Raw genomic sequence first — 72,089 nt, 5'->3', positions numbered from 1 at the left:
TGCTACTCCAGCTGTTCCTTTGCTTCCATGGGAGGATATCAAGGCCACAGGGCTTTGCACTCCTGTAGCCATGGCACAGCAGGATCGGGTAGGGGCAAATGCAGAAGTGTGTTGAACACTGTGGTTCTCCATTTAAGACTCTCTCTTTGAAATCCATCATTGTTGCAGGTTTTTTTCTCTCTCCCAGATAAGCCTCATAAGTTCCCTACCTTTCAGTCCAGCTGTTCCCTTACATGAAATGGAAAGGCAAAGTAAGACATTTAGTGGCAAAAGAGTCAAATCACAAACTGTGCTTGACAGCAGTTCTCAAGCATGGGTCAGTCTAGCCTATCGATACCCATCTTCACCCACTGGTCATCACCGTACTGCTCAAGCAGTATTGCTTGGCTTGTTCTGTTGATAATGTGCCAGTAAATCCCACACAGTTCATGAGTTCATAGGTGAGTAATAGAGGAGTAAGTTGGCATCTGAGGGCTTCCCATTTCATGCCAGTCACAGTCTTGGCAGGGGCTGGTCCTTTTAAGCTTCTGCTATGTGAGTGGTAGTAGTACAAGCACAGGTACCTACTGTTACTTTTTTGCCCATCTTGAACGCTGGTGCTGTTAAAGGGGCACACATGAGCAGATTTGTGGAGAAGGGAGAAGAGGACTTCATTTGCACAGTGGTTTTATATGCTCACAAAGTGCTATGAAATCCTCAGAGATAAAGCATTGCACTCCTCAGCCTGAATCACCATAGTGCAGAAAGTTGTATTTCTTACGGTTTTCTGCCTAATGAATAAGACATAAGATGTGGCCATGTGTTTTTTACTATTAATATCATGATTAAAGGCAAAGAAGCAGGTTTTGGGTCAGGGCTTGTAATAGTTTGCGATTTATTTTTTTTCCAAAGGTACTGTGACAAGCCTGGGACCGCCTAAGGACATGGCAGAGTTACTGCTCTGTTGTACACCAGGATCTCCTAGGATTTCAAGTCAAACTTTGGGAGAGAATTAGGAATCCCAGCCGTATTGAAATGGTTGATGTAACTGTAGGCGGGAGTGTGGAAATCTAGCTTGTAATTGGGAAAGCCACCAGCGGAGGTCAGTGTCTCACAGAGACAGACTCTCCGCTTCCCCACTGCAAAGCCGGCGCCTAGAGCAGGCGGGAGCTGCCCTGGTTAAGAGGTGCATGCGGCTCCCGTCTGTCTGTTTCTCCTCATTTAATTGCACACCCGAGTGTCCTAAGCAGCTGGCTAACATACAGGCCTCTCCTGGCTGAGGTTCTGCCTCGGTTTACATCACGGTATTTCTTCCGACACTGTTTCCCAGCTTGAAGAACACCTGAAACTGGTACGTAATTGATCTTCACAAATGAAGAGCAATTCTGTATCACAGTCACCAGACTGCACGTGCCTGTGCAGGTACCGAGCTCGAGGCCTCCTGTCCTGCAGGATGGGCCCCACGTCCTTTGGGAACTTAGTAGGTGCAGTCCTCAGAGAACCCGGGAGGAAGCGCTTTTCAGGTGGCAAAATATGGACCTCTGTGTAGAGTGAGTAGTCTAAATGTTTTTGTTGTCTGAGGAGAGAAATAGACTCCTCCAAGGGATGGTTCATCTCACTGTGAGCACTGAGTGCCCGTGTTACTCTGTTAACCAGAACGGGTACGCAGGGCGAACTGTTACTGAGATGCAGACCTCCAAGTTTTTAGGTGAAAGAAATCTCACCCATAGTTTCAGGAACTTGAGCATGAGCTGTTCAGCCTTGATACAGCCTTGTCACAACCAAAGTGCTTCTGGATCTGACTGAGAACCTGGTGTGACTTTAGGATCAAATGCAGATTTCAGGTGTCTCCAGAGTCAGGCAGCACATGCGTGTGGATGTTTCAGGTTAACTATATGCCCCTCATCCTGTGTGAGTGCAATAAAGATAGACCCCTTTGCATGGTATTCTTTATGCAAAGACAGTGTCTTTTAAGACTCTAACATAAGCCAGACCAATTTCAAAAAAGACATAAGCAAGGCAGTGTTGTAACACCGAAACCAAGCCAGAAACCCAAATCTTTGGTTAGGAGGGAAAATCACATGTGGTTAAAACCTAACTATTTTTTTATCCAGTTTGCTAAATGCCTGCCAATAGTTGTTCTGTTTCTCGTGCATGTGTTTGTGTCTGGCATATCAGAAGTGCCAGGGACGGCTCCTGGGGGAGCTGGACTTTCAGTTTCACATGGACTTTTGAGTGAAAGGGAGAAAAGTTCACAGGAGAAACCTCTGCTTTTGTACACACTAGAAATGCAAGCTGACCCTTCAGAGATACACAGCAGCATACTAAGATCTGTAAAGGTATATATATATAACTGTCAGGGCCCTGGGCCCATTCCCTGCCAGCCCCAGTGGGGTCTGGCTGGGCAACTGAGGGTCAGCTTTGCCAGCGCAGCTGTGTTAGACACATGCAAACTCTCACAAGGATTTGCAGACCCCAGAGAAGGTAGTGGATGACAGCAGCTGTATGAAACATGGCCAATAAGAGAAAGGCTGAAAGGATCTGGTTGTTTAGTCTGGAGAGGAGACGTGTGAGGAGAGACACTGCCACAAAGGAGGAAATGAGTCTTTCTTTCTTCGTGGACTCAGTAATAGGCTTGAACAACAAGTGAAACTTGGGTACTAGAAAAAAGTTTCTTGTGGCAAGCAAGGACATGTGTTGGGATGCACTGCAGGGCTGTAAAAAGTCCAGTGCTCAAGCTTGAAAAACGAGGTTAGGCAAATGTCTGATGGGAATGGTTGTGGCATACTAGATCCTCCCCTGGCCAGCAGGATGGCAAACAGACCCGCCTGCTCAAAGTCCTTCCCAGCCTGTTTCTATCATCCATTGATAAGTCATAAATCCTATGAGGTTCATACCTCAGATTCTATTGACAGGAAAAAAACAGTGTTAATCAATCAAGTCTTGTCTTTTTTTGTCACTTTTTTTTTTTTTTTTTTTTTTTGCTTAGGTGGGGTGTCTTCTAAGTTTGAAACTTTTTAAAGTATTTAGGTAGTTTATCTCCTACCCAAATTAGTGGAAATTCATCATCTGTCTGGGGATTAGTGGGAATTCATCATTACACACAGCCAAGGTGTGTATTTCCACACTTGTTTCTAAAGGTTGTCTTTACCATAGTGTGCGCTAAGAACAAAACCACAGTCTTCCTTTGTATGCTCATGACATACACACACATAGACCCCAAAGGAGACAAAGAGATTGGGAAATAATATGATGAAATAAAGTCTGTGTCATTCCTTTTTCTTCTGTAAAGGATGCCCACTTCTCTGTTCAATTTTCCTTGACTACCTGTTGAGCAGACTTGTATGGTGGGAAAGTCGTAGAGCACAGACATAGTACATGCAACTGAAATGACATCCAGTACAGCTGCAGCATATGAGGATTGGGGTCATGGTTGCTCATTTTCTGACCACTTTTCTTGTTCTGTTCTGTAGAGAAGTTGGTTAGGCAGAGATTAGGTAGAATAATCCTTATCCATGTGCTTTAAAATCTTGGCCATCACAGACACAAGATCCTGGCACTGCTGTAATGAAAAGACTCTGCCAGCTCTCCCTCTCTATTCCTGCAATTGCTTACAGATCAGAAATAATGTAGCTCCCTCTAGGTGGTCAAAATTTGATGCCTCCTTTCCATTACAAAATTCTCACCCTTACTTTACTACTCTAGAAATATGAGACTCACAAAGAGTGTTCTCTGTATCCTGTTCGCAGACAGGGGACAACTATTAACAACGGGGAAAAAAAAACCAAACACATTCATGTTGGGAAAAAGTGAGACTGGATGTTTAGTTGAAATCTACCAGGCAAACTGACATTCATCCTGGCACAGATACAGTAAACTGCCATGTGCAGGGATGGGAAACAGATTAGGAGGACCCTAGGTGGGAATGAGAGGATGAATTGCTTCCCTTGCAGGAAAAAGTCCAGAGTCATCTTCGATTGCCTTGAAACTGGTGATATGAGAATTCCTTCATCCCTCCCTCTCTAATCAAAAGAATGTTTAATAAGTCATTTTGGTATTAATTGGATTAATTGTCCTGGCCTCCTTGCAAAGTGCTGTGAGCACCATCACTGCAAAATCGTAGATAAGAAATAGCTATTCCTCATTTTTTTATTAGGAAAAAAAATGGCAGTTCACTTAGTATCACACAAAGCAAAAAGCCAAACAGGCAGAACGGTTTCTCATTTGTGGCTGGGCTTTTGGTTAGAGGTTACTAAGCAACACTAGCCTGATCTTAGCCCTACATTCCTCCTTGGAAAGCAGTGTCTGTTAACACCCAGGTCAAAACTGGGCTTATGTATACATTCAGCTGACATCAAAGGCATGCACGGCTGCAAAGAACATCATGCTTTGGCTTCCTGACTTACAAGACTTTAAACAATTACATTGCCCATATTTTGTTTGTGCTCATATTTGTGGCCTCTGATCACATGTACAGGAACAAGTAGATGGTGGAAAAAGGTAGACAATTCCATGATTTTCAAGGAGAGGTTAACCCAAATACATACATGACTGAGCGTTGTTTGGTTGGTGCAGCTATCACCCTGCCCAATATTGGCATGCATTTTGTTTCTGATTCAGAAAAGCAACAACTGTATTTCCCTCCATTTGTTGTTCTTCATTACCTGCTTCCTCCCATCCCATGCCCCGCAGCCTCTGCTCTTCTGTTACAGGTGCCAGCCTTGCCTGTTCATTCCTTAGGTTTATCTGTACATGAGCTTGGTCTTCCCAGTGACAGGGCCTCCTAGGATATGTCCTTATAGAAATACTAATGCAAGAACTACTTAGGTGAATTACACTGAAATAAAGTGAGACTTATTAAGTGTTCTTTCTAAACACTTTTTTTACAAGCAGTATTCCCTGTCACCTGAATGATGCTGCTCTCAGCCACAGTTGCTAGCCTGCCTTGGGGCCTAGGCAAAAAACCTTAATAAGCATTGTAATATACCTCTTCAGGATTTGGAAGAGCACTAAACAACTTCAGCGCAGACAGTCTTCTAGAGGCGTTCAGAAGGAAACACTTTCCCACAGTTCATTGGGATCACAGGGTAATTCATCTTAATGGAGTGAAAGAGCCAAGGGATATATCCCCAGAAATCCCAGCAAGTGCTGACACAGTAACTCATGTAGTGCTTTGTGGAGTGGCTGCCCTCACCAATTACCTAAATTAACCCAGCAAAGACTGCTCACACAGAGAAAATCCTCCCTGACCTGATTTGTAAGGCCATTTAAATCATTCCTTAGGACCCACCTTTGCTAATATACATCTATAAAATGAATTGCTGAGACTAGGAGAAGGTATACTTTACCTATTTGTGATATCTTACAAACGTCGATGTGTTCATTATGACAGAAGTGGCTGGTAGTGACTTCTCTTTCATGTGTCAAGTGTGGGCTGTTAGTGACTTACATACTTTCAACTCAAAAAAATTTATAACCATTTTACAAAATTCTGTTGCCTTTGGTGTAACAGCCTTTTGCAATTTAACAAAGAGAACGCCCATAGGCTAGAAAAGTGCCCCCTCACTGCTGATAAACTTGGATTAAATGCATAAGATTTAATCAACTCAATTTCATAAAGTTCCATTCTGGTTTCGATTCTGTGGCTTGCGTGCCAGAGAAACACACTGTCAATCTCCCAAATAATAAATGAATACAGAATATTCCAAGGTTGGACTCATGCCACCACTGAAGCAAGAATAGCCAAATCTGCAATAGAAATGTCTGCAAACTGCTGGACGAGAAAAGCAGTGCCAGGGCAAACCCTTTTAAACAAACTCCCAGACTCACAGGACCCATTGCAGAGCAGCCTAGCTCTCTGGGTCGACAGGTGTGAGAGAGGAAGAGAGTATTCAGCTGTCTGGGCAAAGAAATAGCAGGACTTTTCAACAAATCTGTTCTCTTCTTACATGGGAAATAAAGTTTATTTTCTTCTAATATCGTTCTCAGAGCAGCTATATTTGTCAACATCTTTTTGTTAATTTGCTTGTAATTCAACCTGAAGTATATACCCAACATGGAAAAATTGGAATTGGAAAAATCAGAGCTTGGATAGTGTATATTTGGTAAAGTTAAAAACAACCAAAACCCAGAATTTAGAGGGTAATTGTGAATAGCCCCAACTAATGTTACCATGACTGCTTCTACCCATAATAGCATTCTTCTCTGGTAGTTTTTAGTACGCCTGGTTTTCATTTGCAAATTTTAGACACTGAAATAATTAGTGAGGAAAAACTTTTAGAATTAATGTAGCTACACTTGCAGGTGAAAGTACACAAGGTTTTCTTTAGTCTTCTCTCTGAAAATAGCTACACTGGTATAAAACTTTTTTATACTAATTGTGAATTCAGATTGGAAATATGTGCTGGTTTAATTATGCTATAATTAAGTGTGCTAAATAGATATCGTACTAAATATACTGTAACTAGGAAGATGGCACTATTTTAATTACATTAACAGACTTAAAGATTTACATTTTTCTAGCACAAAAAAAGGATCAGCTTCATATACACATTCCATGATGTCAGCTGAGTAACTCTGGTCTCATTGCTGCAAATGCAAGGTACTGTCTTGCATTGAAAGCTACGCCAAGTCGTATCACTTCAGCTTTACCATGGACTAAAAGCATTCATGTGGATTGTTATCATGGCTCACTTGGTCCACAGTAACTTGTTAAGCCATGATAATTCAGTTATGAATTTGAGCTTAAGGGGAAATGTTTCAGAGTACTACAATAATGGTGCTATAGCTGTGATAGTATAAGGATATGTTTTGCATTAACACAAAACCAACAAAATAACACCCTCATCTAGACTAGGCCTGCAAGACCATATTAAACAGTGAGTACTGTATAATGGTCAAATAAATGAGGACTCTAAAGAGAATCATTACTGCTTAAGGATGCAGATGATGATCAACCTGGAATTCTGGAATGCAGCAGTGTTCCTTGTGAGTATCCCACTTTAATCCAGAGAAAGATGATTTTCTGTTGAGGGAAGTGCCCTCATTCAGGAATGCACTTCAGCACATAGTTGAATTTCACTAAAAGCACTAGGATTCAAGTTTGAGATTAAAACTAAACATACATGGTTTCCTGCATGGGGACATTGATTTAGAGACTGAAAACCATGCAAGTTAACCTATTTTGAAAGCTATCAAGGTAGTGTTGAAGAAGAAAATAAAATTAAAACCTCAAAAACTAAGGAAGTTAGTCATTATATTTCAAGCTGAAAGTGATAGCACAAAGATCTATTCAATGACAATGAAATTATATAAATTAAACCCAAGATTTTTTTTTTAAAGTGATGATACAGGTTTTGTTACTGTTTGTGGTGTTTATTATGCTTTAACAGAACTGGATAAATCTGATAAGCTGTTTAATTTTGGATTGGAGGAGCTGATGGAAGTGGAGTTCTTCCAGTGCTCTGAAAAGCTTACTTTTCCTATTGAACCTCACATTTAAATTACCCTGACTACTCTAGATTGCATAAGTAAATAGACATGGGAAAAGCAGCATCAGCTCCAAGAGTCTGCTTAGTCTTCTTGTTAGAGCTATGACGTACTAGGATGCGTTCACATGTAGGGTGAACCCTTATAGTCAATTACACTCAATTTATTAGATTAGGTATGCTGAGGAATGGGATGATAACAGAGTCATATGGTAGTGGGGGTTTACCATCTGTTATCTGCCTTTAGCAATGGACCAGTTCTCACTGCGGACAACAAAAAGGAGTAGTGAAAAAATAAATGGGACATATGCTTTTAAATTCCCAGCTGGGAATTTAATTCAGAATTCTCAATTTACAATTGCGCCATGTTGTAAGCAAACTGAATATTTTCCAGTATTTTACAGCTGAAAAGATTTGCTAGCAGGCTTTTATTAATTGCATTTAATAATATTCTGTAAGAAGCCTATGCAGAATGTGTCAAAAGCTATCCAGCCCACAATTTAAAGGTATAGATCCAGGTAATGCAATTGACAGCAGCAGAACTGTGCGGAGTTCATTTTGGCTTTGCAACTATTCATGTGTATACACTGAGATTTTTGTATTAAAAAAATTTATCTGTGCATAAATACTAGCCCTCTGAAACAGAGCTGAGGAGAAGACATATGTGACATAAGATTCTCAAGCAGCAGAAGTTAGGCATCTAAATCTGAAACTAGGGTACTAAAACCCTCTATTCAGAAATCTCATTCAACTATTAGTTGACTAGGGAGACTGTTGCCACCCTGGGTTAGGTGTGGCTCCTCAAGAACCGAAATGCTTCTCTGCAACCACAGCACCTCATTCTTCAGAAAAGGTACGAGTTAGCCTGATGTCAAACCCAGCACAAAGCCTCATCTGCTTTCAGGAACCAGTGGAGAAATATCTCCACAAAGTTCCCCAGTGGCCATCTGCCGTTATGCTCTAATTCCACATTATGCAACTAGTAGCCTAAGATTTTCCGCAAAATTCAGTAAGAGCAACAACTTTCTTGTAAAACTTGTTTTGCACTTCTGTAAGACAAATCTTAGCCTGAGGGTTATCAGCTATTTTGGTATGGCTTCTCTTTTGCTGAGCTGTTGCAAAGGAACAGGAGCTACCTGAAACAGAAGGGGAGGGGAAAAAACCACCCTGAGGTAGGTATTAGGGTATACTTTTGGAAGGCTGGAGACAGGCTGAGATCCATGTCTTCATCAACAGTAGGACCAAAACCTGTGGTGCTTTCTCCTCAACCCTGCTTGCTGAGTGCCAGGCTGCAAAGTCGCACCCCTGTCTTGAACACCTCCTCCTGCCTAGAGGCACAGGTTGGGCAGGCGGGAGGGCTGACTCACCGGCAGTCAGAGCCAACCACTCATAGAGAATGTGGCTGGGAATAAACTTAAGAAGGGGAAGGTATAAAAACCACCAACACCATGGACTGTATCCTCTGTAAATTGCTTTCCAAGAGAAAAGAAAAAGTTACAAGTCTTTAATGAATGGGAGCAATAATGAAAGCTATTTTCCTTTTTTTCATCAATCATATGTATGTGTGCATATGATGAAAATATGAATTCTTTTTGTGGTTTGTTGTTTGTTCTTTTTTTTCTTAATTAAATTCGGCTTCTCAAATCTCAGGTTTTTCTGCCTCTGTACTGCAACCAGCAAAGTTTGATTTATTTACAGAACCAATCAGTTCTGAGTAATTTCGTCAGAGCCTGTGAGACCTGTGACATAAGAAAATAAGTACAGCATTGCTACCGCAGTGACTTACACTGCATCTGCTTTGGGAGACTGACTTCATAGGGTCAGGTGATATCCCTTATTCCTGCCTGTGTATCATTTTGCTGGGGATGGGTATGGGGCAGAGGGAAGATGTTTGCAAAACAAACCTTGACCTTTTCAGCAGCAAACAAATGCTGCCGAAGTAAGCAAACAAATGGATTTATGGGAATTTTACAAGAGGAATTTTGGATTGGGACTGCATTTTCCATCTGATTTTCTACTGTCAGTGTTCCAAAAGCTTATAAACTAGATTCTCGAGCTCAGTCTACCTACTGATACCTCATGTTTCCCAATTCCTGTTCCTGACCTCCATTTAAAAACCAGACATTTAAAAGTACACACTCTACAATTTTAACATCTGAAGTAACACCATCTTTACCCTTTAAAACTATTCTTGCCAAAAAGAAGAATAAGAAACACTATTTTAATCAACAGAAGAGATGGGTTCATCCAGAAAAAATGGATTTGAGTGAAAGTATTTTGTAAATCTTTTTGATAAACTGAATGATACTAAAAGATTTTGCATTTCCCACGCTCTTAACTTGATAATCTCAAGCCCATCTGTAAGCAAAGATAAATTAATTCCTCAAAACTAGTCACAAGAGAATGAAATTCCTAGTAATATGTCCATCTTCAGGTGTGTGTGCATAAAGTATAAAATTAATATTATTTCACATCCATTTGTGCTTATTTTCTTTTTTTTTTTTTGTGGTTTTGATCAAGTTATTCTAGTGTAATTTCAGAATAAAGATTTATTTGCTGTTATATCAGTGCCATGGGAAGTCCTCAAATTTCCAAACCCATCATTCCCTGCATTTGACATCACCAACATGTACACTGTGGCAGTTCTGTGAATTTGGTGTCTTTTTACCATAAAAAAGGACATAAGTTCAGGGACTTACTGAATGAAGTTTCCCATTTTTAGCTGTTTTTCTACAGAAGCAATCCTTTTGTGATCATACTTCCAGTTTCTGTGTATCTCTACCTGTGGCTGCTCCCTGTTCCTCAGTAGCTCAGGACATGGTGGCCAGTTTAACTTCAGAGATACATATAGAGGTCTCAAAAATAATTCATGTGCTTTAAGTGTCACTATAACATATAAAGACTCCAGTAATTACCTTCTGAAACTGCTCTATGAGCTCATACCTTACAATACACTTGAGTTTACTTGGGAAAGTTGAGAGGAAGCAGAGAGACAAAGAGCAGGACCCTCCTGCAGCAGGAAAAGCACCCCGGTCAGTCATGCATATGACAAATACGCAGGAAATCAAGTTTCCCTGGTTCTGGTTCTCCCCTGGTTGAGTGGCCTGTAGGTGTACATGCTGCTTTTTTTATTCGCAGTAACACTGTCTAGAAACCAGTGCCTATCAAACAGGATTAAATACTGGACTATCTGGTCCGCCTTTGTTTGGCTGCCGTTTGGTGGCTACGGCCAGTGGTCACATTTCTAGGGCATAACTCAGTTATGGCACTTCATTTATATGTGATGCTGTCCTGAACTTCTCCGAGTGACCTGAACTTCTCCAAGTGATACTTCGCTCTTGCACAAAGCTGAGTAGAAAAGCATTCATGAGCGGATCTAGTGTAAATACACTGGAGTAACCTAGCTGATAGTACATGGAGTTTACGTCCTTGAACTTGCTCTGATTGTGGACTGAGAACAACAGAAATATTATATTGTATGTGTTTATAGGCTGTTAAATCAATATGCTGCTGGAGGGGAATCTTCCGTGTCATTTATAAATAATGGTGAGAGATGTGGTCTCGGCAGCAGTGTTGCACATGCAAAGGGCCTCCATTGACTTCTGCAGTGTTATACATTTTGCTGCACGATTAATTTAACTCGCTCCCCTTCGTCAACCATCCACACTGAGAACTACTGCTTTAACCAGAGACAGCTGTTGCTGCCATCCCAAATCAGTCCTTCTAAAGAATCAGTGGACTAAAATACATCTAAATGTTAAGTGGGAAACAAAAAAAATTATGACAATCAGGAGGACGTGATACTTACATCACGCAGCTTCTGAACCATAGGCATCTACAGCAGACTGTCCAGGAACGTATGCTCTCTGCTGATACAAAATGTTTATTTGCACTCCTGGTGTTTCACAATACATCAGGTTTCAAATCTGTCACAGGCCTCCTTCCCTAGCTTTGTACTTTCGTGTTCAGCACTGAAAATGTCAAGTCCTGTGCTCCACACACATCTAACTTTCTGACGCTGAACTTTATTATTATAGCAAATTATGGCCTACAGCTGAACTCTCCTGAAAAGTCATCGTGGAGGTGATGCAAGAAATGAACCATGTCGAAAGCATGGGTGTGGGAACATATATGGCAATATTACTTCAGTAGTGAACAAAAGGAGGAAATATGGGAAATATGAATGATCACAAATAGCTAAAAAATCCTAGTCAGAATAATGAGAAAATTAATGAAAAAAACCATCAGACTTCTCAAATCCAAAAAAGTCTGAAACAATAACAATATATTCATGAATTACTCAGATGTGGTGGTGAATGGAGTAAAAGTATATTTCAACAGATGAACGATAGAGGTATTTAGCTGAAAGCTATCAGAGTAGTTAAGTCTTATGGAGTGGTTTTCCCAAGTAAGAGGTTTTCTAGGTGTGTCCATTTTTTTCCCCAATCCCATCAGTACCAGCTGCAATTGCCCAGATTTGCTTATCTCCTGATTCTACTTGAGAATACTCAACCATCACCTGAATTACTAAATTGTTTTGTCTAATAAAGATTTCTAAGTAATTGGAAACTGATTGACAAAACTGTTAAAAAACATAGAGTTCTGCAGAGTGTCTTATTAAATCTTTCTGTGTCGATGAGTATATTGAATAAACTAAACTGAAAGTTAGACAACTTCAAGTTGTACTGTCAACTCAGTGAGATGCATTCCTTTCCTTTGCACCTGAAGTTCAGTTGTATGTTATTCCCACTTTTCTGACATGGTACAGCAGCTACACTGGGCATGTCTAAATGTCAGTCAGTAAGTTCATACATTTTCCTAAGAGAATCCAGATTGTTAGCCTTCTGATGAGTGGGAGTTATCCAGATCCTGGAACTCCTATACATGAGCTTTTGAACAAAGATGGTTTTAATTGGTGTGTAGCGAACCGGCTGTTTCAGCAATCTCTGCCCAAACACTAGCACTCATTTCCTCATAGCAAGACCTTTTGTAATTGAACCTATTTTGACAGAATAGAGAGCAAGGTTCCTTGTTGATCTAGTGACCAAATAAACCACAACAAATGATGAGCTGTGAAACACCACCAGCAGCAATCTCTCCTCTGGCATTTTCTTCCAACATTAAAAGACTTTTTTGCAGCATGAAGAAAACAAGCCTGTAACATTATGTGTCATCTCATCACCTAGTCCCTTTGTAGTACTGCTTCAACGTGCAGAACCCGTAGACTGCAAGGTCTCCACGTGTTAAACAGCCATGCGTGTCTGGACAGGCAGAGTCAAAAGGCCGCTCTGCTCAGGCAATGACTGGAGACTTCAGGAGTCTCCGGCTGCAGCGGAAGGTGCCTACCTCCCAAACCTCTATGTGCAAAACATATAGGAGCCCAGCCCAGATGCCCACAGGTCAGAGACCCCACGTAGGAGGCCAGGCAGCGTAGGCAATAGCAGGGAGGCAGCTTTTGCTCCCTGAACGCCAGCATTCGGTGTGGTCTATAGCACCTACAGCCCAGAGAGGACGTACACAGCAGTCCAGAGGAGCAGCCAGCCTGCAGGACTGACAGCAGAAAGGCAGTGCTACCTCTCATGCTGCAACTTTTTAGCTGTGTTCCCGCTGTGCTTCTTAAACAGGTGCTGTGCTGGCCTCCCACCAGCGGCTGAGCATAAAGTTTTCTTCTCCTCCCCACCTCTGTTCCCATTCTTACCCATTAGGTATTAGACGCCCCACATTTTCCTCTAATCTGAAGACTGGCTTTCCAGTATTTACAAATATGCCCCACAAAGAGGTTAAATATTCCTTGCTTAATAAAATGTATTTATGCAGAACTACTTGGATCACTCGAGCACTCTGTATTAATAGACAACCCCAAGGATGTTGACGCTAACCAAGAAAGGTCCCCATTCCTCCTGATCTGCTTTATGTTTTCTAATTTCTTCGTCACAGTTAGTGTCTTTGGCTGGCAGGACTATCACCAGCAGCTCAGCAGAACTGCACTTGGCTGTTTTTCATCCCTGGTTCTGACTCATAAAGGTTGTCTGGGAAAGTTTGTAAACATGAGAAATCACCATTAAAAGTAAGGATCATACTATCAGCCTTACAAATCAAGGAAGTTCTTGCTGGGTTAGGATGAATAACAAAGGGCATAGAGGTATATTTAGAAAGTAAATGCGTACGTATGATGAGTTACATACATTTCACAAGCAGCAGAACTGAGAAGTTTGTGAAAGAACCAGTTCTCATAGGACTCCACCCAAAGACAGCAAGTAAGCAGAAACATATGATGAACCAGTTAAATGAAATGAAGGTATACACACCCAGCCTGGGTTACTTTCAGCATTTATATGGTAATACATAACCTAAATTGTTAAATGGGTTTATAGCACTGTGAAATACAAATCTATCTAACAAGAGCATTTCTTTTTTTTTTTTTTTTTTTGAGACAGGAGTATTTTCTAATGCAGCAGTTCACCAGACACTGGGAGACATGGGTGCATGTATGCAATATATTTAAGCTTTATAGAGAAACACCCCATACAGTAGGAATGAAGTGTGAATTTATTTTTTTATTTTAATTCCTTAAGGCACCTCCTCCTCTGCCTCTTTCCTCATTTGTTTTCTTCCTGTACGTTTTGATCGCAGATCTCTCTTTCCCTTTCCACGTTTTGCTTCTTTCTGCTCTTTCTCCCTGGTCTTCTGGGCAGTACCGCTAGAACGAAAGAAAAAAAAAGGAAGGGGGGCGGGGAGGGGGGCGGGGGGAAGAGCCAACCAGACCCTGGCCCCGTTCCTGTTATCTGGTGCTAATGATGCTGTAAAGAGCAAATGCCTCGAGTTCCTGTTGTTGCAAACAGCCCTGCTGCTGCCAGACAGCTGCGTGGAGGAGGCTGATAGGAGCAGCCCCTCTGATGGTTATTATAGCTGGCTCGGAAGAAGGGGTACCTGAGTGGTAAAGCCAATAAAACTGCTACCAACGACAGCGAGAGGCCAAAAAAGCGCTAGTAGAGACAAACCTTGAGTGACAGTCTGTAAACATGGTTATCATAGTTAATACGTGGTAAATAATGCATGGCAGGTACTCGCGTGTTTCCCTTGACAGCAGATGCAGGCTGCATTTGTTAACCCTCAAGTCACACCACTGCCCTCCTTTTTCTTAAGTATCTGAAGGAGGAACAGATAGCTGGATGTACGCTAATTGGATGCTGGGTTACCACTGATGGCGTTATTCTGGTCCGTTTTACTGTGACATGTGTTGGGGTAGTTAATGCGTTTTTAGCAGATTATTTTTAGTCCATGTAGATTTATAAAAGCACATACAGCAGAGACAATTATTTCCTTTAAAATAAGCTAGTTCGTTAATTAATTGCTGAGGCAGGAATATCTTTGTTTTCCCTGATCGGAAATAAAAATTCCCAGAAAGCTTCGTATCTCATTATCAGCACCAAAGGCAATAGCAGTATTGTTATTCTATGGATTGCACCTTTTCAATGGCTGAATTGCCAGCCCGAGGCTGTGTCTGGGTGTGCAGGGGCGGGGGGCGGGGGGAGGGGGAGGATTTGCTTGAAGTTCTTTGGTTTCAGGCTGTGCCATTTGTTTTCCTAGAAGATGATAACGCTTTGGCAGGCCGTTGCAGTTTTTGTCTGGTCAGCTTTATCTCTGTATATAGAGCCCCGTATAGCCACTGCACGTTGGGCTCTCAACGAGCTGGTTTTGTTTATGTGCAAAAAAGTCTGAGAAAAATCTGAGAAATTGCTTAATAACAATGGTCAAAATGCTGTTCCAGTGATATTTCTTGAATATTTTATTTTCATTCTGTTCTTCTCCACCAAGCTGTTAGTTAGTAGCCTTTTCGGTCTAATGTTTTTTGTTGTGGTTTTCCCTTTTTTTTGTCTGAACCTGTGCACAATGCAATGTGATAATGTGATTCACAGTTCGTTTTGCTAATCATTCCTCCTTTGACCAAGAAGTGCTTTACGGAGGCCACGTCCAGCCTGGTGGTATCAGATTTCGGTGTTGAAGTGCTACATTCCTGACTGCCCTGCATTCTGTTTGTTTGATTTTGCCTGGTAAAATAAATGGAATACTTAGAAAGACTAATCCCATTCAGAAAAAGAGAAACAAAAAAAGACCAGGGAAGCGAAATATATATATATATATATATATATATATATATATATATATATATATATAAAATCAGCTACTTCCCCCCCCGCCATGCTTAATTCCACGTTTCCATCCATTGTATTAATTTTCATTCTTTTTTTGTTGCTGCCCTACAATCATTTTTTTCTCCCTTTGATTTACTTCGGGTTTGATTCTACTTCTTGACTTCTGGTTTTAGCTGAAGAAAGCACTTCTCCAGATCTCTCAAATTCACAAAAAACATTTTTTTCGTATTAAAAAAAAGTTACTTTGGAAGACAGCTGTAACTTTCACCTTTCGCTTCTTGCTGTAGTTCATGACAGAACTAGCTCATGCTAGCAACGCTGCTTGAGTCATTTCAGAATCTTAAAAGCACTCTGGATTTTTATATATAATTATTTATTTTGGTTTCTTTTATAATGTATAGCTAAGGCCTGCATTTTTAGATGTATCTTTTATTTTAAATGTTCCTTTTTCCCTGCCTTTGGTCTTGTCTGTAATTGTCTTGTCTGGAAGGTAATTATTGAATGTAGGCACTTGAGGGGAGGAAGAGCATTTGCATCACTGTAGCTTTTAGTCTGAATGCAGTTACACTGGCACTAAATAGTGTAATTAGAGTGCCACTGTAAAGTGACAAAAATGCTGACTAATTCTTAGAAGAAAACGGACTTTAAAACAATATTTGCTGTGAACTCCTAACATATATTGGAAAATCTGAAGGGCCTTTTTTGTAGACGGTGAATTCCTAATGTAAAGAAACGGGCACATTTTTTACAAAAAATCCTTTCTGCCCACGTTAATGATGATAGTAAGAACAAAAAAAAAATCATTAGAGCATCCCTTTGTTTTGAAAGTTACATTTACAAATTAAGCAGCACCACAGTTTGATTCTTGTATCAGAGAATTGCTTTGTTTTGTTTTGCATGCAATGGAATGTTTGTGTGAGCTGGGTATTTTTTTCTTGGACAGTTGGGCTTCTTTTACATTTTTAAAGGCTGTCTTTTTATTGCCTTCTTGAACAATATCTTTTTCTCTGCTTCTGTATCTTATTTTTTCCTTAAATAGCCTCGGTCACTTCAGAGACACAATTAGGAACCTGAAGACCTTCAGAAAAGGAGCTCTGTAAATGAATTATTCTGAATATTATCATGTTTTTTTAAAAAAAGGTTTGAATTTCTACGAATCCCTCCTGGTCTTTAAAAACTGAAGCTGGCATCTGTGTTGGCTTGAATTTAAATGGTCCCTGCAGGCTCTTTAACTCAAAGAGTTATTTTATTCATTTGGTTGTTGCTTATTTCTTCCCGTAGGGTAACTACAAACCTAGCTCTTACATTTGTTTACTTGCCTCACTTTGTTAAAAGATTATGTCTTCACCAGCGCTTACGGATTTATTAGTGCCTAAAATGCACTTAAATTGTTGAACTCGGTCCAGTTTGCCTTTATCACCCTATTTTACCTGAAGCATTTTTTGCTGTGATTGTTCTCCCATGTATCCCTAACCATAAGCTCTCTGAATGTAGAAACGTACCGAGTTAGCTGAGCAGAGGATGTAGGGAAGTGTCAAACATTATTTGTCTAGCTTTATTTGCTCCTATTAATATATTCTTCATTTGTATCGCCTGCAGTCAAGATTTTCAAATACAAGAGATTATAACTGACTACTTTACCTCCACATCTATTAAAAAATGACACTTTCTTTAACAGGGACAAACCCGTCTCTCAGGCTGCATCTCCTCTTCTCCTCTTCCAAGTCTCTCCCGTGCTCAGGTCAGTGTACTCTTCCTTCGCTGCACCTGAAGGATACGCTATGTTCCCCAGCCCAGCCCTTTTGAGAAGCTCCTCATTCCTCTGCCCTCTTCCCTCTTGCTGTTTGCTTCTCCTGGCGGTCCTGTGGCTGCCTGTCCCCACAGTGGTGCTGAGGCAGATTTTTGAGTTGTTGTTTTGTAACAGAATTGCCCGACAAGACGCGAGCTAAAGAAGAGCTAAGTCTTACGTGGTGCGGCGTAAGACCAGAGGGGCTGGGAGCGTTTGTTCAGCGTTACTGAACTGCACCTTCCTCTGTCAAACGTCAATAGCCTAACCTCCAGAGAATGAAGTCTGTCTCTGTTCTAAAGTATCTTCCTGAATCCTACGCCTGTAGTTGTAGTGGCCAGAGAGGGAGAATGGGTGGGATAACCATGACGGAAACGTTGGAAATCCAGGGATGAGCCCTTGCCCAGAGTCAGCAGCATTCCTCAGCCTGCCCTCTCCTGGGGGGTCCTCGGCTGGTGGCACAGCTGCCACCTGGGCAGCTCTTTCCACCTGGGAAAGTGTCACAGGGTCATAGTGTGTTTCCAACACATTTAAAACAAGTGTCAAAATCTCCTAATTCCTGTTTCCAACCTGATCAGCCTTTGATGTTTATAACATGGCTGTGTTCTGCTCAGCTCTAAGGTACTTGATCATTTTATAACCATTAACAAATATAGGAGATAACAAATATAAGAGATAAGCAGTGGAAACATAAAGATCAGCATCTGGCTCAACCTTTTTCCTCTCTGGCAAGAAAGAATAGCATTTGAGGGGTTTTGTTTCGTTTGGTTTTTTAGTAAATATATATCTCATCTGCGCTACTGAAGAAAAAACTGAAAAAAAAGAGGTTTAAATTTGTGCCAACATGGGCAGGTTTGAAGTATTTCTGGTGGAATGATTCTTGGACTAGGTCCTGAGAAAAATCTTTCTTCTGCATAAAGGTACCAGTCCTTGTGCCAGCAACAGGTTGTTACCGGTGGCAGCAGAGGTCCTGAAGGTTGGTGAGAGTAACTGCTGTGCACTGGGAAATTCACACATATTGCTATATTCATAATAGGTCACCCAGTTCCCATTTATATGTGAGCAAGGAGAGAGCGGAACATGGTAGGGGCAAAGATACCTGCATAAAAATTGGTGCGGGGAGGACTGTGCAGTCTTCACTTTAAATCCATGAAGCAAAATGGAAGCCCATCAAAACACCAGGATTGTTTTGACTGTCTGAAGAAATACTAGTCACTTCTCAAGTGTTGTAAAAGATATACACCTACAGAGAAAGGCAATAGATTTTATTAGAAGAAAGTATAAGGCATCTGGAAAGGATCTCATGAGGCAGAGGTGGCACAAAGCCTTATCCTGTTTCTGGGGGCACCACGGGAGTCTTTACAGTCCAAGACACACTTGAGGCTCAGTTTATTCTCTGTCTTCAACTAGTGGCAAATTGTATCTGCATTTTAAGTAATTGTTGCGGAACTTCATGGTAAGGTTTTTTTTAAATTACAAAGTGTTTGCTTTTTATGTTATGGCAAAGTCATGTAGATAAGCTGCTGCCATTGCTTTTCCACCAGTTTAGCAGATACAATCTTGTTTTTTAAATTCTAGTATAAACACATCTTTCTTCCAGCCTCATCACTTTGACCATACTATGTCTACTTTTGTGTCTCTCCATTATTTCCTTTTTCCCACCATGTCAAAAATACTACTTGTTTGGGTCCTGTGTTGGTTGAGATCTACTCTACCTGTATTTTCTCACATCCCTGCAATCTGTTCACCTTCTTGGCCTCTGCTTTGTCAGGTGGCATCATCTTTTATTGCACATAATAATAATAATAATAATAATAATAATAATAATAATAATAATAATAAAATAAATTCTGCCTTCTCTTTTGATCGTCAGTGGCATCAAAAGATACCCCCCCCCAAAAAAAAAAAGGCCACTAAGTTAATTTATTCCACATCCTTGTTTAAAGCCTCTCTCTACCAGGAAACATAAATAGTTTGCTAGTAGGTAGGCAGTTACGTGTTATTACTTGTATCATAACCATCTCGTTCTGTCTGTTACCTTAGAGGCACTTAGTATTCTTCCTCACTAGATGTCTTTTAACTTTTTGCATACATTGACTAAATTAGAAGTAAAAAAAAAGGTCAGTTAATTTATGGTATTAAGTCTATTTTTAGGGAGAAGTGTACTCTCCATAGTTCTGGTCAAGACTATAAATACTTGGGTTTTGTTCTGATTTGTCTGCACTGCTGAAGGATAGTATGTATAAAATACTTACCTTCAGGCCAGCTAAAGCAAATTATAAATATTTGCTTAAAAAAAAAGGATAGTTTATGGAGTATCCTGCCCCACTTCCTCCACTAAGATATGCCCCACCACCCAGCCTCCAGCCACTGAAAGTTATTGCATGCAGCAGAAACAGGAACAAAAAGAAGGGCTGTTCTACTTCCTTCCCTTTCTCTGGTCACTTCATCCTGAAGCTGATGAGCTGAAAGCTCTTTGATTTGATGGATTTCCAAACAGTAAACTGGAGAAGCTGATGTGTGGATACGCTTGCTGTTTTGCTGCTTCTGCTATTGGAGTTGTAATCTCCAACAGAGGGAAAAGAAAAACATTAGGAATCGTACCATCTTAAATGACTGAAAAAAAATATGCTAGGAAGCTATGGCCATAAGAAGAAGGGCCTATTATGAAATAAAGTCACACTGTAAATCAATCATGTTTGACCTGGGATGAGGTTACAATACCAGGTCAATTATCATCTGAGTCATATTACTTTGTGGTAAAATTAAAGTGCTGTATTTCCACTGAGAATGTTATCTTGAAATAGCTGGGTTCATTATGACAGTTTAATTGCACGCCTTTAGGAGTGCTAAAAAGAAACACTAGGTTCAGAGAACAGAGTAGACACACTACTTGGGACACAGATCAACATTTTGTTATGCGTACTTAGCATACTTAGTGAAACAGAGTCACTACTCATAACTGGAGCTGTTAGCTGCCACTGTAGCACAAACAGACAATAGTATACATAGTTTTGACAGTCTTTTAATAGCAGATTTAACTAAAATGACAATCATTTTAGCTGATGTAGTAATCCCATGGTCATCCACATGGTCATCCTTGCCTTTTTGCAAAAAAGATCATCCTGCTACGATGCTATCAGGAATGCATATGTTGATCCTTATATGCATACTCATAACCAATCCTCATATGCATACTCATAACCAGTAGTGAGTGATTCAGGAACTGATTCAGCAAGGGGGTAAAGACTGCTGCTGCCAACAGTGGGGCTGTGTTGGCAGCTGCCTGTGCCATCCCAAGCCGCTGCTTGAGGGCTTATAGGAAGCCACACCTTGTAAGGGGAAGCTCCGACCTCTCTGAGCTCGGTGGGAACTGGGCCCTTCATTCCAGTGATGCCAGGACTTCTCTTGCAGCCTGTACTTAGGTGAAGTATCAATAGCTTTAACTGATACCTGCTGTCTCAAGATAAGGCTTCACAAAACGTCTGAGCTCATCTAAAAGTTTGCTGCTGCTGAAAGAGGCAGGCCCCAACCCTCATCTGTCCTGCGTTGATGCTTCTTTCCCTCCTCCTAAATTGTGGGATTTGCCTGATCCCATCTCCCCAGCACGAACACTGCCCAAGCACAAAGGAGTAGCACAGAGCAGTGAGAGCATGGGGGAAGGGAAGGGCCAGGGCTGCTGCTTTTGATGTCACTGCAGACCCAGCTTCAGCCTTTGCCACCCTGTACTGAAAACAGATCTCTGAACTTTCAGTGTGAGGTCATAAAATGTATTAAATTGTTCTATGAAATTAACATTATAGCACCTATAACATTTCTTGCACTTTAATATTTCTTGTATGAAGGAGTAGGACAAAGGGTTTTGCCAAGTATAAGTTATTGATTTTAGTTTTTCATACTGTCCCTTTCAGACAAGCAAATATTTAATTATACACAATTATTCAGATGAAACAACGGGGGAAGAGACAGATGAAGCAAATTGCCCAGAGATTTCAACAAACAGCAAAACTAAGACTCTGGCTGTCCTGCCTCCCCACTCTCCTCTCCGTGTCATGCCATTTGACTTTGAACTCTTGAATACATTTTGCTCATCCTCCTGGAGCATCTCACTAATTGATGAAAGATTAAAATATAATTCAGGATGACATTCACCACTGAAATCTGCCTTAACAAGAGGCTGTAAGCTAAAACCATGGAGGAAAGGGGAATGCTTTCAGAAAAAAACGAATTGCAGAATTTGAAAAGTAGTTTAATTTCTTTGTAGAGGACTACCTTCAGAATGTCCTCAAATACACCACAATTCTGCAATAAGCGCCACTTGAATAAGCAATGTCATTATTATAGTTTGCCATTAGGTTAACAGTGCTAGACTTCCAGTTAGCTACTGGAAAGGGCTACTTCTACTGGGCAAATACTTTTCACTGGCTCTCTGGGAGGCCATTTAAAACAGGTTTCATTGTAAATAGTTACGCAAGACATTACAAAGGTTGTTATCAGTAAAAATAGGTATTCCTTATGCTGTCAGCATTTTTTCCTGAGCTAATGTAAATACAAAGCACTATTGAAACCAACCAACCCAACCTGTTTATACAGTAGGAAGGAAAATTACATAACCCTACCTAACCCCCCCCCCCCCAAAAAAAAAACACCAAACCTTTACCAAGTGAAATTTTTACACTGGTGTGATGTTAAATGATCCAGCAACTAGAAATGCATCCAAGTCAACCTGGAACACTAACTGGAAATCTCCCTTGAAACAGGACGCTGTTTAAATGCATTGGGCAGGGAAGACAAATCTCAATGAAGGACACCTGCATGTTTGAGAGGTCTTCTCTTCTGGTCAGTGAGCAACGTCCATTGCTATCTAGAGCAGCCATGTCATGTGCTCCCTTCCAGAAACTGGTAAAGTTCTGCATTGAAAGTTGTTAGACCTTTATTTTTGCCTCCATGGGGGAAGGCTTCTCCAGAACTTCCAGCTTGGACAATGAGAAACTTTAGTCTGGAAAAAAAATGTGGCTTCCCGGGGCCAAAGTCCCTGCCATACCCAGTGGGTGCAGCTGTGATGAGGGAAGCAATGGAGGGCAAAGTGTGGTTTATGTTGCACTTGCCAATGTATCAGTCAGCTGGACCTACTCTGAGGGTGTGTGATCAGTATCAATCCAAGGGAAATGGAGGATGACATAATGGCAGTGGAAGAACCATGGGGCCAACAGTATGGCTGTTTTACTCACAGTTTGCTATTTAGGCAGTCACATCCATTCTTCTGCTTGTGCAGAACCCCCTTGATACACAGCATAATTTAGAGCAGGGACATCTATAAGTGACTCACAAGAGCAATTTCAGCATTCTCAAGATCCTAGGCACTGCTAGACAAAATTTCAGGATTTTAGGGATTGCCATAGTTAAATGTATCCTGGATACATGTCCGCCTGAGAAAAAATGGAATTTAAGGAAGGGAGCCTGAAGAGGCAAAGTGGAGGGTTAAACAGAAGAGGCAGGAGTGTATGGAAATGAGGAGACGGAGGAGGAGGAGGTGGCAGCCATCTCAGAAGGAGCTAGGAAACCCTACTATGTAGTATTGCCAACCAAAGACTTATGAGTAAGTCCCTTCTCCACACACTCCCAAATACTGAGGCTGCATTAAAAAAAAAAATCTTCTTGCAAAAAATAAAGTTAAGAGTATTTTTATTTGGGTTTTGTTTGTGATTTCCACAGTTGTTCCTCCCAGTCTATCAGCTGCAAACAAATTCTGATATTTGTTCATTTTTAATGAAAGTTCTGTTTTTCATGACAGTAGACGCTGATGCTTAAAAGACTAAGCAACACAAGGCTTCAAACAAATTGGAGAAAATTGCCATTCTTCAATGATCTCATGTATGGCGACAATAGGTATTTGATGGAAGTACTGTCAGAATCTTTTTAACTGTGGGCTCCAACATACAGATCCTCAGTGTTATTTAACCACTCTGTTGAAAACAACAGCAGTTAACACTGACATGCTTTTGAGGAGCTTGGCTTTAAGAACTGTTGCAGTTACCCTGAAACACCTGAACTCCTGTGACAAGCAGATTTCACAGCCCTGAGCTAACGAACTGGGCTTCCCTGGAGAAGAGGAATATCAAACATCTACGCAAGAAATATTTCAGAAAGCAGCCAGCTGAGCACAGGGTGTCTCACACTGGTAAAGAGTGAAAGGTGGAGTGTGGGACAAGGAGTAAAGTGTAGGCATCTAAGCTACTGACTCTGTATAACTAGCTGACAGACTTGAAATGGCACCTACCTGCCCGTTCTTGAGATCTACGAACACCTCCCTTACATCAGCATCACAGATTGGTTTGCCAGTACCAGCTGTAACACTTTGGTTTCCCATCCTATACTTGCACTCCCTATCTCTTATATTTGCCCTGTTGTTTTATTCTTCCCACTGTCTTTTGTGCTGACGGTCTGTTCTTCCATCCACCATCAGCTTGTACCCAGACCTTCAGGCACGTGAGCTGGCAGGCCACAGATGTTAGGAGTGATCTGGGCATGCCTGTGGGATCTGGTCTCACTGGCAGAATAAGCAAATGAATGTCAGATGAAATGACTATTACATGCAGTTGGCTCCTGTCTTAATGCACCTTCTTGCTTCTTCCACTGGCTAATGGTTGCATGACAACACAGTTGTTAAGACAGTCACTAGAAGTACTGCATAGCAGACTTATACACTCCAGGTCACAGGCTGTCCCTTATACCACTTAACAGGTATGCCTCAAGCTTGGTATGAAAGGGTAATTTCCCCTGATTATGGAGGATCTTGCCTCAGGGGTTCCAGGATTTCATCTCAGGAAAGGGCTTTGAGCAGCTTGCTAGTGACTGGGCAATGTCAGCAGTGACAACCAGGAGAAACTTGGCTGCCTAGTAGGAAAGTGGCAGCTGAGTTCAGAAAATGTCACTGGCGTCTTAAGTGATAGATACAGGCACCAAAGAGGCTGGTAAGTGCTAAAGCACCATTTATAAATGTCTTGCACAAACAAAACAATCTGAAAGTTCATCATGCAGTCCAAGCCACCATCAGTTACTAGTTGTGCACTACTAAAACTGACTTGAGTTAATGTGGGGATTAAGTATGAAACGCCATTGCCTCCGGCATATCTGGGATTATCTTCCCGTTCAACTGTACTACAGGAAGGGTTGGAGAACCCCTTCCCACTACTCTTAGCTCATGAATGCTCTTGGTTTTCAGACACAGTTTCTTCTCTCTCTCCTTTGCAAGTGTGGATCCTGTTCCTAGTCTTGCCTGTTCGATTCTCACAAGACCATCCCTTTTTTTCTGGGCACTAGAAAAACAAATTACAAACATCCTCCTTCTATCCACAGATGTCAGCTTTTACACCTTTCTGATTATTTATGGGCTGTTTCCATATTTTTCTTTGCCTTTCAGCTCTCTAATGATCACTTCCAGCCTGGCCATGCAAGAATCCAACCCCCCAGTGTTGAGCAACTCCAGTTGGAGAGTACAACCCAAAGGAAGCATAACCCATGCTAACCCTGTGAGGAAGCACATAACTGCTGTCTTTCTCTGGCTGTAATTTTAAAGATCCATGTTAGGGGTACAACCCCTGGATGGATGTTGGGTGTCAATGCTAAGTTCCTTCCACAAGGAGCCAGCTGTAGGAGTGGGAATGCAGTACTTCTTCGCAAGTGTAGTTGTGCTTCAACACAACTGCCCTGTGATACAGCTAATTTCACTCTAAAAGCCAAATTTTGTGAGGCAGCTGAGAAGATCTAGTTATCGCTACAACCAACAAGCACTGGCCTGTTCTTCCAATCCTTTCTCACAAGTTCACCTCCTCCTAGCTTGTGCTTGTGCTGCTTTGGTGGCACTAGCAATGGTCAGTAATCTATTCTGCAGGTAAACCAAGCTGATATAAAAGTGGAGGGGAGTAATTATTTGCTAGTCTGGTGAGCTGAATTAGCTCACTAAGTTGTGAGATGATTATCAAAGCTCTGTGAAAGCTGGCACAAGGGAAAGTCTGGTGACTGCAAAGCTGAAAGTGAGGAGAGGAGACTAGGATTGTGCTTTCTATGAAATGCTGTTGCTGGGTCATACAGGCATCAGCAAATGTCACAGCTGAAATTCAATGCAAAGAGAGAGACAGAGAGAAAAGAGAGAGGAATGTGAATGTCACCTCTTTGGGAGACAGGAAATCTTCAGATCAGCTGCTAAAGCTGTAAATCACATCTATTTTTCCTCTTAAGGGAAGTTTTCTTCAATCAAGGAGTCACTGTGTGAATATTAGCTCAGAAAAATAGTTTGCTACAGGGCAGATCTGTATTGTCAATTGTATTAATGTTCCAGCCAACAGACACTGCACTTTTACTGCCACGTGCATATACAATGAAAGTTTGAATACAAATAAACCTCCAATATATAACTAATAAAAGATGTGTAGCATTAATATTTTTATAAAGATGAATCACACAATGCACTCCTCTTCTGGACTTTAAACAAACCAAATCTATCTTATATTACATGGATTTTGCTTCCCTTTCACAGCATAAATATGTAGCTTTAAGTTTGGGTCAACTCTAACTGCCATCGGTAGGGGACTGGTGTTCCTTCTTTCTGCTGTTTCTGCATGTAAATGATGCAAACATTCAAGTAACCTCTGAGAGAAAATTATTCAAGGCAGATCACATTTCTAAACTTTAATATCACAGGGACACAACGGTGTAAATTGCTGCCCTCTTAAAACATCTTTGCCAAAAATTGTCTCTGCAAAAAGAGGAGCATAGCAAGGTGTGAATCTTATCCTGATAGCAACTGTTACTTGATTGAGGTGCTAAATGTGAAAGCTGTTATTTTAACTCTGAACAAGACAGTCTGTGAAAAAACATTAACCCGAATTAAAGATAATTAAACCTCAGCTATTGTTGGATAATTTTTTCCTTTACTTCTTCTTATTTTCCCCACTAATGGATTGCATTTAGTTATCATTATAAAAAGGTAGCAAGCACTTGAAAGCTTAATTGGAAAGAGCCCAAGGTTGTTAAAGAAAAAGGCAGAACCTGGTCATCTGGTCACCCACGGGTGCAGATCAGTGACTCCTCCAAGGCATCACTGGGGTGCTCACCCTGTGGGAGCTGACCTGACCTGACCTGACCTGACCTGACCTGACCTGAGGAGAGGAGAGGAGAGGAGAGGAGAGGAGAGGAGAGGAGAGGAGAGGAGAGGAGAGGAGAGGAAGGGGGTGGTGATACTTTGCTGGACCCGTCACTGTGGGGTAGCTGGAGGCCTGCACTTCCTGGCCTCAGGAATGGGACGCTGCTCTGGGCTCTGCTAGTTGGGAGGTAACGTGAGAGCCCGTGCTCAAAGATTTATTATGAAATACTTGGCACTCTGTAACTTTGCCTTCTAAAATCCTTCGCTGTAATCTCCCCATGTTGCTGAGATCTTAATGTAGACTATCTCTTGACTCTGGCAGCTATTTTCAGCATATCAGCCTGATTTGCCCTGGGCTAGTTTAACTAATGCTGATAGAAGGGCAGCTAGCGCCAAAAAAAGCTTAGCAGTATGAAAGTGCCCGCTCCTCGCATGGGGGCATGGACACCAGTATAAGCAATGCTGAAAATTATTTTGGGAAAAATGGTTGTACAAGCTAAACCTTCCCCTTCTCACAGCTCTAGATGTGCTGCCACAGCAGCTTAAACTGATCTCAGTTGATTCACAGTCCTGCTCTTTCCCTGCCTGCAACCCAGCCCCCCCTTTTTTTACGCCAGCTGGCAATCAGGCAAATAAGCAGGAGAGCAGTTCAGGGAATTCAGCTGGCTGAAAACAAAAGGTATTAATCTTTAGCCAGCCTGGGTTCCCAAACTATCTTATCAGCTAGTGTCCTGAGCTCCAGTGCCAGCACAAGTACACACGTAGGAATACTGGGTTTGGTTTGTGAGCAGGACTGTGGCACCTCCAATTTAAATGACCAACTCCAGGTGGATTCGCACCTAACACTAGCAGCCTGCTACTGCTGAACAGAAATGGTCCCATCCTCCTACCCCATCTCCCCTCTCCTGGCAAAATACCCCTGTGTCCTCCCTTGTGCTGGCTCTGGCCTGAATTATAGACTAAACCGATGGAGTCTGCTGATCCAGAAGAAAATGTGTCCCAGAAAAAAATGCAATGACTCCCTCCTACAAGTAGAAATCCAGACCCAAAGTCCCAAGGGTACTACTTGCTCCTTCTCTTTATCTTTCTTCCCTATTTTTTTCTCTTGCCCTTCTTGAGACATGTTATTATCCATGTTAGGAACTGTACAGCCCTATGGGGAATTTTCCCTCAAGAGCGGCAGTGGCTGACCATAGTACCTCCTCAGGTACAGGATAGAAACTGAAACACAAAATAACCCTGTTTTCTTTGTGTGGCATGGTCACGTCCTGCATGACCTGTGTCTTGCAAGTATGGATGATTTTAATTTTTTCTATAGGTCAAGCCCACGAGTAACTGCACTTGATACTCTTCTACCCTTCCCCTAAAAAAACCCGAACCAAAACCAATAATGATTTCACTTTGTGGAAGGTCAGTCAGATAAGCAAGCATTTCCAAAGCAGGGAACACAAATTATTTACAACCTGAGGTTGAAATTCAGGGATAGTTTCCCTTCAAAAAGTAGAGGGAAGTTGTAGAATTATGCAAACCATTTTATTCGGGTTCTGAAAAGTTTAATTTTGGATATACCAAACAGTCCCACCACACCATTTTGTAAACTTATTTTACAATTACTTCTGAATTTGTGCTTTTTGTGTAAAAAAATTTAAGAAGATTGTGTTGATTTTATTGTTTGATTTCAAGCTATCCATAAATTTAGGCTGACACTGATGTAGGGGTTCTCATACTGAATTTTTTCTTAACTTTAAACACATGAAATGAATTTTTTCTATTTAACATAAATCTTAAGATTCCGGAGCATGAGACAACATTTTCCATAAAAGAAATGCTAAACAACTATCCATTTACAAAATGTGGGTCCGGACTGCAGGCCTCTGCTCCAGTGGATATCTGTTGTTGACTGGATTCTGCCTTCACCTTGGAGCCTTTTCTGGGCTTGATCCAAAATGTTGGCACTAGTAGAAATCTGTTCAAAAACTTTTGAACCTGACCTTTTCCTCTGTGAGTGGTCATTTTCAGAGTTATCTTTTTCCCTCATTGTGTTTAGTGTTCCAGGAAGTATAGGCCACTCAAAATCTACAGAATGTCACATCCTCTAATAAATCTGGTAGCTTTATGCCTTATTAGCCAGACCAACATTTGCAGTGGGGAAGCGTTGGTTTGTTTTTTTTTTTCTTTTTAAAAATAATTATTATTTAAACATTGTACTCTGATGTACTCTTACTTTTCAGGAGTGTGAACATGACTGTACCAGTGTTGCTTTTGATTTAAATGAGACCAGGAATAGGTCTGTCTCAGCTAGACAAAGTGTGGACCTCCTGTTTTCTAAATGCAGTACAGTATTTATTTTAATTACTAGCTAGGATTTATTTCACAGAAGGGTAAGCATCTCCATTCTAATGACAAATCATTTTCTCTTTCTGTAATGACTGTGATTGCCTCATTATACTTCCCATGCTATATAATTTCTGTGTTGACACAAGTGGATGTACAGCAAAAAAACTCACTCATCCAGTCAGCCTAGGATACTCGAGTCAGATTACCCTTTAAAGCACAAGTGTGCAGCACATATAAAACAACAGAAGAAACCAAAATCTTAATATCCCTACTTTGAGGTTCTGGTTCCTTTAGCTTCATATTACATGAATGGTATTTTCTTTCTTCATAGAAGGGAATGACAATTCTGTTCTGTCATTAAATAAAATGCTTGTAATCTCTTGATTTAAAATTCCATGCTTTACGTATAGTATCCAGCATCTTATTGGGTAGATTTGTTTTTAAAATGAATCTAACAGACACTGTGAAGTGTCATGTCCTTACAAGATGTAAGCGGTACCTATCTGAACCGTCATGGAAAATGACAATGCATTTACCCTCCTCATCAAAAAACTAATTTGGAGCTAGCAGGTAAAAGCTGCTGCTTTACTTAGAGTAACCAACCATTTTGAAAGACGTCAGTGCACGTTCATATATTCATAATTCCAGCAGAAATGGAGACGCTGCCGATTTCATCACTAGGAATCCGTCACTGAATGAAAGGCGTAACACCTCCTTTTTAGCTAACTGTTTGGGAAAATATCCTTATGAGTAGTCACCCATTTATCTAATGTCTTCAACAAGGGCAGAAAGAACTTTGTTTTTTAAACTCTCATCTCGTACATACAGAGCATAATTGTATACAAATGTATTTGAACTTCATTTATTATGGACATCAAAGAAAAATAATGAACAGTAATACGATCCCTTTCAAAACTTGTGTGGACTGCAAACTCTGGACTACATAGCTTTTACATTTGTGTAAATATTTGGTTATGGGGGTTCTTTCTTAATATAGACAGAGCTGTGGACATAACAAAGGAGATGGTGCCAATACAACTTCCCCCTTTATAAGAATAAACCTCAGGGACCGAAACAACACTTACGTCAGTTAACAGCTTTGCTACTGCAGTATATAGCAAAACACGCATAGCAATAAATTCATAGAACGCACTCAGCTATGGAGAATAAGCCTCGTCACGTCAGCTTTATCTTCTGATAAACGTAACTGATGGTTTTGCTGTATCTGGAGCACAAACCGTGTTTTTCTGGAACCGGCTGGGGCTGCCATTTTGGGTGTCGTGCAGCTGTGTCGCGCTATAGAAGAAAGTCTGACCATACCCTTTCGCAGACGGTCTGATCTTCCTTTTGTCTTGCTCGTTTTCTTCAATTCCAGATCTTTCAGTCAGAAGACCTATGCTCTGTGTAAGGAAAGCACAAGACCTTACAACGGCGTTGCCATAGGGACTGACCAGGACCCGTCTTTTTGGTGCTCGCAGCAATGGCGAGGGCCAAAACTACCGACGGGAGCGGTGCCCGGCGTTCACGGCGGGGCCCGCCCCCGCGGCCCGCCCGCCCCGCGCCCTCAGCACCCCGGCCGTCGCTTCAGCTACCGCGGGCGGGCTTCTGGGCGCTCGGGCCAACGCGCCGCCCCGTGTCTCCTGCCGGGCGGCCCGCGCGGCGGGGCGGGCCCCGGCGCCGGTGAGCCCGCTCTGCGGGCGAGGCGCGGAGAGCCCCGGCCGGCCGGCCGGCGGGGGCTGCCCTTCGCCTCGGGGCGCGGGCACGTGTTGCCGCGCCGGGGGCGGCCGGCGGCCCCGAGGGGCTCCGCGCCGGCCCCGGGCGGGCGGCGGGCGGCGGCAGGTGCCGGTGCCGGGGGCGGGCGCCGCCGAGCGGCCGGTGGGGGGTGGGAGGCAGCGGGGCGGGTAGCGGCCGGAAGTGACGGGACGCACTGATTCACCTGCTGGGCGGTGCGCGCGGGGCGGGCGAGGTGCCCGCCGGGAGTCGCGGGGACGGAGCCGCCGGTGTCGGGTGTGCCCCGCTCGCGCCGCGCCATGGAGCCGCCGCTGCCGCTGCTGGCGGTGTCCCTCGTGCTGCTCTGCTCCGCAGGTGGGCGCCGGGCGCAGGTGGAGGGGACCGGACCGGACCGGACCGGCGGGGGAGGTGGCGGCGGCGGCGGCGGCTCTGTCGGGTTGGGAGAAAGGGCGGCGCGGCGCTGCTGCCCGCTCGGCTTCTCCCCGGGTGACCGGGGGCGCCTGCCGCGCCGCGCCTCCGCCTCGGCGTGCGTGCGTGTGTGTGAGGCGGGGAGGCGGCTGGGCGCGGGGCTTCGTCTCCGTCAGCTCCTCTCCCGGGCGGGCGTCGCCGACCGGCCCCTGCCCGCCTGCGGCCGGGTAGCGAGCGGCGCCTGAGGCGCGGTGCCCGGGCGGGCGCTGGCGGCTGGGGCGCGCCGCGGGGCCGACCTGGGCTTTGTTCGCCGCCCGTCGGCGGGGCAGCCAGCGCCGCTGCCGCGGTTTGTCGCTTTCCGCCCCCCTCCCCCCACCCGGGCAGCCCTCGGCGTGGCGGGGGGCGAACCGCCCCGCTGCGGGCTCCGGTGGCGTGCCTCTTTTCTCAGGCGATGGCGGGGTCTGCGCGTGCGGGGCTCTCCGCGCGGCCCCCGGCGGCGGGACGGTGCCCGCCCGGTGCCGCTCCCGGCGTCTCGCCTCTGGATGCGCCCCGGCCCGGCGGGGCGGGCGGCCCGCGGCGGGGCAGGGACGACGGCCGGAGCGGCTTCCGCAGCGGGCGTGCGGCTGAGTAAGCGCCGCGCGTGAAAACCGAAGTGGAAAGAGCGAAAAAATCAGATGCGAAACCCAAACCCCGACCTCGCACGAGGAGTGCCTCTTCACTATCTGGATCTAACTTGAAGGCTGGTCTTGTTGTGACAGGGTGGGAAGCGGCGGGTGGCTTCGAGAGCCCTGGCAGCCCAGTTGTCCCAGACTCGATGGCCATAATTGAACTCTGTGGAGAAGACATGAGAGAATTTGAGGGTGGGGGGAAGGAGCTGAATTAGTTGGATCTAAAGTCCTTTGTTTTTCTTGCCGAGAGAAAACGAAGGAGTAGATGTTCTCGAACAACAACAACCCCCCCATCCCCCCCAAACAAACAAACCAGAAACAAACCTAACATGCCTGGGCTCCGAAAAAGTAGGCAAATGTTTTTCATGTCAAACATTATTAGGTGTTACTAGGTTCCTGTAAGGAACTCGCTTGGAGTGCCATGTTAACATTTCCTAAACTTATCTTTAAAAAAAAAAGTAAGTTTCCACTGGAGTTGACCCAAACTTATGTGAAACTACAAAAGATGACAAAACACCTGTGGAGGTTCAGGTTCACAGTAAAATGTGTATCAGTGGTGTCAGGAGGCTAGTTTTTGTTTCCTGTTGAAACGTTAATGCCTTTGTTGATGTCACTGCTGTTTTGGGAAATTACTCATGGGATCAAAACTCTCTCTCTAATGGAATGATGAGCTCTGATCTCCTGCATGAAAGGCTATTGTAGTTCTGCTTTAACTCTGTTTCTTTAAGCAGAGTTAGAAACAAGATAGATGCTGCGTAAGAACTATGGGTTACTAGTATTTAGTTGACAGGCTTAGTGATTAAGATTTATATTGAAACGTTTCATGTAACTAAAGTTTGTTGTGAGTAGAATTATTATATGTAGTGCAAATGAGCTGGGGTATTAAAGGCTGTGATACTATAAAGCTAGGAATAATTAATGTATGAGGAAATGTAAAACCAGAACAAAATTTTACACTTTAGCTCTTCTGAAGTATACAGGTGTCTTCAGACTTCACTGTGAAATTGGATGACTTCATAAAGAAAGTAATATATTTGTGTCTTGATTAGGAATAGCTTTTGGATGGTTATTTGGGTGACTGTACCCTGACACAGTCCTCTGAAGGAAATAATTTAATAATCTATGTATCATAGGAGTTGATACATCCTCTAGGCTTGCTTGTGTTTTTTCCCCATCAGATTGAGTTAGTATTTCTGGGTCTGTGTTCCGGATAGACATTACTTCCTTCACTGAGGGAATGGATGCAAGTAAGTTGCTGTTCTCCATGTGGACCAAACTTACAGGAAGCTAATTTTTGTGCAGTTGAGTGAAAGCTGTTGGCAGTGGAGAATTGTCTAGGTGCTGAAGTATTTACTTGGGTTTGTGGTGCTGGAATAATTTGTTGTGTTGTTTTAAGACTTGCACTATGTGCTATTTTCACAGCTTCCCCCCCCCCCCCCCCAAGCCTCATTTTCCTTGTTTCACTATCACTAAAAGTAGAGGATTCAAAATTACTGATTTTGTATAAATAAGAAGGCTTATCTTGACTGTACAAAATAAACCATCAGCAGGCAATGGGGCTATAACATTGTGTTGAAATAGGAAAGTGTTTGGATTTAAGCTATCCCTGAACCCTGCTCAGGGGTTTAATCCCTCTGTTAAGGTCAATTTCACAGTCATAAATAAATTGGGAACTTCCCTTTCCCATGCAGGAAGGGAAGGGTTAGTCCTTGAGCATTTCAGGGTACTAAGGGAGGATGTTTCTTTTCTCTTTTATCTTTGTAATTACTAATGAATTAATTCTAGTGGCTGCCTTGGTATTACATGGCTGTGCAACTGATAAATAACTTGTGGCAATTTCTCCTCGCATTGGTACTTTCGGAAGATGGCCACAAAACAAGTTGGTGTAGTGAAATTAAATCTTCTGCTGTCTGCAGAGTTGTGGTATGAATTTACATTTGGATGGCTATTTCTGCACTCGTAACAGCTCTTCTAATTGTACTAATTCTTCTCTGTCTAAAAAGGCACTCCAAGTCTGTGGTGAGGGAGAACTTGATGGCCATTTGAAGAGTCTGTTGGGATGTATTGTAGTTGCGCATGAGCAGTCATTTTAACTAGGTGGGGATTCCCAAAATGTGCAAATTCTGTTTAATTTAGCTGGCATCAACAAATCTTGGACTAGGTTAATAGAAATTATGTACCTTTTCAGATCTTGAAATATTTTATAATATTATAATAATAATTTATAATATTTATAATATCAGATAACTGATATTAAACTGTTTTCCAAAGGGCAATACAGAATTCTGGTTTGAAGAGGAAAGCTCAGTCATGATGCTAAGTGCTGGCTGTTCATTTTGTTAGGTCTTGCAGATGTGTAAACTGGTGTATGTGGGTTTTTTTATTAATTCTAAGCTTTCCAGAATGCATGGTCATCTCAAGAGCTAATATAAAGAAAGTCTTTTGTTTCTCATTGTCCATGGCACCAAGCACGTGTTTGCCTGCGCTGTGATTTCAGGGGGACCGTGTATGTACTGGTAACTTTCTCCTGGCTATACAGGGTTGGGGAAATCATCTCATTCCATTTGGAGCAAATTCAAGTTTGTGTAGCGTTTTAGGAGACTGAGAATAAATATAGGTGCCTAACTTGTGATCCTCATTTAACAAATAAGATAGTCACCTCTGGCTGTTAAACTTCTAAAAATGCATGATGGCAGAACACAAATTTTCAATAACTATGAAATGTTAACATAGCCAGATTAGTATCTATCTTTGTGTGGGTATAAAAAAGTGATTACATATGTGGTGGTTCATTTAGCCTTTAGAAGGTATGCTATACAAAATAGTAATGCTGTGCACCCAAATGCTCAAATTGAGGATAAGTGTTTGAGTAGAGTTTTAAGGCAAACAACTAGGCAGGAATTTCTTTAGTCTGTAATGATATCTCTTATTGTTGCTCTTGTGGCAGTGTTTTTTTGTTGTTGTGTGGGTTTTGGTTTTTTTTTCAATAGTAGTAGGAGGTACTTTTGTACTATACTGAAATTCTGCAATGTGTGATGCTTTATTAATAGAATATTGAGCTTTTAAATAAAAATAAAGTTCAGGTAAGCTTTGAGAAAAGTCTGTGGTTATTGCCCTTGCATTAAACTTGCAAAAGTGTTTCCAATAATATGCATGCAGGAGCAGAACCTAAAGCATATGTGGTAAGTCAGAATTTGGTGGCTAGTACACTTTGTCAAATATATATAATAAGGAACTTAAGCCTGTTCATGTTTTTATGCATGCAACAGAATCTTAAATTAGGATAAATTTGACTACCACAGGAGTTAAATGATCATTCCTATCCCAGTCTCTTAATTGCTAATCCTGGTATGCTTCATCCATTGTGGAGTAATTGTAACAAGTTGCAGGGTTCAAGTTCTTCTTAAGTGCCTGTTGACAGGAAAAGTTACCTGAAGTTCAGGTCTCCTTTCCTAGGTTTCCCGGACCTTAGTGTTTTGAGAAGTATGAAAAACTTTAACCAGAGATGACTTAGTCAACTAGTTACTGCTGTGACATGGACCATGAGATTTGAATTAGTAATTTTGCCTTAACTAATCTGTGTTTATTAGAAGGTACTTTATGCATTCAGAATGCCACTGCAGAGATTATTATAGCTGTCACTTTGGTCTCCTCTGACTGCATCCCGCCATACTGGCTTCCCCTTTGTTGCCTCAAAGTTCAGCTGCCTGCCTTTCTTCACTTCCAGTGCTTGTCACAGCCTCTTGCAAAGCCAAGTCTGCTTAATATAGAGATGAAACTACCACTTCTAAATGGCTGGTTTAGCTTCTATTGCTGCTTGATAAAAAATACATTTTCATATGAGCACTTGTATGCTTTGCTACTGATTCCATTCATGCTTCAAGAAATTCCTTGTGAATCTGCCTCAGTATTGGAGCATTTTAAAACTCATTTGCCACAGTGCCCACAGAGATTTGTACAGACTAGGTAACTTGGTTTTGGGGCCAGTATTGTTTCATCATACTTCCTAACTAATTTAATCATTTGTTGATTGCATGCATTCATAAGCTCTTAATGGCAGGGATTCTCTTTTTGCTCTTGTTGCAACTTCTGGTTCATTTCGTGGAGCTTTTAGGTGCTGTGTGAAACATTATAAATATGGAGAAATTTCAACAAATTTTGTGGCTCACCAGCCTGTAAGAATGCCCCCACCACCTCCCATTACATCAATTTAGTTGCTTTCCTTCCTTCCTTCGGAATTCCTTCCTTCGGAATTCCTTCCTTCGGAATTCCTTCCTTCGGAATTCCTTCCTTCGGAATTCCTCTTTTTACTAGTTTGCATCTTTCAGGGGATGGTTATAAGAAGAGCCACTTCAGCCTGTTGCCATGGAAGTAAGTGGCAGCGAAGCTATAGTTCTGTGGACACCTGTTTCAGTAGCAGCTTGAACATCAGCAGCCCCTGCACCCTTGCTGGTCATTTCCTTTACTGCACAACTGCCTTGATTGTGTCAGTGGGTAGTGAATGGGTCTGAGCTGAGGCTGCTTAAAACGTTTGTTATTTTTTTAACTGGTTAGATTGCATGATTTGAAACAAGAAAGAGTTTTGCTGATAACTTGTCCTGGTACAGGGCAGGAATGAGTGACAAGAAGGGTGGCAGAAGAGCATTAGAAGGAAACCCCATTCTACTTGATCAGTATTCTCCCATAGGAGAGAAATGGCTGTATAAACTTGGCCGGGGGGGGGCTTAGTTGGGGAGTCTGACTACATTGCTACATCAGGCAATCGGTTGAATGGCTAGATGTTACCTCCAAGATTGTTTTTGCATCCCATTTCATATTGTACTTGGCATTCATCTGGCTCCATGGCAAGACAGTTCAGGGAGTTTCAAAGTCAGAAAAATACTAAATTTTTGTAAGGTCAGTTTTCTGCCTTCCTTTTCCTGATCCAACTCAATGAGATCAAGTCTGAGTTATAACAAAAGGGACTAAGCTGGAACCTCAAACCCACATGGCTGGAGTATATTACTATTGATTCTTTTTTTTTTTTAATGTCACTTACTTTTTGGATCATATATTCAAAACTTGTAATGTGATAGAGAGGCAAGATTTGGAGCTTTGTTGGCTGTAGGCTGGAGCCATTCACCAGTCCTGTGATGTCCTTTAGCTACTGTTAAGAAGCATCTGAGGTACTTGATGGTCACAAGTTTTGCAGTTCCACTTGCTGATACCTTTTTTTAATAGGTGATGTTTTTCATGCCCTATAGCTAAAACCTACGCTTAGTATGTTGAAAGATGATTAATCAACAAGAAATATTTGGTGTGTGTAGAAGGAAGGATGAGAATTTTGTAAATTGACAACTCTTCTAACTTGGGCAGGGTAAGTTTGTATAGGGAATTAAAATTTCATACATTCACTGAGCCTGCATTTTCAGTTCTTCCTTTTAGATGTAATAACAGCATAAGCTGCAAGGAATGTTTCATCTCAGTTGTTTTAAGGCATGTAAAAATAATGTGTGTGCATATATATTTTAAAGGCTCCCTGCATTTTTAAATGGCTAGTAAACTTTGTGGCTATTTAGGGTGGATATCCTAATTCTTTGAGCTTATTCCTTTCTGGCTGTTTCTTACATGGTGGGGGGCAGAGAGGGAAGCAAAAGTGGGCAGCCAGCCACTTGTTTCTGTCATTGTGATGCTTCACCTTTTTATTTAAAAGAAAAACACACACCAACAACCACCAGCAACACCAAAACAACCCAAGACCAAAAGATCCAACCCTGCACTACTGAATGAAATATTTTTCAATCTTAATGCAAAATTTGCATGTGCTAGGAAAAAGCATTGCTTGTTCAGTAGCTTGAAAGAGCCAAAACCCCTTTACTCAAGTGAAAATAATATGGCTGCTCAGTTAAGTGTTTAATTGTACTTAACTCCCTGATGCATTGACTGACAGATGTGCCTAATGCATTCACACTGCAAAAGAGCTGCTTCATTCAGTTTCCTTTTAAATGCCATCAAAGTGGCAGGAAAAAAAAATCGAATCATGTGTCTTGATTGCTTAGTGATTGTATAAACCTTCAATATCAGTTTATAACTGAAAAATAAGTGGCTTGCAGGGCTAAAAGCAAAAACAACCTGTGCAGTTGATGTAGACATGGTAGAGGAGAGGCAGGCTTTTGTGTAAGTTGTCAGGATTTGGGTTCTGATTTTTTTTTTTTCCTGTGGCTGAAAAAAAGTCTTTGTAATGGTGGGCCCTCATTTCATTTTACGCTTCTTAACACTATTCTAGATGGTTCCTTAATGGCTCTTAAGTGCAGTCTGAAGGTACAGTTTCACATTACACCTAGCCGCATTACAGATGTGATGTGGTTACCTCTGGTGTAACTTCATGTGTCCGTCAAGGTTGTTCCTACTTCCAGCGATGGTGTCAGGTTCCTTCTTCCCTCCTCATGTTAGAGCAGTGTCACACAGCTGCTGCGTGAGTCCCTTCAGCTGATACAAAAGAAAACTTGTTTTTTTGGAGTAGGTTGTTTTCCTATTGGGTGAGTTCACCAGTTCAAACCACTTTGTGGCTGCGCAGCGCTGCTCGCTCTGGGAGCTGGCAGCAGCGTGGCTGGTGTGGGTGTGAGGTGAAATTGCTGTCTGTGGATGGGACTCCCTGGCAATGTAAGCACGCCCTTACTGAGGCTAGGGCAGCCTCACAGCTTTTCTTGTTTCTGGCCTCCTGCTCCCACCATGTAGCTTGTGCTTGGGGGACCCATGTTTGGAGAACCCCACCAGGAGAGAAAAAGCAAAACTTCTTGTGCAGTAACAGTTTTTAGCGGAGTCAACTCTTCATTCTGGCTTTCTGCCTTTTTGTATGAAGTGTTATACTGGCGTGAAGGGAGGTGATGCGATCAAACCTGAGGACGAGGAGGCAGGACCTCCGCAAGTCCAAACTGTTCTAGTTGTCATTCCCTTAATACTGCAGGTTGAATTAGGTCATGCTGGATCATTTAAATGGGACCAAGCGTTGAAACTCAGAACTCATGGTGATCTTCTGTAGATGTTGGGCTAAACAGCTACAGTAGTCTGGTGCTTAAAATTAATCTTAATCCCAGTTTGTGTTACAATATCCCCTCCCCCTTTATGCTGCCCTCCTCCAAAAGCATATCCTTTCCTTCAGTAATGAGATACAAATGTTCCCTCTCTCAACTTGATAAGCAGGTCCCTCTCAAGTAAGGTCATCAACTGCTGCAGTTGCTAGGATACTCGGCTGGTGACTTGGGTTTAGCAACAAAAAAGCTTCAAGAATGTGCTGAACAAGTAAGGAGCACAAGGACAGTTGTAAAAGGAAAGCAATGTTGGATAGAATCTGAAAGCAAAAGGCATGTCAGGGAAAAAGTGAACGTTACGGGGGGGGGGGGGAATAAAAGATCAGTAAAGCTTTAGCCAGTGATTTGTAGGTTTTCTTAGATGCGTAACTATTCCAGCTGATCTCAGTGAATCACGATTGGGAATGAAATTAATTTCATGCTATGTATTTTCAGGGTTGGGGTTATTTGTACTTCTGTTTATATGAGTCTTAGGAATTTTTTTATTAGATTCTAACTTAATTGTGCAGTACGTTTTGAACTGGGGCATGGGTATGCAACACTACATGAATTAGAGGTAGTTATTCGTTTAATGCTGTCTGAGGACATCCAGACTGAAAGAGCACTTTTTTTTCTGTCTTTGAAGAAGTATGCTTAGCAGGTTTCCTGTTGTTTTAGGTTATTTGGTTGGTTTTTTTTCCTGTGATTTGAGAGGATTTGTGGATTCAGGTGAACTCTGGTAGGTACTCATAACTTAACAGTTATTGTTGAATTGATGTATTTTGTCAGATTTTTCAGGCTAGACCAATGCAGGATTGCTTCAGCTTTGGCTTCTCTTCAAAGCAGATCACCTTAAGGTGGTGTTTGTGGTATTCCTAAGGGGAATAGGTCTTTTTAAGCTGTTCTGCAGAAATTGTGAGCTTAGAGTGGCAAACCTTCCAATTTTGGAACTGGTCAGATTTCAGTGGTTGCTGAAGACCGTGTTTCTTTTGTGAGTCTGGGGATCTGACAGTACAAAGGAATATAAGACTTAGTAGTGGAGTGCTCTTTAATTGTGGAAGCAGATGAAAAAAGAAAAGTCAGAAATAGGCAGGGAGAAAGTAAATCCATGATTTGAAGAAGTAATGTCTCACTGGATACTTTAAGGGTAAGTACAACTGGGAGACTTTGCCCAGTAAATGTGCCTCAGAAGAGTGGTGCTTCCCCCCAGCCCTGTTGCTCAGAAGAAGTGAAGTTTGGAAATAAAAGCGCACTATTTTGAGATCCAGCAGCAGCAGAGTTGACTATCCAAGTGGTAGAACTTTGCCAGGCTTATTCTGACATGCAGGTGTGTTTTCTGTATTTTGCTTTAAGTGTTTCATCAGTCTTCTCTTTGTAGCTTATGGCAGAACCTTTCTCCATGCACATAAGTCTTTTAGTTGCATCACCTGTGGAAAAAATGTTCTGGAAACTTAACCAGACCAGAGCTCTGGGAGTTTTGTCACTCAGATTCATCATGCTATTGGTAAGGCAGCTGAGATGAAATGTGAGAGGTTTAAAATCCTGCCTCTACTAACACCGAGTTTCCATATAATACTCAAGCTTCAGAATTTCTTCAGAAATTGCTTTGTGGATTTAGTTTCCTGAACTATTTTTATATTTAGTCCGGGACTAAATGGACTAGGAAGGAGGAGATGGTGCTTGGGGCAAGGACTAGGAGCCAGATGTCTTTTTTTTTTCTAGGTGACTGCTTTTATTCCTGGTTTGTCTTTTACTTTCTCTGGCTCCATAAACTGCATCTTTTCTGCACAGTAGAAGGGCTTCACTAAGATCTGTGACTCTGATTAGCTTAGAGAGCGCTATCCTGGGAGGTATGAAATGCAGGTGTGAACATCTTTTGTCTGAATGTTCAATCTCTGTCTTCAGGGATTAATCAGTGTTCTGCCTAGTGGATTTAGGCTAGTACAAAGGCAAATTTTTATCTTCTCTCTAACCTTTTTGGATTGGGCCTTTTTGAGGTTTAAGTAGAGGGATATGTAGTATGTTAATGTGAATAGCTTTGGAAATGTTAGGTTTAGAAGTGCTTGATGCTTTTGCTAAGATGGTGTGTGGATATTTTACTACTTACTGTGAACTGTGCTTTTCTACGAAATTTGTATTGCAACATTGTATGATTACCACAGAGTGTCAAGCACGGGAAAAAATGTGGTCTGTGGAGCATATTAAACATTAATTCTTTAATGCTTTTTGTACTAGCAGGACAGTACTTTGTCAGAAAAAGCTTTGCAATTTGCCTTTATCAGCAGTGGATTATCCTAAAAATCTGGATTCTCTGCAGAGTTTTACAATTATTACATGCTAAAACTGAACCTGCTCTTTGCATGCATATCCACTATAGATTCAGGTGCAGTAATGCTGTGCTGTTTTTTCTTTTCTTGTTTTATTCACTGCTGCATGATTATCTGGCTTTTGGTGGTTCATTGCCTGTTGCTTGCCTGTTCCTTTCCCTCATCTCTTGTTTATTCTTACCTCAGGTGAGGTTGCTGTGAAGCTTAAGTGTTCTTCGGTACCTAGGTGCCTGACTAAAGTAATAGGACGTGTATTGAGCTAATAGGTATTTTCGATTCTGTCCTGAAACATTTGATGAGAGTATCTGTGTACTTTGGCTGTAAAAGACAATTTTAGAGTTTCATTCTCACCTCAAAAGTCCACAGATGTGTTGAATTTGCTTTCTAAAGGGAAGACAACTAATTTTTTTATCCTATTAAACTTCTGCTTTTCTTCTGTATTGCCATTGTTCCTTCAATGTTTACTAAGTTAAAGAAGACTCTTTAGCAACCTTTCTGAGTGTTGTTCCATGTCACGTGTCCCATGGAAAAACAGTGAACTTGAGAAAGTAAGTATGACGAGCTGGTTGAAAAACTGGAATTAACTCTCTTCCCTTTGCTCTCTGTCCCCCCAAGTTGCTCAGCCTGAATTCCTGATAGAACTTCTACAGAAACTGAAGTGGGTTTAACTCTGCCTTAATCTGTGTTAGACCTCATCAGGACCAGGGACACCATGTTTTCAGGATCTTTTGCTGTATGGTGATGCTTGCCAGAAGTTGTAGGGCTTATGACACGTGGAAAGTTAGATGCATCAGAGCTTCATAGCATTTTGGGTCCAAGTTCCTGAAAGCTATGAGTGTAATGGGGCCTTGCTCTTGCTGTGGGAGGTGAGATACTGGAAACCGTGAGAACCCAAATCTGAAGCTAGGCTTTCTTGGCTTTTGGGGGGGTCTTGCTGGTAATGCTAGGATTCAGTTTGTGGTGCAGTCAGTTACATTAAACTGTGGCAAAAGAGCATAAGGAAACTCTGCAGCTTGTGGCCATCTTGGCTGTGCTGATGTGACTGAGCTCCTGGATGCTGTAAAAATCACCAAAATGAGTAATGTCTAATATTCTCTTCCCTTTATCTTTGCAAAGGCAACTTTTAATGTGGTTACTTCATTAGCAGCATCCTGCCTTGCAGAGGCTTGTTTTGGCATCACTTGGGGGATACTGAAGTTTTGTGTAGTGAGGAAGCAGGAGAAGATTGTGAGATGGTGGCTTCTTGTGGTGATTTCAGCCATGAAGGAGACTTATGTTTGTCTTGGATTGTGCCAGTAAACAGTGGGAAGTCTCCCTTGGCTAGGCACTCCTCACTGTGTACCTACCTTGGTGTGTATTCCTTACTTGCCAAGGGTGTAAATTTGATTCCCTCAGTTCTGCAGGGCCTTATTTCAGAAATGTGGTTTTGAAATAAGATGTAGAAATTCTGTCTGAGTGGAGGTGGGAAAGGGGAGAGTTGGGGAATTTTGCTTTATAATATCATTAGAGCTAGCTGAAAAAAGCATGAGATGAACTGTGGATGAGAGGCATATTCAGAAGTAAAATGGGATGGTGGGGAGGTGATTCTTGAGACTGAAGTCTGTCAAGTGAAAAGATTTGATCACAGGTACATCTCTAATCTGTATTTGAAAGGAGTTTAAGCTTAATTGTCTCAAGTGAATTTTACAGCTCATATCTCAAAGCACTAACGTGCATTTCTGGCTGTCAGTTACTACTTAAGGCCTCATTCTGTGAAGAAAAGCATTTATGTACTTATAGCCATTCCTTGTTTACAAGGAGATATTGGCAAACAGGATGGTTTTTGGAGAGCCTGCTAGTAAAGTTGAGGTACTGTGCAAGTGCAGATTGAGGATAGATCACGTATGGCTTTAAGTACAGCAACATCTCTGAACTCAACTCTTACCCCATATAGAAGCAGTCTGTGCTTCTTTGCAGTTGTATTCCTTAGTGATTGCCATTTCAGACTTCAGTTTGAACCTGGCAGCAGTCCTGCCTTCATGGTACATCTCCCCTACTCCTGCCCCTCGGTGTATGTTAGCTGCCATACTTTGCTGTTCTAGCTGTTTGTATTCCTCCCCTGTGTTACCCATTTAGGGAAGGACTGTGTCTATTGGGTTACCTAACACTTCTGTAATGTAGTGCTATCTGATGCCAGAAACATTCATGCCAAGTTTAAATCTACACTTTAATTTGTGTAAGCCAGCAGTCCAGAATTTCAGTGTGTCCTGAACTTTTTTCATTTAAAATAGGAAAATACTAAGTGCATAAGTAACTCATCTAATGAAAATTTTGCTTTCTGTTACTTGTTAGTGTATATCACAGCTCTGCTTGTACCTGTGTTGAAATGGAGAACGCTTTGCTCCGTTTTAACTTTTTGTCTGCTTTCTGTGTAGAAGATTCCTTTTATACTAGAAAGCAGTTTCCATCAAATTCTATCAAACATTTCATTTCCCCTAGATTATTCTTAAAAATATTAATGTAGTTTGCTAAGCTGTGTTCCACTTGAGTGGTATTTGAAGGTATGTCCAGATATTTAAAAGGAAATAGTTTCTCAAAAGATGGGATACTGGTTCACACCCCTTCAGAAATCATGCAGAAAAACTTGTTCAATCATGCAGATATAGTTTGCAATGCTCTTTAGGGTCAGTTTCCCGGAGAAAGAGTATTTTATTCCACATTAAGAAACTTAAATCTGAATGCTTAGAAACCAAAACGTGTGTTGAGCTCTTACCTTCTTCGGATATAAACTTTTATAAGGGATAATACTGATTATTCTGTATCAAAGTATGGTACTTGTCTCTTCTCACCCAGTCACAAAGATTCATTCTTTTCTTTGGCCCAACTGAATATGACACGTGTTGTCCTTGCAAAATATTTGGAGAACAATATACGTGCATTTGGACCAATTGTACTTCTACGTTGATTGTTTTCAGTAGTTTTTTGAGAATCTTTTGCATGCTTCTGAGTCTAAGCTTTGCAGTGATTTGTTTGCTGCAACTAAGAATTAGATACTTCAATGCTTCCCTAGCAGGGGCACTGCATGCCTGGGCAGTATTTCTGTATTCCCCCCTTGGTAGACTGTTCTTGCTTCCTCCTCCATAGGCTGAGCTGCTGATTGATCTGCTTGTTTTCCCAGGTGTTGGGGTGTACTTTTTGTGTGGTTAGAAGCACTTGTCCTTAAAAACCCGCCAATTTTCTTGAGCTCTTTTGCCTTTCACAACTGGGTCCCACAGAATTCTACCTACTGAATAAGTCAGCCTTCCCTTCTGAAGTGTAGGGTCTGTACTGGATGTGCATTCCTCACTCCTCTCAGGATTTTAAACTCCGCTATTTCATTGTCACTACAGTCAAGGCTGCTGCTGATCCTATCCCCAGCACGTTCTTCCTTTTTTTGTTGAAAGCAATTCCAAGAAAGTGTCAAATGGGTTGACCCATTTAGCATCTCTTTTTCCTTGAAATATTCCAGAAGCCTCCTAGATTGTGAGTGTCCTGCTGTGTTGCCCTTCCAGTAGATGTCAGGGAGGCTAAAGCATCCCATAATAACCAGTCTCTGTGATTTTTAGAGAATTTCTGGAATTGCTGCAGCAGACTTCATCTGCTTTCTTACCCTGATCAGGTGATTTGTAACAAACTTGACTGTGATGAAAAACTTGACTGGCCTGTACAGACCTCTCCTTTAATCCTGGCCCACAAGCTCTTAACCAGCCCTGTTGTCTGTCCTCTGGAACAGCTTTTTGTGTTCCAGCTGCTCCTTCAGGTAAAGGGCAATTCACCTGCTGTGCTTTCCTTCCTGGCTTTCTTAAAAAACTTGTATGCATCCATGACAAAGCTCCAGTCGTGTGAGCTATCCCACGTGTCTTGGTTACTCTGATGTCATAGTTCTGTGTACAGGTACTTGAGGTAGTTCCTCTTCCAACATGTTTTATCCTTGCCAAGGCCTCTCTTCCTCCCACCAACCTGACCCATGTACTTAACATATCTGAATCTCTATTCCCTCCCTTAACTGCAAATTTCCATCACTATCCCTTGATAGACCTCTCATTTAAAGTGCTTGTTACCAGTTTTGATAAGGATGTTCCTAAGCCACTTTGTCAAGTGGATCCCATCTCTAACTTAGCAACCCTCATTTCTCAGGGCTATTTGTGGCCATCAAAATTAAAACACTGCCTGCAGTGCCAGTCCTGCGGTGAGTTGTTAACTTACAGGATGTGTCTTCACAAGCCTTTTCCCCTGTACACAAAAGAGCAAGGAGAGCAAATGTCACCTGGGGTCCCCTGTCCTTCTTTGCCCCTGGAGTTTTCTAGTCACTCTTGATTTGCTCCAGGTCTCCTTTGTTAATAGCCTGGGTGCCCATGTGAGTAGGTAATATTAATATTTGGGGTGGGGGTGGGGTGGGAAGGCAAGAGTGGTAATAATAATAAGGGGTAGTAGTTTAATAGTTAATAGTCCAAGGGTCAGAGGACTCTTGGCAATCTCTCTAACATGCTGACTCTGGCCAAACCTCCTTCACCAGCGTATCTGGCAGCAGTTGTGTGTGTCTCCTCTGCAGAAGGGAATCTCCAACTAGTACTACCTGCCACTCCCTCACATTACTAATGCTTAGGTCAAACCCAGCCAGCTCTGACACCTGTCTTAATTGAGATGCTTGCTGCTTCTGCCTGTCATTCTGATGTTGACAAAAAAAAAAAAAAGAGTGTGGAAAATAGCTTTATATGCTTGTGTTCTTAGCATAAGAAAGAGACTGTGGAGCACTAGTATAATAAAAATGAGGTGTTGGGAGATGTGCAGTAAGAAAGGAATTGAGACTTATGAAAAACCTCTGAGACTTAGAAGGCTCAGACCAATGTTTGGGTACCTCTCGTATTAGCTAATGTGTGCTGCAAGCTTCACATGCAGTAATGATTGTTGAGAGCTATCCTGAAGTTCATGTGCTTCATTTTCCATTGACATGTTTACGTGCAGTCAATGTGCATGAACATAGTACTCACACTTCAATTTTTGTAACAATCTTCTGTGTGGGATAAATTTCCAGCAAGTCACTTTAGGCTGTTGAGTTCTGCTTTTATTTGGTTTATGGCTGCTATGTTGTTTCATATGTTTTGGATCAGAGAAATGAGTGCAGGAGTAGAAGCTGAGACTGAACTGTTTGCTATTTGTGGCTTTTAAAGCACTTTAAGCATGCTGCCATGTCATAGGCAGGACTATTGGAGTCTAGTTTCTTAGGAGTGTGTCTCTGAAATGTAGTACTTCCAGCTTTTAACATAATTTTTCTTCCCTATTCCCAGTGTTACTTTCACAGTGTTCTGCCATTTGAATGAGAAACAGTTTGTATAATGTCCACTTTGAAATTATACTCACATGGAGTTGTCTGGCAATGAAGAGGCAAGGGATAGTTGAAGAATCTAATGCTTCTTAGCTATGTCAGAACAAATGAATAACTTCAGGGACTTCTGGTTGCACTGGACTGTTATTTCTGCTTTTGTATTTGTTTGAAATTGTCAAAGAGATGAATAAGTAATGGTAGAAGAGGGTGAGAAATAAAACATAGATTGTACAAGTCCTGTTTGTTTAGAAAATTAGTCAAAAAAATCAACATATGAATACTCATCTGTCCAGTTTTTTTGGCCATGTTGTGTGTAAATCAGAGGTTTTATACTTTTTAGTAGTACAGATGTGTCGTAGCATCCCCAATGTATGAATTCTGTTACCCACTACCCACTGTGAAGAGGCAGATGTCATTGTGTTCCTCTTACCCGAAGTACTGAACACTTTGTGAAATCCTCAGCAGGTCCCCTTGTGGAGAGGGGAAAGCAAATGTGTGTTCTGTGGTGATCTGTTGTGGAACTTCAGATGGCAAAGTAGCTGTTACTGGAGATGCTGTCACAGAGCAGAAGTACTGTTTCAGTGATTAACTCTTACTTCAGAATGAAAGCTTTTAATTTCCTGGGTTATGGATTTGAGGCTTTTAAGGAAGTAACATTATAATGTATTTCATCATCATCCCATATTGACATCCCATCTCATTTCTTTAATATAGTAAAATGAAAATGCAGAAATGCAGTTTGGAGATGAACTTGAGAATATTGTATTACAGTTCGCTAATGAGGCAGTGGGGGAGAGGGGAACAGAAGTGTATGGTAGTCACTGAAAAACAGATTAGGAATTTGTGTTCTTTGCTACTGTGCTTTATGGAAACATGAATGTACTCTGATACCACCCATTTCTAGAGATGATGGCTAGTAGTAATATTGCCTTTGTTTATGCAAAGCTGACCAAACTTAAGGATTACATTGTAGTATATTTCACTAGTCAGATGACCTTCTTAAGAGGTTTAGAATGGCTAGTTTTACACTTGGAAGCCTGAAAGGATCCTTTAGAAGGGGATAGCATCTGTGGCAAGTCAACTAGTATTCATGGAGATCAGTATCATTTAGGAAATAGTATCAATTCAACCTAGTAGCAGAGAATTAATTGCTCAGCTATGTTTACTGTGGTCAAAAAAGAGGTGATACAACCTGTTAGAAGTATCTTTAAAAAGATGTACATGGATTGGTAAGAAACATTGCACCTAAATCTCTTTCGTACTTCAAATTGATGTTTCTTGGGTGGTTTTGGTTTTGTTTTGGTTTTTTTTCTGGAATGAAGGTAATACCATGCAAAGTAATACCATGAATGGTAGGAAGAGAAATAATCCTACCTAATTTGTTACTGTATGTTTGTAATTAACAATTGTGAAGGTCTTTTCTTGCAGGCTATTGTCTGGAATTTAGTATGTCAGGTGCTTTCTCTTTCTGAATGATTTTATGGTTTTTTTAAATAGCTGTTAAACATCCCTTTGTTTTGACATCAGGAAGAGAATCCGAAGACTTGATGCAGAGCAGAATATTAGTAAGGTAGAAGGATAGCTGTTGCAGCCTGATCTACTGCAGAAATGCACTACAGCTTCTCTACTATATGGAGAAGTAGTTAGATAATAACTTGAGCTAGCGCAGAAGTGCAAGTTAAGACACAAATGCACTGTGTATAATAATTTTTTAATTTTATTTCGTCTGAGGCTATGATTCTACAGAAGCACCAAAACAATCTATCTTCTTCACACTGGCCGCCCTTCTTGTGCCCTTGCATCTGTTGTGGCTGTGGTAACATCAGTGTGACTATCTAGCTATGATAGGCAGCAACCTATGCACATTAAATGTCTGTGAAAATCTGAGCATGGTACCCAGCAAGGTGGACAAAACAGTGGGTGTACAAATGCCAAACCTGTTTCCATAACGAGCAAAGGGAGCTTTCCACTTCTTGACTGTGATGCATGGGTCTACATGCTTGATGAGGGAAGCCTATGTTTGTTGTAAAATAGGGGGAATCTTGCATCGGGCCTTTTGAGTAAGTCTGTTTGTGTCACTGCATAGGGCCTTTTTCAGGGCTGAATTGAGGAAAATTTGTGGTTTGGAAACATGTTTTGCTTAGAGGCATGCAGATAAGGATTACAGAGCCTTTTTTGAGGAGCAAGACAAGCAGAAAGGGCGAACGAATCTAAAAAAACTCATTGAGATTTTTGGGAAGGACTCATTTGTCTAATCCCTGTAGATAGAAGAGCCCTTATACCTCAAGGCAGAGTAACTTAACTTGATCTAACCCAGGACTTCACAACAATTCTGTCCATCTTAGCAGACTTCATCACTGTTCCATGCTTTTGTTTTACAGTGAGGGAGTAGTGGTAAGGTGATTATCTAATAACTTAAAAAACCTGCTGCTGAAAATTTTTGGTTTAGCTTTGTATGGGACTTGAATTATACAAAAAAATTGTATGGTTTGAAAGATGTAATGGCATGTTGGATATGATTCCAAATGAGCAGTACATGAATTTGCATTGTGTTCAGTGATGTACTTGCACAGGATCTCTTAAGCAGTGACAAGTCTGACTAATGGCATGATTTCTGTACAGGAAAAGTATGTGATGGACTTGAATATATACTAATATATAATAGAATGCTTATGATGACAAATGCATGTGAAGTGTTTTTAAAACATGAATATGTATTTTTATAGGTCTAACAAGAAGCCTAAGTATAACTTCAGTTGGGCAGTCAACATTTGAAAAAGCACAAGGAGAGAAAGTTACGTTGCCATGTACTTTTGTACTCTCAGAAGAAGATGAAGGTCCACTAGATATTGAGTGGGTATTGATACCAGCAGATAATCAAAAGAAGGAACAAATAGTAAGTAGAGACTTTTTTTGGACAGTGTTAATTCAGTTTGTTTCAGTAGGTGAATGTATGAACTCTGTTGCTGACTTTTTAAACTTCCACCTTTTCAAGTTGGGATGCTTGTGATCTCAAATTACTTTGAAGCGCCAGTCGTCTGAAATATTGTGGAAGTTTTGGAATAGCAGATGAAATATGAAATGTCAAGAAATTTCTCACTATAAACTTGTCTTTTAAAGGAGAACTCTCAAATTAATTATGTTTCAGTTCCAGAAAATGAACTATGCTTCTGTACCTGCATTATTTTCCTGATTGAAAACTGATTTATGAGGATTTAATTTTAAATATATTAATTCTTTTATTTATTAACTCTTCCCTTTCTTTCAAAGTCTTATCAATGAGATGACTCCTTTTAGTAGACAGGTTTTACAGGATGAAATTAGAGCAATTTTAAACAGTTTTCTTTCAGTTAGAGGTCAGTGCTGACATATTGCTACTTGGGCAGGTGTTTGGTTGGAGTATTCAGTAGAGTACTGTGTGTGGTGGTATTTTGAAGATTGAGATATTTGGCTATGTCATACTTCTGGGATTATTTAAAACAGAGAAAGAAACTGTCAAGAATCTGAAGATACCAAATTATTTTGAACATTTACATGTGAAGTGGATTTCTGAATCATATTTCTTTTTTTAATAGATAATAATGTATGCTGTAGACAGGATTTATAATCATTATTATGCTGCTATGACTGGGCGGATGCAGTTTACTAATCCTGATCCCAGATCTGGTGATGGTTCGTTGGATATCCTGAATTTAAAGTCAGCAGACACTGGCACGTACCAGTGCAAAGTGAAGAAGGCTCCTGGAGTTCAAAGCCAAAAAATACAGTTGACTGTACTTGGTAAGATAATGCTTTTCTTGAATTTTCAGTGACATTTTTAATGTGTTTATCCTATCTTTGATGTCTAAAATTAAAACTTCTGTTGGGCAAAGTCATACTGAATCTATGACGATGCATCCATTATTGAGGCTTTGGGAGGGGAGGACATCATTCTGTTCAGGGGTATGAAGGGAATAATATTCAGAATAATAAGCAATTTTTAAAAGTTCTATGCCTGGCTTGTATTATGTAGAAAATCTTTCCATGCATAGAAATGGTTTGTTGCACAAGCTTTGTCTTTACCAAAATGGGCTGACCTACTAGAACACAACTAGTAAGCATTTTGATTGTGACTGTTATTAATTCAATGATACTTTGTTTATTAGTAAAGCCAGCAAGAACTAAATGTTCCATTGAAGGATCACAAGAGATTGGAAAAGATGTTATCTTGAAATGTGCATCACAAGAAGGATCCCCACTTTTGTCTTATGACTGGAGGAGAGTATCTGGCACACAGGAACTTCCTGCCACTTCCATGCTGAGTACTGTCAAACTTTTATTTATTACTCTGAAATATTTAAGGAAGATTGCATTGGTATTTTTGGCTTATCTTGACTTGTGAGCATCTCCTGCTTAATACTAGTATAGAGTGGTCAAGATAGGTGTCACTTGTGCCCTCTCACTGAGTAACAGTGAGTAAATGACTTTGAAACAAGTTGGTTTTTATTTTTTTTTTTATTCATACGGGAAATGTTTCAAGCTTTAAGTTACGATTCTTACCATTAGGCTGCAGAATTATGCTTGCTCATGCCTGAGTGTTGCGAGTTCTCTTGTTTGCTGGCGTTGTCTGCTTTTGTGCTCAAATGGACAATAGGGAAGAGTCAGGACAGAGTCTAGACTAGTGGTTAGAGCTGTCTTCAGGGTAGTGGAGATAAAAGCTTGAATTTTATTAGAGATTGAACTGAGGTCTTCGCTTCCCTATCAAGCGACAGAACTTCTTACTTAAAATAGGGTACATGTCTTTAGAAGAAAAGTTTTCGAGTAACAGAGAAGGCTTACCCTCTTCTTACAAGAGCTGACATACAGGACAGAGTTACATATTCTGAATTTTGACGGATGGATTCCAAATTATTATAGTGGTGGTGTTGCTTTTTTATTGTGAAAACTTCATTGTAGAAGGTTAATTTATGAGTTTTGGCTTTGTAAAAGTTATTCTGAAATATGTTTTGGAAGAGTACTGCTCAGTACAGGTTCTTTTTGATTTTCTTTGTAGTTACAAAAACTTTAAACCTTGAGATGTTGGGTTTCCTTGCAGTTGAAGCAGTTTAAGAATCTGCTTACAAATAGATGTATTTTAACTCGGGTTGTGTGGGACATACAGGACAAAGTGGTATCATGTGTCTAAGAGTAGCCAAAGTGGATGTCTAGGGTAGAGAGAGTAAGTTGTGTGGTTGTTCCTCATAAGCGTCTCCTATCCTGTAATTTATGCCTCAGGAAATTCAGATGTGGCTTCAGTTTAATTGATTTAAAACAAACAAAAAATGACATCTGTGAACTTCTCCAGTTTCCTTTAAACTTTTGTAGTCTATTAGAATCTGTAGTATCTTTGAACATAGATCCCTCAAAATCAGCTACATACAAAGAACCTCATACTGTTCTTCATTTTGAACTTGCTTCCTGGTAGTGCTGTTTGATATGTCTTATTTCTTGTTTTGACAGTGAACAGTTGATTACTAATGTCCTTGTCTGCACCACTCAAGACCTTAAGCTTCTGTTATTAGGTCCCTTCTTTCTCCACATCCCAAATTTTGTTTCATGGTAACAAAAAAATCAATTGACAATATCAGTGCTGATATTAGTGAGGAAGTATGCAAAAGTGGCATGTAACTTGATAAAACAGTGTTTGTTTTGGACTTGTGAATATAGTTTTGGGGACACTGAACATGTTTTCAAAAATCTAGACACTACCTAACTTCTTCGGGAGGAAGAGCTAAGTATTTGTGTGGTGCTTTGTTCCTGTGATGTAGTCTCTTGGCAGTGCTGATGGCAAATCTATTGGCAATTAAAGCATGCAAGCCAACTGAAGTTCATATTACTATATTCAGATTCTACTGAATCTCACAAAGGTAGCTGTCAATGGCATTGAAAGCCTTGGGGAAATACTCTTTGTTTTCATGGATTGTCTCCTACACTGTCAGCATAGCTAGATTTAATTGGTCACCCATTGGAGTGCAGTGTTCAGGTTAGATCCACCTCATGTTGAGCATGGGTTCTGCAGGCATCTAAGCTGGTTGTGTAGAATCGGTTTAGACAGAAAGAAGAGAAGGAGGTACTTCTGGGATGCAGTTAATCTTTTGTATTTTAGAATTCTATGTTAGGATGAGAGAATTGGCCATTCTAAGCATCTGTTCCTATCCATTGACGGAGAAATTAGACTGTAGGCTTTAATATTAAGTCAAATGCTGTGCAATAAAATTTAAGGTAAAAGTCTTTTACCTTGTTACAAATAATAGTATTTTGCAGCATGATACACTTTTGGTTTTATTTGGATATTTTTAATATGGCGGGTTTTAGTTAAGATTTCATCTATATGCTGGTTTAATAATTCTATAATACTGAATATGGAATTAAATTTTGGAAAATGGTAAACCTCTACCTTTTGTTGTTTGTAGATAAAAATACAGGGGAACTTCTCTTGAAAAATGCCTCTCAAGACTATTCTGGTACATACAATTGTGTTGCCTCAAACAGAGTTGGCACGGATGAATGTTCTGTTCAGCTGAATGTCACCCCTCGTAAGTGTTTGCTGTGTAATGGTCACATAGCACTTTGTGTATTAAAACTGAATAATCTTGTTTCTCTAAATTCCTAAGAGGTTAAAAAAAAAACCCTGTTGTGTAACTGATGGTTGCCACTTCAAGTCTTTACTTCCCAAAATGTTACTTTTTATGCAGAAAGCTGTAACTCTTACTATTGTTTTAAATGCACGATTGAAGCGTACCCTCTGTGATTCAGTAATATGCTATTAACCTGGATCATGTGGAAACGTACTGTTTTTAATGTTGATTTAAGAGAAAAAAGTTGGTCATAGAAACTTGACACTTAACAAACAGTATTGTTATTTATCTATTCTAGCTATAAATACAGCTGGTATAATTGCTGGAGCTATTATAGGAACTCTGCTGGGTCTTTGTGTACTGGGTTTTCTCATCTTCTGTTGCTGTAAGAAACATAGAGAGAAGAAATATGAGAAAGAAGTACATCACGATATCAGGTAATGACATATGTCTTGTTTCTGAGCGGTATTATTTGAAGATTAACTTTTAAATGTGTATTTCTGCAAGTAAGATACTTAACAGTTGAGATTTCTGTCTTAATCTGGAAAGCTTATTAACATACTAACAGCTTGTCAGAGAACTTTTTGTTTTGAATATGGTGTAGGTAGTCATGTCTAACTTCAGTAAAGATCTTAAAAGCAATGAATACTTGATTTTTTTTTTTAATTTTTTTTGAATTTTTTTACCTTAATGTGTGAGCCTCTTCTGGCTACTGTGTCAGAATAGAAAGAAACAAACTGAAAGCTTGTTTTGTAAGCTCCCACATGGTAATGGTGACTGAACTCTTGTTCTGGAACTGTTTTTCTGTTTATTTCAGAGAAGATGTTCCGCCTCCAAAAAGTCGCAGTTCAACAGCCCGCAGCTACATAGGCAGCAATCGTTCTTCCCTGGGTTCAATGTCTCCCTCAAATATGGAAGGATATACCAAAACTCCATATAGCCAAGTCCCAAGTGAAGACTTTGAACGCACTCCTGCTCAAAACCCAACCTTTGCACCTTCAAAGGTAGCTGCACCTAATTTAAGTAGAATGGGAGCTGTTCCTGTGATGATTCCAGCACAAAGCAAAGATGGGTCCATAGTATAAAATATTATTAATTTAAATGCTGCTTTTTTTAAGTGTTCATTGTAAGTATTAGAGAAAACTACTGTGTTTCATCCCTCATTTAAAAAATGGCATGCAATTTTCCTTGAAGAAGATAAACAAGTTTGAAAAGCCACCAATTCTTATTTTTAATTTTAAACTTTTTGGCATATGACAGTTGAACTATTTGCTAAAAGCATTGAAGTTCCTAAATAAATGTCGGACACTGAAGGTATTTGGACCTCTGGTAGATTGTTGAAGAGACACTGTCAGCTAATGTGCAGTTCTGAATATGTAATAGTGAGACACAAGTGAGAAGTAACAAAAGCATTTCATATGTAGACCATGAAGTTTATCAGAGTTACTGAAACTTTATCCTCAATTTTGGAATAACAGAAATATTTGAACTTTGCCACTGTCTGATGTAGTTGCAGGGGGCTGAAATACTGAGGATGACTTTGAATTCTGTTCAGACTGAGTATTTATGCAGTTCTTTAACCTGGTAATGTTTGTCTGGAGCACTTCTTGAGCTCTTATTTCAGGGGCTACCAGTTATTTGATTGGTTCAATTAATTTATTGAATCTATTCTGAATTTAAAATTTCAGTGAGTGGAAATGTGACAGGAGATCTTGCAAACTCTTAGAAAGATGATTTTTTTCTGTAATAACTAGTTCTAGTCATGTCAGATAACTTAATATGTTATCTGATGCAAGGGGTCCTATCACGTTGTTGGTAGTGGTATCTAAGCTTAAATCTATAGATCAAATGTTACTGTCACAGTAAGAATGAATATGTGTCTTTATACAGGTCTTAAGTTAATTGTACCTTGCATTTTCCAAAGCCTGTTTAGATTCTAAGGCAGTGCTCTTACTTTTTTCCAAACTGATTACCTAAAAGCTCCATGGTGTTTTAATGAAAGCTGTTAAGTAACTGGTACCTGTCTGATATCTGATATTTGATATCTGTCTCTTGCTCTAACATCCCTGTGGAAACATCTTTTCCCATACACATGTAAGCAGTAGTCAGAGTAAAGGCTAAGATGCTGATATCTTTCTGTATGAATTTGCAAGGAGTTTAAAGCTAATTTCTCCTTGCCTCTTCAGCAGCCCTAAATATTATGAACAGACATTTAGACTTTAAGGAGCAAGAGTTTCATGCAGCCAGAATCCGAGAGGAAATAGTTATCCAGAATTGTTGATACAAATCTTGTGTTTCAAGATTAAAAACTCTTCTTCCCAGTTTTGCAAATTTAAAGCATTAACAGGAGGAACAAAACAATTTCTTATCTTACCTTCACACATACTTAAGGACTTCTGATAGCTTCTGATGACTGATACTATATACCAGTGGAAGCTGGATTTAAATCTTAGTGCAGTTTGAATCTTTGTGGATTTTTTTTCTTCCTTCCTATTTTCTGCTTTCTTCTTCATCCTGTGCTGGGGGGTGGGAGCAGGTGAGTCCCTTCAGCTTATTCTAGGATAGATGTTAAACTGCAAGGTATTTTGGAAAACTCTAAAGGCATATAGTATGTGGCACTGATGTTGATGAAGTAAATACCTGAACAGCCTGTTGAAAGATGTTAGGATTATTTGTATGTAGCAACAGTGTGAGAGAAAACATTTCCCCAAACTACTAGGTTTAGTGTCTGCTCTTTTGTAGCTGCTTATAGATCTGTGATAAATTCTTTGGCTTACTACTAAATGTTTGTCCTGTACTAAGGTGCACAATTTTTGGCTGGCACTATTAACATAAGGAATATACCCTTCATACTGAATTTAGAAACTTGAATGGCTATTAAGTATTCTAGACTTAGTTTTACACATTTGGGACTTTTTTAGATTGTAAACTGATACTGTTATAGATCAGGTTTTTTTATCTTTCATGTGTGCCTTGTCAATAAACTTTGCCTGATTGTAACTTCAGTTTTTATGAAATTTCTGGTGCCTAAACTTACTGTTTGAACAGGTGCTTAGATGATGGTACAGTTCTTAAAACATGACACTGTGATCTGATTTCTTGATTCTTATGTACTATTTATACCTCTTCATGCCTATTTTTGGATGTGACTTCAGTGTCTCTCTCTGTATTGTTCTATATTTCAAAATGTCAGTTACTCCTTCAATTGCTACTTATGATCTAAATGTTTATGTTCCTGAAAACTGTTCAGTTGTTGTACCAATGAGATGGACGATTGACTTTTACTTGTGTGGTAAATGATAGGTTTAGTAACTGTGCCAAACATACGCTTATGAAGAACAACAGATGAGGAGACATCTTGCATCCACTTATTGTGATAGAAGAGACTTCTGAGATTTTAATCATACACTGATTGTTTACCTTGAAACTAAGGCCTTCCTTAATGAAAAGGGTATAGTTATTATAAATACAAGTTGAGTACAAAACTAAAGTGAATCACAGACTGAGAGATAGCTATAAACCTAAGCAACCAGGCAACAAACCTACTGCATTTGGTTCTTGGCCATCTGTGGACATATGTGAGATGAGATGTGGTTTTTGTTTTTTTGTTTGTTTGCTTTTGGTTGGTTTTTTTTTTTTTGTTTTTTTTTTTTTTTTTTTTGGTTTGACCTGAGACCCTGTACTTCCAGTCAGGTAAGCCCTAGGACACTCAAGAACAGAAACCTATCTCACTAAAGCATACAGAGCAGAGTTTACACATGCTTAATGCTCTGTCAGCTTGTACAAAATAATAAATGGACAGAACAGAAGGACAGTGTGATGTGCCCTCAGAGCCTAGCTGGTAGGCTTAGCAGCCTTGACAGTGTCTGTCTATTTATGTAATTGCATGGAAAATAAAAGAAATAGAATCTGACATAGTCCTTATCTGAAATAAAGAACCTCTGACTTGGGGTAAACTTTGCCTCAAGTTGCTATCATCATGCCTTTTTGAATGGATACAACACTACTATGAAAACATAATACTGCTATTATAAATTATTTCTTTTGTCAATAGATTGTTCGCTTACACTGGATTATGATTCTCAAAAGCAGCTAGTGTAGTTTAGCAATGATTTCTAGCTGTGTAGGTGGTGAACTGGTTAAACACGCGAGGTGTCCGATCTTACAGATAACTGCTAACAGAACTCTTTTAGGAAGTAATGGCAGCTGAAGTAAGAGTTAGAAGGTGGCATTTTTAATGTCTCATTTTATTAAAAAAAAGGGGTGGGGTGGTACCATTATGTAAATACTCTAAGTGAACTCAAGAAACCTAGTTAATGTCATGACTGTAAACTTGCCTGTTGAGGACTACTATATATAGGAGAAAACCCTCAATTTAGTATGATGTGAATAAAGTGTTAGACTTGTAATACTGTAGAGGTTATGTAACTTGTGTCCATACATTACAAACATTTTCATAAACTTTCTGAAATGCATATTTAAAGATATTTGTTTGCAACTTTCTTACCTAAAAATGAATACTTCTTCCAAAACTGTGTAGTGCACAGAAATGCCTTGTTGGAGGGATAAAACATGACTTTTGAAAGAAATGTACATGCATACATCTTTATCAACTCTGATAGTCACATTCATGTTAGATGTATGCTTCCTGCTTAATAGTACAAGTAAGACTTCTTAATTGCAAGTTTTTCTGTAATACTGAATATTGTATATTACTGGTTTCCATGATAAGCTTTTGGTTTTGTTCTTAACAGTGTACTATTCTGGATCACTTTAGATCTTTGTTCCAGTCTAAAGACTTAATACTATTTGTGTCACTTAAACTTTGTTTTATACACTTGATAGGTGCTTTATGGGACCCTTTGATTATTGGTCCTCTAGCATTGAGGCACAGCTCAATTGAAATTGGAGCAATAATATTTCCTGGGATCCAAAATGTTATGATGTTACGTCACACTTCTCATGCACAAAGCATGGACTTGAATATTGATATGAATTTCAGTATGAGGTTTTATATTCACACTTTTGGGGGAGTGGTATTTTAAAATAGAAGTATTGTGAGTGAATTTGTAAAAACAAAATCCAAAATTTTAAAACGCTGTAGTTCCATGACAGACTTGTGTACTTTTTGAAATAAAACTGTTGGAGAAAACAGTAGTCTGTCTTTATTTTAAAGCAGCACTTGTGTGTGTATGGCTTCAGCTTTCTCTTTATGTAATTGGAAGTGAACTAATAAATATGGCTGTGTATACCATACTAGCATTAATCATTTTATTTCTTGCTTTTTCCCCCGATTAATTTATAAGGGAAGTAAAACTTCAGATATTTTAAAACATGCACTTATTTGTGGTTTCTAATGGTAGATACACAGATGTAGTGATCAACTTTAAAAACATACTGGAGCAATCTCAACAGTTACTCTGAAACATGAGACTGGAAAAGAACATTAGCTTAAATTTCCTCCCTCTTTATTTTAGGTAGAACCAAAAATTCTTGAAACTGATAAATTCTGGTCTTTTAAAATTCAGACAAGCAGGTTTACAGCACTCAAAGCATGTTTTATATAGTCAATTAACATGCATCTTTTTTGATTCAAAGGAAGTTGACTTGGGATATTCCCTACCTCTTGGCCTTGTAAACCAACTGGTTACTGTCCTTGTAATTTTACCTACGATGAATGCAATTTCTCCAGTGTCGTCTTGGGCACATACTTAGTTTTAGGAAACTAAAAGTCTGGCATGGGTTCTGTTTGCATTAATGGCATGTATTATGTTTATATCATTGGAGGCCTGTTAGCTTACATTTGTTCATAATGTATGCATATCTTCATATGTAAATGTGTACCTGTGCCATGCCAGATGTTTCAGTCACTTCTTTGTGCATAAATAAAAAACCTGATACATGTGTGCACAAGCGTATGAAGTTAAATGGAGTACTGGTGGAAAAACCTTTAGGAACTCTTTCAAATTCAGATTTGTGCTTAAATACAAAAGGAAACCTAATAAAAAATGAAGGGTCAGATTTGTCTCTATTTGAAGAGCTCTAAGAAATCTTTCTACACCCTTTTAACCTTAACCTCAAGACTTAAGTTCAAGACTTCAGTCCTTTCCTAAGGTGGCAGTTTTGTGACAGATGGCACTTGCATGCCTCAGCTGCCCCAGGTCTTTTATTTGGAGATGAGGTGATTGTGAATCAGAGAAGCCGAGTACCTCCAGCTTGTCTGTGGGAATTCCAGCAAGGCAGCTAGTGCTTTCCCCAGTGTGTCCTGAAAGAATAGAGGGCACTTGTCATGTGGTAGTTGTACAAAACCTTTGTGGTCCTTATATATACATATACATAGACAATGCCTTGCATAAAGTTTCTTGAAAGGTCTCTCTTGCTGTTGTTGATTTTGGTGTTTTGTTGTGGTTTTTTTTTTTCCTCTGAACATCTTAGACTGACTTTGTACTTTGAGCTTACTATTTCAAATTTACTTCTCAGATGGAGAAGCTTGGGTTCTTTCAGGCTCTAGGATAATGCTGATAGGCAATTAATTGTTACACTGTTTCAGAAAACAGTTAATGACAGTGCCTTAGCCTTGCTTTCTTGTGTGTAAAATCCATAAAACAAAAGAGCTTGTGAAGAAAACAGCTGATCAAGGAGCAAAAGGAAGAGTAGAGTGAAAGAATGCTATGAATGTTGCCTACCTTTCCAAGTCTCAGCTTATGCTGAAATTATCTTTCACTTGTGGGGTGACTGTAGGTGATTGCTCACAACATGAAGACTTGCATCGTAACAGAAAACTGCGTGTACTTGAGCTATGATGATTCTGTTGCTTTTTTGACTTGCTGTAGGCTTTTTGCAGAATGGTACAGGCTCAGCTATTAGGAGAAGAATATGAGCCTTTAATTTTATAAAATAACTGCCCTGGCAGAAAACTGGCCTGGAGGATTGCACTGTCCCTGCTTCTGACTTCCATTCAAAGTCAAGTTTCTGAAAACTGGGATCCTTTAAGGATCCTTTGATATCCCCCCCCCATATTGTTGTAGGTCAATGTTAGTTTCATCCTCATAAGCTGGAATTTTGAAGACTTCAGCTGCAGACTACTGGTGAAGTTGCTTTGAATACGCAACGTCTATAGCATTTAGTGGCAGCAGCTGCTAGCTGGGTCCTCACTTTTAGTGCATTAGCACAGTGATTGAAATTTCCACAATTCTACCATATTATTCAGGAAACATTAAGAAAGTTGTGTAACTCATACAGGAGCCTTGTATGATGCCAGGATTGCTAGATGGCGGGCGGGGAGTAGCTTTATAAAGAAGTTGAGCGTGTTGGTTACACAACTTGATTATGTAACAATTTTAAAGCATGGCAATATTAGAAGAGACATTAACATCTGAAAGCACATCACTTTACCTTCAGTAATCTAATTTTTTCTTCGGGGAAAAACCTTGGGAGGCAGTATGTCTGCTGGGAAGCGGAGAAGGCTGTGTGATGCAATGACAGTTGTCCCACTTCTCAGGGCTGGATGCTGTGGTTCTGTGAGCTGCAGACAGGCAGGATGAAAGTTGAGTGCTGTACCTGAAGGGTGTTGGACTCTTTTTCTGGTGTATTTTTCCTAATTGCAAAATGGAGAGAGGAAAGCAGTGAGTCTGATCAGTGTGGGGAATTCTTGTAGGAAGGATCAGAATTCTGGAAGCACAAATGAACTGTCCAACTTCTTGAAGCCTTTCCCTGCTCTGGTTTCCAGCAGCATCTGATTTAGGTGTTTTCAGATAGTCTGCAAAACCTTTTTGCATTTTGAGTTGCTTATATAGCCAGCATATCTTCATTACTTAAATTGGAGAGTCCTGTACTCTTCCTTCCACGCATAATTTCTGCATATGATGTTTTTGGTTATATTATTACTAGTAATACTGTATAAAGACACAGTCAGAAGAAACTGTAGGGTCGAGTCTCCTGAACACCCCAGCCAGGCCAAATGGTGACAGCACGGCTTCTTGGTGCTCTGGGCACAAACATCTCCAGGGGTGTGTGCTGTGGTCGCTCAGGTTAGGTAGCAACTCATTCAGAATGTGGTATCACGGAATAATAAAGCAGATGATAAAGAGCTATAAATGTAATTTAGTACCTTTAGTATAATAGCTTCCAATTTTGTCAGTTTTGCAAATTACGTTCTATGTGAATAGGAAAGAAACTTGGATTTTGATTGGCCAGTCAGTGCTGTACAAGTGAAGTAATGCCTTTGCATAGCTTCTGATTTGGCCTATACAGGAATCTGATTCTCCTGATTTCATATCACTTGACATGTTTTACTTGTGAAAGTGTGCAGCAGAGCATCCATTCTCGGTGTTAAGGTCTCTAATTGCAACCAGGAGCAGCATCAGCTCACAGCATCTTGCTAGTCATCTGAATGGGTGATGTTTCTAAGACAATACTTGATGAAATCAAAACATTTGTGCTGTGCCTTACTTAATTGTAGGAGATCAAGATAAAATTGTTACTTAAGATTTCCATTTACTAGTAGAATAGTTCATGTGGGAGGGATACTGATGCCCTTAGACTAGAAATAGAGACAACTGGTGGTAACACATAAAGCTGCTGAATTGCTTGTGACTGCTAAAGAAGATGACAACTCTGGGGCACAGCTGGTGGTTTGTGGAACATGTCAAAAAGCTTATGTTGTGGCTGCTAGCACCGAACTTCTTATCTGGATAAATAAAATGCCCTTCCATGTCACTTCTAATCCTGTAACTGTCAAGACCAGGACCAGTTCATCTCAGCCGTAAGAGCTGTAAAATATAAAATAAAGCTTAAATGACTTTATTTTAATATATTCTTCCCTGTTTCTTCTTAGTACACAAGAAAAATTACATCTTACTAAAAGGGCACAGCTTCAAATGAACTGTTTGGTCTTGCACTGGTTTCATCCTTGTATTCTGTAATTCAGTGTGAAATGGCTTAGGAATTGCAATATCTTTTTCTCTTGCTTCAGACTTGAGTTATGGTTTGGGTGACCTCTTTAAGTAACCTATTTAATTTAATGACCTTGTATCTCTATTTAAGATGGGAAAACCCACTGTGTTTAAAACACAGAACTAAAAAAAAAAAAAAAGCAGTGGTCTCCCATAACATCTTCAGCCCACTTGGAAAAAAACAACCAAACAACCAAAATCCAAAACATTTTATGCCTAAATATGAGTACTTTGTATTGAAACGAAGTGATAAATTGTGTGTTTGGGAATACTGAACGTCCCCTTGCAGCTGATGCTTGGGCAGCCTGCATCCCTCCCTCTCTGCAGCTAAATGGGACTGTACAGCTCTGCTGCGGTTTGTGGTGACTTGCTGAGAAATGTTACATTTTCCAACAGAAAGGAAAATAACCTTCTTAGGTGCAGGAAAGTTATTTTCTTACTGCTTATTCAGGAGAATAATTTAGGTAAGAAAACAGTTATTGTAATCCGCATCAGTTAAGACATTTTGTTTTTCTGTGTAAGCTCTGACAAAAAGCTGTAACTGTACAGAGATCATTAAAAGGAAATGTACAGCCGAGGTATGAATGTAGTTTATGATAGGTTTTAACAGTTGCGGTGAGAAACGCTGTATTTATGTTACCTTTACACACACTATTGCTAGGCTGGAAGTACATACCTCTACATCCCTTTTTTTTACCAAAAAAAAAGCGTAACTGAAGCCTGACTGACTAATATGGACCAGAGCTTAGAGCTAATCATTAAAATGTCTGTTTTCCTCAGACTGAAGTTAAGGTCACCAATGATGTGTCTTCATTTGCAGCTCATTCAGGAAAAAAAAATTACTTTGACACACCGTAATTGTATCTGTCAGTTTTCTTTTAGGAGCAAGACAATGAAAATTGTTGGTTTTGTACAGATAACGTAGGGTTCTGACCACGCTAGACTTGCATACTTGAAAAGGCATTGAAGTTCTAAACATCAATTACATGTTTTTAAAATCAAGGTTATGTTGCTACTTGAAGAATTTTTGGTGTATTATTTAAATGATCTATGCATATCAATGTGATTTTTTTTTAATAGTGCATGAACTGGGTAGGCAGGCAGGAATCTTACAAAACCCGCTAAAATCCTTTATTCCTGGATGAAAGAGCTGGAAGGAGCCTTTGTGGTCAACAGCCTTTTTGTTGCCTGAATTAGCATAATTTCCCTGCCCCTGGTATTACCTGGGCAAGCTAGGATTTTAATCGGCACTCTGAGTGGGCTGTCCAGCTGACAGTGAAAATTGGGTCATTGTATTACACATGTGAATTTTATTCTGACAACATCCTGTGTCTCTGCCAACCTTATTAACTAGTTAACTTGCTGCTGGCTGTATGGTTTGTACATGGGGGGGAAATAGCTGAATGTGCAAGGAAGCTTAGGACATGCTTAATGCTTGACATGGCTAATAAAAGCTCACTCACCTGCAGTAATAACAATAATAAAAGAATCCCAAGGCAAGGGAGTCTGATTAACGAACTGGAGGGTTAAGGTTGATGTCCTCTGTCATGACTTAACCATGTGTTGTTTGTTTTTTGGTTTTGTTTTGGGGGTTTTTTTTAAGCGTTGACATCTCCTTATTCCTCAGCTTCCACATCTGTTAGAATGGAGATAGTGCTGTGGACTTTCAGGGACTTTTGGAACTTCAAGTTTGCCATCGCACTGTCATTTTTTTAAAGTTATTCTTGACAGATCTTTTCAGTCTTCAGCAGCTGCCCATCTAGTGCTTATTTTAACTTCTTTCCTAATCACAGAAAATTTTCAAATACATGTATTTAAAGATGGTTCTGTTGGTCAGAACATCTGTGGTTGTCTCTGTCTCCAGCTGTTCGCTGTTTTTTAATTCTGTCCTGACAACAGTCAGTCTTCCAGTACTTCTAGCGCTACCTGGGTACTTCAAGTTGTAGTAAAAATGATAGTAGGGCAGATCTCATTAGGCAGCTTCTTGAGAGTGAAAGATCCCCTAAAGCCCATTGCCAATGCAAGGGGAAACATGTTTCCTCTGGAGGCTTTGTCAGAGATCCCAGCTTGGATGCCTGCTTGGCATTGCTTCCAAAGGAGGCGGCTTCTCTCTCCTTCCACTCAACAGCGTGTAGGAGAGTATTCACTTGGGCTGGGGTCCCTCATCACTCAGCTGGGTCACTTGGCACTCCCTCACCACCCTTTTCCCTGCTGCTCGCTTACTAGTGTGATGAAAAGCATTCTCAGGATAAAGTAGTTCATCCCATTTATTTTGCAAATATAGAATCAAGGTGTCTTGAGTACTCCTCTTCATCGTTACTGATACTGGAAGTATCTAGCCATGTATACTTAAACTGCCAGGCTGAGATACGTAGAGACGTAAAGCTCCTTCTTGTTGTCATTGCGTTGGCCCTGCCAGCAGCAAATTACTCTTTGTGTTTGGCTCTTTATACAACTTTCCTCTCCCTACAGCTCCCCACTTACATTGGTGGCTGACCTTCCTCTTTCTGTTACATGCCACCTATTTATTTCTGATTGCTGGATTTATTTCACCACTGAAGCAGGATGGATTTTTAGACAGTTTTTCCCTTTTCTGAGTGTAGTATGTTGCTATTGAATATGCTTTTGTGGAAGGTCATTCCTTTTACTGATCTTTTTTATCATAGTTTTTGTTCCTAACCAGTTTCACTCATTTGTCTCTGGTTTAGGCATTAGACACTTTAAATACAACATGTGTTGTACTTTAGACTGGCCCCTGTTTTTCCACCTTAAATGTAATGAAGTTATGATTGCAAGTACCTGGGCAGCCAGCAGTTTCTCATTAATTGATATTTTTGCTTGCAAGATCTGAAAGAGTTACCACACTGTGTTTGTAAGTTACAACACCAGTGGGTGGTTAATTTTGGTGTTTCTTTTTTGCTTTGTCACAGTTGCACGAATAACCTCTAGCTGCATGCTAAGGTTCCCTTGCTAGACTGCGTTTTTCTTTTTTTTGTTTTGTTTTGTTTATTTGTTTGTAGGGATTTACTTAGATGAGAAGGAAAGAAGAAAATCAAGACTGAAAGTATCAGGACAGTGCAGGCAAAGGAGAACAGATTATGTTGTATTTGTTCCCTTTTGCCCTACTAGCTCGTTTAAGTAACTATTTCTTAACCCCTTTTGCTTTTCCAAACAACTGGGGGATCAAAAGCTCTCACCCCATCCCAGCTTGTCTCTGTGTGCCATATAGCAGATCTTTTTCTTCATAAGCAGGGTGTGTTAATTGTCTCTTGACTCATTCATGAAAGGGAGCAAACAGGACATGCTTCACGGAGAGCCTTTGTTACGTGAGCCCCTACTCACGCACCTGCCTAATCCCTGAGAATAGCCAGATTTATAAACAGTTTGGCATGTAAGACCTCTGTTTCTTCAGGCTTTTCCAATAGACTGGGATAGGAGGAACTGTGTGGGAAGCGGCTTAATCTTTATTTAGAAGGCATATGGTTATTAATTATTATCTAGTTACCAGTTTGAGAGTTATTAATGCAAGAGGTGGGAAATAGGAATGTTGTGTTAGCTGTGGTGCGAAGACAGGAATACAGACAGAAAGCACACTTCTTGCCTCAGTGTTCAGTCCCAATTAATATGCCTCTAATATTCCTTAAAAGAATAAGTATATAAACAATAGCCAGAATGAAGTTGTAAAACAGATTCTCATGCTAGACAGTAGCTTTAAATAGAAAGAAGGCAAATGTGGTGATTCAATGCCAAGCAGTACTTTGTACTGATTTGAGTTATGCTTCCAAGCAAGGTTTTGTGAAGGTACTCAATTACTTTTACTGTCACGTGCAACTGGAAGATTTTAGTTGATGTGTAATTCTAATTGCAATGTGACAGTTTGCAAGGAAGAAAGTGAGATGTTACAGAGGTAGCCTGAGTCAGTTTTTTTGATTACTGGTCTTATGGAGAAACTATTGTGTCATTGAGGCATGTTTTAAAAATCTGTGAGGACTGGTATAATAATACAAAAGCCTGTAATAAGCTGAAATGGTGGAGTAAGAAAATGAGATGTTTCCAGTAAATGTAATATATACGTGTGTGGATTATTAATTAGGAAGAGTTGTTTTCTGTTAGAATATCGCGTTTGGAAAATTAATATTGGTGACTGTCAGCAGAGTTTGAGTACAGGCAGCATATAGATAGAAAAGGCAGTTTTGCAGCATGGAGTGGTAGCAAAAATGCTTAGTTATCATTTTTCTTACAATATCAGTCTTGGAATATTAAGTCAAAGAATACAGAGCTGATAAAGAACTGTAACTGGAACAAAGAATTATTTTCTACTATGTTTGTGCAAAAAAGTATCCCCAGAAAAAGTCAACAAAAATAGTCTAGGAGCTAGAACTGACTTCTAAGGAAATGGTGAAAGAACCAAGTATGCAAATTGGGATGAGTCAGTGGATTCTTTGAGACAACTGAGTGTTTATATCAGTAAACAACAAAAATGTGTGGTTCTTTGATAATTCAAGTTACTGATATGAAACTGAGGAGAGAGACATCTAAGCAGACTTTGACAGATACTTTAAAAATTGATGGCAGTAGGTATGCGCTGGGACATCAACAAGGATTTTCAGATAACCCAAGTGAAGATACTGAAAATTTGCTATGAAGTTAAGTTTACAGTCATTTAAAGTCCACTGAAAAATTGAGTCAATTTGCTACACCACCGCACTGGTTTTCTGCAAGACACTGGTATAAACTCTCATCTGAATGGCCATAAATTGGGTGATGATTGGAATCGTACATTTAATTGCTGTATATTACAGTGTCTAGCCTCTTGTTAATATAGATTAATGATATTCTTTCTTTTTATAGTATGACATCGCACACAAGATTGGTGACATAACAGTGGTATAAACATGAAGAAACAGGCATCATTTTTTGCATGACTTTCAAGTGTGGTGAAACTGAAGTACATTATGAAATGAAGTGCTGTTTTTTTACTTGATCTCACTTTAGATTCAAGATTATTAAGTAGGCTGTATTCAGTTTTGTAAGTACCAAATTTTTTCTTTTACATATTTTTAATGCAAAGTTTACAAAGTGACTACCAACATTTTTCTTGCTAGTTGTATTTTGAAAAGCGTGCACTATCACTTCTCTCTGCCTTCCCCCCCACCTCCCCGGAGGTTCAAAAAAATTGTGAAGTTAACAAAATCAACTCAGGTAGTAGAAATATAGCCTTAAGCAGTGGGGCGTTGAAAGAGATTGTAATCTGAAAGTAGTTTTGTTTTTTCCTAGCTTTCTGGTCTGCTGATTTCGTAGGAAGTGTATCATCTATTCAATGCTGTAGTGATACCAATGAGGTCTTACAATCTATGTGTGAAATGTGCTGTATTTTAAGATTGTGTATTTTATAACACTTAATAAAATGTACTTGAACGTTACAGTTAGCACATGCTTCAGCATAATCTGTTAATGCAGGTGTTGTGGTAATTCATGTCTGTAGACTGCCTGATTCCTTCTGCTCCCCAGTTTACCCTGCAGGAGACCAGAGGGAAGAAGAGCACGGTCTTTAAACCAGGCTAGTTACAGGGTCCTTGTTGCCTCCTGCTGCATGGAGACTTTGGGTATTGACTTCATAATGAAAATACTAGTCTACCTAACCAGGTTGTAAGCATGAGACCACTGTAGACTGATCTTGTGGATGGGAGCTTAGTAATTCATTGTCGGAGCCTGGTACCCTGCTGGGACTCGGGCATTTCTGATAACTCGTCATCTGTCACAGCCCACATAAATCAGAGCATGCTGAAGGTCACCCCAGCATTTAGGAAGTAACAGGGAGCATATGCAAACTTAAACCCATCTTTGATTAACTACATCTTTCTGTGCTCTTGAGAAATACTGGGTGTATATGCATGTGCTGTTTTTTTACTACTGTAAACATGTAGATACTAATTTAAACCTTAATCTAGGGATATCTGCTATGCAGTGGTCTGAAGACAACCATATAATCCATTGGTGAAACTGGTGGTTATAATGCTGAAAAAATGTTACTTACTAAATTATTTTTGCTTCTGCCTTTGAGAGGAGTGCAGCTAATTGTAGAATAAACTCAACCTCGGATGCTTTTGACCAAAAGTTCCATATAATTGGTTTTATCACAGCACATGAAAAAACAAGTAAAACCATCTAAGAAAATAGTAGTATCTTAAGAGAAAAATGAGAGGAGGGTTTCTAAATGTCACAGGTTTAAGTAGCCGATTAAAAACAAAAATAAATCGTTCCAAATCTAATTTAATAGTGTAATTACAGAAAATATACTTTGCCTTTAAGAAGCACTTGGTTTTATGCCAAAACATTACATTCCTCATTCTCTCCTTTGGCTCCATGCTGCCTAAACTTGTCTGTGAGTGAATCTGGCAAGTAATTAATCAGGGTAAAATTCCATTGGCATCAGTATGAAAGTTGCCTGGTCAAGAAGCAGCAACTGCCTGTTTAGTGTATGTTCTGGTAGTGATTTATGGATATAATTTACCTTTTTTGCTATAGTATGCTCCATGTAAGATGAATAAGTGTCTTCCCCCCACCCCCCACCCCCCAACGATCACCATCATCTAAGTGCTTAATTGCTGGTGCTTTAGGAAGGGAGGAGAAAGGTAGGAATTACTGTGCAAGCTTATAGCTTTGTTTTAAAAACTGAGTTTTGTAAAATAACTCTTTTTTTCCAAGAAAAATCTGCAAAACTTGATGCACCAAAGTATGTTCTTGAAGGAATAAGTGAAATAAACTTTTCTTTGTACTCAAATTCCTACCTAAATTAACTTTAATATATACATATTTTAAGTAAAGAAGTATGTAACAAATGTCATTGAAGTTAAATGTGTGTCCATTTTGCAAAGAAATTTGCATTTAGTTTTTGTTTGAGAAACTAGTAACTGCACAACTACTTTGTCATCTGTCTAATGAGTTGCTTGGCTAATCCACATGTTCTTACCAAATGTCCAGATACCAATACTGAGCCTTTTGAAAGGTACTGTGTGTTGGGTACTTAGTCCAGAAGTCTATCCCGGTGACGTCACCAAGTAAGTGTTGTTAACTTTATGTTTCTGTGGCATAAGGAGGGTACAAGTTTGAAAGCTTGTCTGATGCCACACAGAAGTTCTGAAGATTGAGTCTGACTCTCAATGTGCTTTTTGCCACCTTTCTCAGGCTTGGATGGTACAATAATGAAGCCTGGAGGTCATGCGTGTATAGATGATCATGACCAGGTGGCTGTTCAGGACTGATTGTAGATGTCCGGAGGCATTTTTACTTGGTTACAGGTGAATTTTTCAACCATTTCTCCTTTGTATCCAATACACGGAATAGCTTGGTCATGAGTGGTCAGCGGGTGGAAAACACCCTGGCTCTTGTGCCAACACTGTTAAATGAGAAGAAGTAGTGCATTTCACATACTTTAACTTCTTGCCAGGGCTTGCTTTTCACAGGGAAGTTCAAGCAGGTGCTTGTTTGGTAACTGTGCTCTTGTCTGCACCCAAAAATACCTCATCCGAAGTTTTATATGCAAGCTAACTGGCCCAGACCTGGAGAGGCAGACAAAGCCTAAATGTCGCCTATACTCGCTAGCCTGTATCTTTGCTGCAAAACAGATAAACTAACTTGCAGTGCTTTCCCACCATCCCAGCATAACATGTTGTTCTATCAAATGAGAATTGTTAGATCAAGGTGATACTTCACTCCGTTTAGTTCAGACTGCTTCAGTTTCATTTCTCCAAAAGCCATTATAATTACAGATGTCTGAAGAGTAGCACTGTGCTCATCCATTCTCACGCTTACCGGCATCTTCTTTGTGGTCACCAAGCCTTGCAGTCATGTAGACTTTTAGGTTTGATGTAGGCTTTGGAAGACGTATGTTGCAAGCTGTTACTGAGGTTGGTTACGTGGGTTCAGAATGCCTCGGTGGTGTCTCGCACGCTGTCTAGGGTTTAGGGCGAGCCAGGTAGTTCACCGGATGAACTTTCCCATGGTCTAGGGGCTGATTCAGATTCAAACTTTGCCCTACAGGCAATATGGCTGCAACAGGCTCAGAAATGGGAAGATCTATGCCAGTGCAAGGCAGTTTCACATTGCTACAGCTGTATCCATGCCTGAGTTTACATCATTGTGAGTATTTGCATAAAACTAAGAAACCTCAAACCATGACTAGCATATGCATTTTGAATGGCAGAGTTCAGCATGCTACAGAATGAATTGACCCAGCCTGTCTGGCTCTTGGCTTTTCTTTCCTGGCCTTGGGCTACCTCCTATCTTGTCAGCATAAGCATTGGTGCAGCTGCCGTGAGCCACATCAGAGACATGGTATAGTTTAAAATTACTTACATATGCTATAGTGTAGTTTTAACTCGGGTATGTTCATCATTTCAGTTCAGCAGGCGGCTGCACCAATGTTTGTGCTGACAACAGGGAAAGGAGGCAGTGTGAAAGTGGAAACGAGGATCAAAGTACAAGAAAAAGGCGGACAACTGCTTTCAGCAGCACTGCTCAAAGGCCTCAAGGCCCTCGAGTGCCCTGCTCTGAGCAGGGGCTTGGACTAGGCCAACTCCAGAGGTGCTTTCCAACTTCAGCTCTTCTGTGATCCTGTGAAAGAGATGCATGTACCCAAATACTCTCTGCATCAAAAAATGGTGAGCCTCAGCTGCCATGTGAAGTGGAAGGTGCTGGAAGGCTACAGACACCTCAGCTTTTGACACTGTTGTTTCTAGGCACCTCTAGCCTCCTATCCTGCTCAGAAACCCTTAAGGCTGAGTAGGATGCACAGCTTGCGTTGTACTGCATGTGCATCCCATTGGCTACCACACGTGTGAACCTTCACAAGTGTCCATAGGTATCCAGAATGTGTTCCCAGGGCATCCGGCTTCAGTCGGTGTTGGGAGAGAGCGCGCTGGTAGCAGTTGCCACATTTCTTTTAATACTTAAAGGAGATGGTAGTTGATAATGCTGATGTTGTCTTCAACTATGAGCTTGCAAAAAATGTATGCTGTTATTTTATGTGACTCTGAAGTAATTCCAAGTCTCTCCCTAAGGCATCTTGTGAAACATTCATGTGGGCAAATCACCTTTGGCTTCGGTGGCCATGCAGATGGGTCACTGGCTCTGCAATTCTTTTTGCAGGCTTCCGGTCTCCTGTGTTACTTACAAAATATAGATGGATCAAATGCAAATTAAAAGCAATAGCTTGCTTCAGTCTCATCTCCAGTAACATGGAAGGTAAAGAGGGAAACCGTTACTTAAAAAGAAACCCCAGCATCTTTCACTACAATGTGATGCCATGTTCAAAGATTGCTTGCTGAAATCTGCATACCCGAGGCCCAGATCACTGGATTTTAACGTGACTGTTAACATAACGTAGCTACGACTTTGGTGTGGTTCATTCCAGTTCATTTGTATTCCTCATATGACTTTAATTGTTTACAGGAAAATGCAATGTTAAGAATCTCAAGTAATTTATTTTGTAATTGCTTGCTTATACAATATAATATAATGCAGGCTGCATTAACATTCAGGAAGCAGCTAGACATGAGCAGGAGCCTGAGCTGATACTGAATATGCAAAAATGTTTACAATGTACTGTATGTACTGTGTTCTTTATAAGTAGTTCACCAGTTACAAAGTAAATGGCATTAATTACAGTTATCGCAACATAAGCCATGAAAGTCTTGGCTGACAAATAAATAATAATGGAATTACTGCCTTCTGCACTAACACTGGGTCATGCTGCATTTTACCGTCTCTGAGTGTCTAACTTGCCAATGTCTGTCCTCTCTGGCCTCATGATTGAGGCATCATTAAAGCAACAAGAATTTGCTGTCCTTACAGGAAAATCACATTCCCTTCACATACGTTTTTCTCAGCTTTAAAGCTTTTTCTATGCAGTCCTCTTACCAGAAAACAAATCTTTCCAAAGGCTCTGATAGTCCTACTCCTGACATTAGCAGAAAAGAAGGCGGTAATTCTAATAAATCTTACATCATGCACCAACATGGAAACAAAGTGCATGCAAGCCTTGCAGGACTCCTGCAAGGAAGTGTTGCTGAAACTGGGAAAGAGAGTACTGACACACTGAAGCCCGTCCTATGACAGACA

At 40.5% G+C, this 72,089-nt stretch overlaps 1 protein-coding gene and 1 long non-coding RNA gene across 4 annotated transcripts; one reads left to right on the top strand and one right to left on the bottom strand.

The window, feature by feature from the left end:
* Nucleotides 1–29,725: 29,725 nt before the first annotated feature.
* On the bottom strand, nucleotides 29,726–30,941 carry LOC142033701 (uncharacterized). 2 transcript variants are annotated; one of them, XR_012651298.1, is made up of 2 exons: nucleotides 30,827–30,941; nucleotides 29,726–30,290 (listed from the first exon to the last, which is right to left on the bottom strand). It is a non-coding gene; the product is annotated as an uncharacterized LOC142033701 (long non-coding RNA). The 2 variants fall into 2 exon arrangements; XR_012651297.1 differs by lacking the exon at nucleotides 30,827–30,941 and adding an exon at nucleotides 30,483–30,777.
* CXADR (CXADR cell adhesion molecule) lies at nucleotides 30,833–67,390 on the top strand. 2 transcript variants are annotated; one of them, XM_075033917.1, is made up of 8 exons: nucleotides 30,833–30,975; nucleotides 49,144–49,313; nucleotides 49,993–50,197; nucleotides 50,563–50,718; nucleotides 52,849–52,971; nucleotides 53,312–53,450; nucleotides 53,831–54,017; nucleotides 66,819–67,390. In XM_075033917.1, exons 1-8 carry the CDS (start codon nucleotides 30,921–30,923, stop codon nucleotides 66,858–66,860), a joined length of 1,077 nt encoding a protein of 358 aa, XP_074890018.1. In that variant the 5' UTR covers nucleotides 30,833–30,920; the 3' UTR covers nucleotides 66,861–67,390. The 2 variants fall into 2 exon arrangements, with proteins under 2 accessions (XP_074890018.1, XP_074890017.1); XM_075033916.1 differs by lacking the exon at nucleotides 66,819–67,390 and having other exon boundaries at nucleotides 53,831–58,269.
* The last annotated feature ends 4,699 nt before the right edge of the window (nucleotides 67,391–72,089 follow it).

The sequence above is a fragment of the Buteo buteo genome, chromosome 8, assembly GCF_964188355.1.
Source record: "Buteo buteo chromosome 8, bButBut1.hap1.1, whole genome shotgun sequence".
NCBI lineage: Eukaryota > Metazoa > Chordata > Aves > Accipitriformes > Accipitridae > Buteo > Buteo buteo.
The sequence above is the reverse complement of the archived record's forward strand: the minus strand, read 5'-3'. Positions and strand labels throughout refer to the sequence as shown.

Bases quoted from the DNA above. Each gene is read 5' to 3' on its own strand.
- CXADR (XM_075033916.1), top strand. From the start codon at position 30,921: ATGGAGCCGCCGCTGCCGCTGCTGGCGGTGTCCCTCGTGCTGCTCTGC. The intron at 49,314-49,992 runs GTAAGTAGAGAC...TTTTTTTAATAG, and splicing joins ATCAAAAGAAGGAACAAATA to ATAATAATGTATGCTGTAGA. The intron at 52,972-53,311 runs GTAAGTGTTTGC...TATCTATTCTAG, and splicing joins TCAGCTGAATGTCACCCCTC to CTATAAATACAGCTGGTATA.